At 43.6% G+C, this 71,424-nt stretch overlaps 1 protein-coding gene across 3 annotated transcripts; it reads left to right on the top strand.

Annotated features, from left to right (window-relative positions):
- The first annotated feature begins 18,322 nt into the window (after nucleotides 1-18,322).
- LOC117074788 (protein transport protein Sec16B) lies at nucleotides 18,323-64,303 on the top strand. Of its 3 annotated transcripts, XM_033196618.1 has the most exons (26): nucleotides 18,328-18,770; nucleotides 19,676-20,027; nucleotides 21,696-21,808; nucleotides 22,547-22,667; nucleotides 23,435-23,543; nucleotides 26,009-26,153; nucleotides 26,801-26,952; nucleotides 27,338-27,399; nucleotides 28,751-28,886; nucleotides 29,343-29,573; nucleotides 33,637-33,734; nucleotides 35,980-36,061; nucleotides 39,915-40,032; nucleotides 41,245-41,356; nucleotides 43,114-43,219; nucleotides 46,152-46,292; nucleotides 47,467-47,571; nucleotides 48,409-48,484; nucleotides 50,638-50,937; nucleotides 51,788-51,855; nucleotides 59,128-59,280; nucleotides 59,452-59,550; nucleotides 60,283-60,394; nucleotides 60,522-60,601; nucleotides 62,457-62,555; nucleotides 63,165-64,303. In XM_033196618.1, the coding sequence occupies exons 2-26, from the start codon at nucleotides 19,732-19,734 to the stop codon at nucleotides 63,234-63,236; spliced, it is 3,186 nt and encodes a 1,061-aa protein (XP_033052509.1). In that variant the 5' UTR covers nucleotides 18,328-18,770; nucleotides 19,676-19,731; the 3' UTR covers nucleotides 63,237-64,303. The 3 variants fall into 3 exon arrangements, 2 of the variants coding, with proteins under 2 accessions (XP_033052510.1, XP_033052509.1); XM_033196619.1 differs by lacking the exon at nucleotides 59,128-59,280 and having other exon boundaries at nucleotides 18,326-18,770; XR_004433708.1 differs by lacking the exons at nucleotides 51,788-51,855; nucleotides 59,128-59,280; nucleotides 62,457-62,555; nucleotides 63,165-64,303 and having other exon boundaries at nucleotides 18,323-18,770; nucleotides 60,522-60,546.
- Nucleotides 64,304-71,424: the final 7,121 nt, after the last annotated feature.

Genomic DNA, 71,424 nt, shown 5'->3' with positions numbered 1-71,424 from the left:
ACCTCCAGATGGGGTTTTGCTGTGGATGTCCTTTTTGTTGATGTTGATGTTGATGCTATTCCTTTCTATTTGTTAGTTTTCCTTCTAACAGTCAGGTCCCTCAGCTGCAGGTCTGTTGTAGTTTGCTGGAGGTCCACTCCAGACCATGTTTGCCTGGGTGTCACCAGTGGAGGCTGCAGAACAGCAAATATTGCTGCCTGAGCCTTCCTCTGGAAGCTTCGTCTCAGAAGGGCACCTGCATATATGAGGTGTCTGTTGGCCCCTACTGGGAGCTGTCTCCCAGTTAGGCTACACGGGCGTCAGGGACCCACTTGAGGAGGCAGTCTGTCCATTCTCAGAGCTCAAATGCCATGCTGGGAGAACCGCTGCTCTCTTCAGAGCTGTCAGACAGGGATGTTTATGTCTGCAGAAGCTGTCTGCTGCCTTTTGTTCAGCTATGCCCTGCCCACAAAGGTGGAGTCTATAGAGGCAGAAGCCTTGCTGAGCTGTGGTAGGCTTTGCCCAGTTCGAGCTTCCTGGCCGCTTTGTTTACCTACTCAAGCCTCAGCAATGGCGGATGCCCCTCCCCCAGCCAGCCTGCCACCTCACAGTTTGATCTCAGACTGCTGTGCTAGCAGTGAGCAAGTCTCCGTGGGTGTGGGATCCACCGAGTCGGGCACAGGAGAGAATATCCTTGTCTACCAGTTGCTAAGACCTTGGGAAAAGTGCAATATTGGGGCGGTAGTGTCCTGTTTTTCCAGGTATAGTCTGTTACGGCTTCCCTTGGTTAGGAAAAGGAAATCCTCTGACCCCTTGTGATTCTTGGGTGAGGTGATGCCCCACCTTGCTTTGGCTCACCCTCTGTGGGCTGCACCCACTGTCCAACCAGTCCCAGTGAGATGAACCATGTACCTCAGTTGGAAATGCAGAAATCACCTGTCTTCTGCATTGATCATGCTGGGAGCTGCAGACTGCAGCTGTTCCTATTTGGCCATCTTGGAATGGTTCCTAAAAAGCTATTTTGGAAACAGTTCTACAATTCTGAAATTTTACCAAAAATCAGGCCTTTTCCCTATTTAACATTGAGAACTTCCTCCATTCCAGGGTAATAAATACCTAATATATATATGCCTTCTGCTTCATACTTGCATATACTTGTATGTACTTCATACACAGCCATTAAGGTGACTGAAAACTTGAATTTTCTATGATTTTCCCCATTAAAAAAACTTCTGTTATCTATATAATTAAGATAATTTAACATCCAAGTACATTCATATGCCTCACATAATTTTTTTTTTTTTTTTTTTTTGAGACAAAGTCTCACTCTGTCACCCAGGCTGGAGTGTAGTGGTGTGATCTTGGCTCACTGAATTCTTGACCTCATGCCTCTCAACCTCAGCCCCCCAGGTAGCTGGGAGCACAGGAGCACACCATCACACAGGGCTAATTTTTATAATTTTAGTATAGATAGGGTTTCGCCATATTGCCCAGGGTGATCTCAAACTCCTGGGCTCAACTGATCTGCACGGCTCGGCCTCCCAAAGTGCTGGGATTACAGGCATGAACCACCTTGCCCAGCTCACTTCATTTTAATTCAAAAAAGTGGCTGAGAAATACATAGTGACCTCTCTTGTGTTCTAATTATGTAAGATGCATTGGTTATTTGGTCATGGATCAATAAGTGCTTATTTCCCAGTTTTTGACTGGTGCTAAAATGCAGGGATTGGTTGATCAATTCTAAGTCTCCTCTTTTCTGCAATTGGTAGTTTTTATTTTTTTATTTTTTATTTTTTTTGAGACGGAGTCTGTCTCTGTCGCCCAGGCTGGAGTGCGGTGGCCGGATCTCAGCTCACTGCAAGCTCCGCCTCCCAGGTTCACGCCATTCTCCCGCCTCCGCCTCCCAAATAGCTGGGACTACAGGCGCCCGCCTCGTCGCCCGGCTAGTTTTTTGTATTCTTTAGTAGAGACGGGGTTTCACCGTATTAGCCAGGATGGTCTCGATCTCCTGACCTTGTGATCCGCCCGTCTCGGCCTCCCAAAGTGCTGGGATTACAGGCTTGAGCCACCGCGCCCGGCCGGTAGTTTTTAAAATAATCTCTGAGTCACCCCTGGAGGCACTATCTGAGACAGTATGGATTGAACAGCACTGTCAGCAACGTGCTGTGGGGTCCCTCCCTCTGTAGAAAGGACATGAAATGTTGACCTGCCTTTGACAACAATCTCAAAGGAGGGAAGGGCTGTGTGAGGTCTGGGCTGGAAGAGGATTTTACATTTTCTCTTTTGCATGGCTTGTTTTTTCCAAATAAGCAGGAGACATCTTTAGGATTCTTTTGTGTGTTTGGAACAGAGAGAGGAAAAACCCAGATCCATTTAAGATTCAGCAGAGGGCTTGGAAGCATAAGAGTTCAGGCAAGTTACTACTTGTCAATGATTCTTACATAATAAAGACAGCTTTATTATTTCTTCTGATTACATAGTCTTCTTTGATACCTACACACTCAAAAATAATCTGAAATAATTCTGTATATGCATATATAATGGCATGTGGGATAATATACCTTTTCACTCAATAATATGTCATAGATACCCTTCCAAGTCAACTGGCATAGCTTTATTATTTGTTATTAGGTATCCTAATGCTTCACAACATAAATATCTCATAATTTATCCAACTATTTCTTTATTCATGAGCATTCACATTTTCAGTTTTTTGCTACTCCAAACTAACAATTTTATAATGAACTAACATCTGTAATGCTGAGTCCCTAATTTTCCCTTTTTCAATGTCTAATCCTGATGGAATTTTTTCCCAATTATTCACCTGCTGTCCTGATTGTTTAGGAATTCAATGTAATAGTTAGGTTCTCTGTGGAATTCTCATTCAGAAATACAAAGGGGAGTGTGTGGTTTCTTTCTGTAATTTCAGAGAGTGGCCTCTTTTATTTGGACCTTCTCAATATGGTGGTCAGATCATGTTTCCAGCCTCAGGAGCTGCATATTAAGCCATTCCGATGGGAAACTGCTGCTGAAGCAGAAAGGTTCTGGGCAGCTGACGTGGCAACACAGTTTACAGTATCTGCCAGCTGTGAGTAACAGCAGGCTGTCATGATGGGATATAGCAGAAGCAGCAGCAGCAACTCCTGATTTAGGGGCAATCGATGTAAGTACTTGTTTTCACCATTAACCAATTAACCCAAACCAAATGCAAACTAAGAATGCTAAGAGGGGATACAGTTCTCACTAGGGACCCTTTTAGCAGACTCATTTGAGAAGCATTTGGTCTCAACCAGAATAAAAAGGCATTAAGCCAGCACATGGTTTTCAGGAAAATGAAGAACTTCACAGGGTTCTGTTTGAAAAAACTAATTTCAGCTGCGGCTAATGCCAATTTCCAACCTTAACTCCTTGGAGCTCCTTCATACTCTGGCAAAGGCTGTTCCCTGGGGGATGGAATGGCTTGTTAATGTGCAAAAGAACACGTGATTTCAACTTACCAAAAAACTTTAGGCAGGTTTGATTATGGGAAGATGAAAGGAAGCTTAGCAATTACAGTGTTTGGGGAAAGGAGAGAGCCTGTTAAAATATTTTAAGGAGGATTCAAGTTGGTTAAAACTGACTTAGAGGCAATGTGGAAACTTTTGTTCTCAAGCTATATAGATGACTAGGGGTGTGGTGCCTGCCAACCCCATGACAATGAAACTCTGGCTTGGATTTCTTTACGAGAGGTGGCTCTGTGGCTGCTGTTCCCAAGGCTTCCACCCTGGAAGTCATGTCTACAGTTTCAAGTATTTTCAGAGTTCATAGACCATGTGTTTACGGGTTGGTGATTTTTTTTTCTTTCTGTTGAGACTTTTTACTCTGATGTTCGGCTCTGCATAAAACCTAAGTGACCAACAGTGGCTTAACCTGAGTGTGGTTAATTTATTGATAAACAGATATTTTTGATTGTCACCTCTCTATGCGGGGTGAACAAGATGGAAGAGGTGGGTCACTGCCCCTGAGGAGTCTGCTGCTCAGCAGGAGTAACAGATATTATAAGAGGAGAAATGAACTTTGGGCTGGGAGTTGGGGGACCTGGATTCGGATCCTGGCACTGATCCCAGTGAACCATATGGCACTCTGGGCTTCAGTTTATGTGCTATAAAATGAATGCATTGGGATGGATAACCTCTTCAGTAATTGATTGCTCACCTAATGTGAATTTTCCCCTTGCTGAACAGCTTCTCACACAGCATTATCTTAGCTCCACATCCAATTCAGGGACAGGCGCTTTATTTCTGAAATGAATCTCACATGTCACCAGCCAGGCCTCATCAGATTGAGATATTCTATAACAGAAACTTGAAGGATTCTCCTAGATGGGCCCATTTACAGTGTAATGTTGATAGGTAGAAAGGTTGCTTTTGAGAAAAATGTCTTAAAGGGAGCAATTCCACACAGACTCATCTTAAATATCTATTTCTGTTTTCAAATGGTTATTGATTGGAACAAGTACCTTTCAAACTGCTGCTGACTTTTGAGAGGCAAAGACAGAACAGCCTGACTCTTAAGAAAATGAAATTGCTTGAAATAAGTGTGACCCATAGACTTAAGGTTTGAAAGAAATTTAACTGAGTCAAAAAAAAAAAAAAAAAAATCAGCCAGGCTGTGGTTTCAAGTAGAACAGAAAATACCCACCCTTGGCGGCCATGCAGTGCAGCCTCAGCTTCCTAGAACTCCTCACCATCAGTTCAGTCCTTTTTGACTTTGGAAGTTGTGGGAGATTCATAACATGTTAGTAGAATGATGGATCAAATCCATTTTTAAAAAAGCACAAGTTTTATGTAGACTTATTGTCCATCAGCCCTGCTAGCCTAGATCACAAAATTATCTGCATGGGCATTCATACCCTTGCTGCCTCCCTCCCTTCCCCAAGACAGAGGTGTACTTCCTGACCCGGAACAAATCCCTTCTCTTGGATTACCTATCCCCATAAGCCTCCTCTGGAACCACCACACTCATCACTCAGTTCCTTTATTCTGGCTGTGTCTTCAGTCTCTCCATTGGCTTTCTACCGGCTTTCCAGCACAAGTAAAAACATCTTTAAGTCTCTCCCATTTTATAATACACCAACTGACTACCCACCAAACCAGCCAATGAGCAAACACAATCCCTCCTTACTGTTCTCTCCCTTTTCTGACCCTTTCACCAACCCCACTGGAGTCCTCCAGTGAGCACTTTTGAGTTCTTATGTAATTTGATGTCTTACTGTGTTTGTGGTCTTTATGCCTTTCTTGACAGCCTCTCCTCCCTTGGTTGCTTTTGATGCTGTTCTGACTTTGCCTTCTTAGTCTTCATTGACTTCTCTTCCTCTGCTTTTTACCTTAAAGTATTATTTTCTTATTTTGAAGTATGTGCTCTTCCTTGACAATCTCATTCATATCTGAGATTTTAATTACGGTTTGTATGCTGATAATGCCAAAATCAAAGCACATACAAATCTTCAGGAAAGAAGCAAAGTATAAACAAATGAACACCACCCACTACAGATGCATGTCTCTGCAGATTTCTCTTGGGAACTCTTGACTCATATTTACTGCCTAAGACACCTCCAGTACATTATCCTGCAAGCACCTCAACTCAGCATGGCCCATCCTGAACATAGCTTTCTCTTAGTTGGCTGCCTTTCCCTCTGCGTATAATAATGTATGTAACTTCTACCCTAACACTTACCACATTTTATTAAAGTGATTAGTTTACTTTATTTGTCTCTCCAGTTAATGGTGAAAACTTGAGAAATAGAATTATGTCTTTATTTTTGTATTCCTAATGCCTACAACAGGAGGCACATAATAGTTATTCAGTCATTAATTATTGAACGAATAAATTGTGGACAGATGGCTGCTTGCTGCAGTAGGTTGACATTCTGTGTCAGTCAACCCAGTCAGTGAGAAACATTGCTCTTTCACAGTAGTTCACGCATAAGTTCTGGGTGCATGCTTTTTGGAATGTCTCTGGACATGTACTGACTGCTGAGTTAATCACCATGGCCAGGGAGATGCAAGACTCTTACTGTCCAGGTCTAAATTTTGTGCCCATTCTTAGAGCAAGAGATGGGGTCAGTCTCACACATGACAGATAAACTGAGAGGGGGTAGGGTAGTTCATAAAAGTAAAATTGATAATTTATTACCAGAAGCCAGAGTATAGGATGCTGGCAGAAATGGGAGGTATTCATCATAACTGTGTGCAAACCCCCTGGCTTTTATCATATAACTGCTATGATAAAAGCTAAACATTGGGGGTTTGCACATACTTATGATGAGTACCTGCCATTTCTACACTCCACTCTCCTTGTCCAGGTGCCAAGCAGGGACAGTCTTCAGTATCAGCTCTCAACTTTTCTTTGCATTCTAAGCTCATATCACATTGAGCATAAAACCCATTATGATGCTGCAAATGTACCAGGTCTTCCTTCGCCTCTTAGCCCTCATCGTGTCTGTTCTGCCCAGAACACATTCTCTCTTGCTCTCCTTTCTCTCTTTCCAGGATAATGCACTCTTATCTTTCAGGTCTCAGTTGAGACAGATTTTTTTTCTTTCCAGAGAAACCTTCTCTGGTGAGGGTTGATACCTTCGTTGTGCATTACATCTGCTTCTCATTGTCATCCTCTCCTAGCACTTATCATTGGAATTGCATGTCACCTAGGCTGTATCCCCATTAGGCACTAAACTCCAAGAAGAGAAGGAACAGGTTCACCTTGCCCATTTAGTGTGGCCTAAATTTAACACCTAAAATGATTATTGGCACATAGTAGATACTCAAGAAATACACAATAATGAAGTACTCCTGGGTTCCCACCCGTTTCTTGGTTAAGAAAAGGCTTTTCTCCCATATGAACCGAATAAATGAAGGCCTTCATTTATTATTTCATAAATAAATGAATTAATATTGTCTAAAATATTATTTGGTGAATGAAGGAGATAATTTAAAAAAATTATCCCAGGGATGAAATTATACTGCAGTTGGATTCATTTAGCAACATAATTTATTTAATGAATGACATCTGGATCAGAACTAGGACATGGTGTCACAGTGTCATAATGTTACGGGGCATACAGAATATTGCATCCTAAGTGTAAAAGGGAATACATCTAGCAATACAGAAACTACATCACAGGAGCAGTGTTGCATGCAGAGAATCTACAACATTCATTTATGGGATGCTCCCAGAAAATAGTGAACTTTAGCCATCTCCCTTGTAATGACTGCAGACACATATGCTTAGTGATATGCTTTGGCTGTGTCCCCACCCAAATCTCATCTTGAATTCCCACATGTTGTGGGAGGGACCCAGTGGAAGGTAACTGAATCATGGGGGCAGGTCTTTCCCATGCTGTTCTCATGATAGTGAGTAAGTCTCACGAGATCTGATGGTTCTATTAGGAGGTGTTTCCCTACAGAAGCTGTCTCTTTGCCTGCTGCCATCCACATAAGATGTGACTTGCTCCTCCTTGCCTTCTGCCATGATTGTGAGGCCTCCTTTGCCATGTGGGACTGTAAGTCCATTAAACCTCTTTTTTTTGTAAATTGCCCAGGCTTGGGTATGTCTTTATCAGCAGCATGAAAATGGACAAATACACTTAGAAAATCGTCTTGTTGTGGCCTTCAGTGTCCTCTAGAACCTGAAATTTGAACTTGGTTTTTTGGCATCATAAGTGACTTCTATGGAAATTGCCCTGCTCTGGTAAATTTAGCATTAGCACTGCTGGGGAGCTTTGCTATATTTGCAGTCACTCATTCCAGACTGGTAGAGCACGGGATGTGAGTGCCATTTAAACACATGTATGCATCCACACTGTACACACGCATGGGCCATTTCTGTACATGGAGCAGTGGGCAGAGCAGTAGAACCTGCAAAATGGCATGTACCTTTATTAGCTGACAAATGGGACAAGGAGAAATTGTCCCATTATTTACTATCTATCTATCTGTCATCAGGTTGAATGAACCTATTTACACTGACTGATAATTTTGAAGGTTATAGTTATTATATTCACATGAAATAGATTTTAAACAATTGCATTTTTGTGTTAAATATATTACATAGCTATTACTAAGCCATATGCTCTTCTGAGCAAAAGCACTCCACTAGAAAACCTGCAGTTGGGCCGGGCGCGGTGGCTCAAGCCTGTAATCCCAGCACTTTGGGAGGCCGAGACGGGCGGATCACGAGGTCAGGAGATCGAGACCATCCTGGCTAACACTGTGAAACCCCGTCTCTACTAAAAAATACAAAAAACTAGCCGGGCGAGGCGGCGGGCGCCTGTAGTCCCAGCTACTCGGGAGGCTGAGGCAGGAGAATGGCGTAAACCCGGGAGGCGGAGCTTGCAGTGAGCTGAGATCCGGCCACTGCACTGCAGCCCCGGCGACAGAGTGAGACTCCGTCTCAAAAAAAAAAAAAAAAAGAAAACCTGCAGTTGATTTGCCTCTACTTGATGACTGATACTGACACACTCTGTGAATTTGGTAAAAGTATCACTTTTATAGCCTCTAAAATGGACATTCTACTGATGCCACTGGGTAAGGAAAATAATGAGCTAAGGATAGGCATCTCTGGGAAAGATAAGCTATGATGACAGACAGGGCAGAATAAAAATTAAAAACAATAACCTCTGATTAGATTATGTCAATAATAAAGAATAGCTAAGATAAAAGTTAAATATGAACTGCTATGGTAAAAGCTAAATAAGAACATATACTCTGAACAGCCTATAAATTAACTCTTCTGCTATGCTCTTTATTTATTTATCTATTTGAGACAGGGTCTTACTTTGTCACCCAGGCTGGGGTGCAATATGTTCATAGTTCCCTGCAACTTTGAACTCCTGGGCTCAGTGATCTTTCCACCCAAGCTTCCCAATTAGGTAAGACTGCAGGTGTTAGCCACCACCCCAAACTATTTTTTTCTTTTTTGTAGAGACAGGGTCTTACTATGTTGACTAGGGTTTCTTGAGCTCTTGGCCTCAACAATCCTCCTGCCTCATTCTCCCAAATTCCTGGGATTACAGGCATGAGCCACCATGCCCAGTTAGAAATAGTGCTATGCTCTTTTAAACAACATTGACAACAATCATTTGTTGGACACTTACCAAGGTGCAGGGACTGTGCTGAGTGCTTTTCCTATATCATGCATTCATTTATTTATCAAATGCTAATTGTGCACCTCCTACAGGCCATGCACAGTACATTATCTCATTTATTCTATAACAATCTTGTGATATTCATCATTATATACTCATTGAGCAAATGGGGACACTTAGGCTGAGAGGTTAAATAACTTGCCTGAAGGCTCACAGCTAATCAGCGGAGGCATTGGAACCCAAATCCAATTCTGACTGCAAAGCCTGAGCTCTCAATTCCCATAGTGTCCCAAAGTCATGAGCTTTGTATACAGTTTAGCTTCTCACACCTTTAACAGAATGTAAGGAACCTGAAAGAGAGAAAAGCAAAGATTTATTGAAAACCCACTCCTGTAATTAAAAGGCACTTTCTATGGTGTTTTGCCATATATCATTTCATCCACCTCACAGCCCTTTTAAATGAGATTTCATTTTTAAAATATAATTTAAAAATTTCATTTTAAAGATGGGCTCATAGAGATTAGGCAATTCTTCCAAAGGCACATGACTAGCAAATGGTGTAGTTAAAACCAAATCCAGGTTTCATTTTCTATTTTCTTTCCTTTGGGCCTTGCTACTTCCCAAAATGACTAAGGAAAGGACAGGTTTTAAGGAGATATAAACAAGATCGCAGCTCTGTACCCAGAGAGGAGCAGACTTCTGAGTGGTACGGGGGTGGTCTACGCTATTCAGACAGCTGCAGTGAGGGTCTGAGTCACGTATGGGACTGTAAAATACTGGGGTGTGTTTCTGTACGGAGCCTGACGACCTACCTTCCTTGAAGGACAAACACTACCCATCTAAGGTAAACTGAGAGTGTCACTAGCCCCCTGGGTACCCGGGTACCCTGTAGTGTCTTATATAATATGATATTTTTTATCCAGCAATAGAGAGTAGTTAAAGTTCTACGACTGTAAATGAAAGAGCTGTGTGTGCATGAGCACCTTGGCTTGAGTCTCTGGCTTAGACGCTGCTTCACCTGCAGGGATGGAGACTTTCCACAGATCCTTTCCAGCTCATTGGCTCTGTGTGTCTGAATGTCCGCTTCTGTTTAGAGTGCATTTCTCAAAATTTTCCAACAAATGGCAGGGAGTGACTTCTGGGGGTACAGCGTATGTGTGTGTGTGTATCTGTATCTGTCCCATTGCACATGTAAAATTTCTTTGAAGTATCATGCTTCATCTTAAAAATTAAGGCAAATTTGAATTTTGTTCAAAACCATTTGTATTTGTTTTAAATTAAGATACTATTAAATTATTTAGAAAAGAAAATTGATGAGTATCCCATGGCATCCTGCATTGTTCCTGAAACAAGTACTCCAGTGTGAGAAGCACTGGGCTACATTTTCTTGAAGTTTCTAATTTTGTTGTTTTCACCTTAGCCCATTATTTTTTTCTTGTGTCATTGTATGACACATTTTCTCTGTTTCTTCTTGATCTCATGGCTCAATGGGGGCACTGGATTATGTGTCAAGGAGGAGTTGTAGATTTCACAGCAGTGATGAATAATCAATTAATCCCTTACTGATGACTTGTGCAGAATACTTCTTAGGCAATTTATGCTATTTCCAGGGAAATAATAACAGTTAACATTTATTGTGCATTTTGTGATTTGCCAAACACTTTGTAGGGTTTTAATCTAATTTTACCCTCATAATAACTCTGTGAGGTAGGAGGTTCTATTATTATCCCTATTTTACAGATGAAGAAAAGGAGATGCAGAGTAGCTTGCCCAAGTTCACGCAGCCAGCATAGTAGGGCTGGGATTCACTGCTGGACAGCTTTATTCCAGGACCACCAAGTTGTCTTGCTCCTTTGGGGAATTTACATCCTATCGGCCTGCAGCTGAGAGAACATTCCAAGAATATCCCAGTCCTACTTCATTTGGTGGGTTTATGAGTCACCTCTGCCTGCTGGAGCTTGACATGGGGTCAGAAGTCACAGCAGCATCCATCTGCTGCCCACTGTTCTTGATTCAGGGGGCATTAATCAAATGGGAGGGGTGAAGAGAGGAGGAGGTTGGGCCACCTCTGCCAGTCTAGGGCTAATAAAGAAGCATAGAGTCATTCTTCTTGAGTGATAGACCGCCTCTCCAGCTCTTGGCAGCAGAGGTGGATGCAGATTGAGCAGGTTTGCAGGCAGCCACGTAGGTGGCATTTGAAGGAGTCCTGTGCGGGTGCATCCACAGGGTGCCTTGGTCCCGTAGGAAGTCTGCATTGTGCCTAAACCTTCGCTTCTAAGGTTGTGGTAAGAGTAACAATCCCAGGACTGGCACTGGTAGCTTATGGCACCTGTGCCAGGCTAATTGTCTCTGGCACAGGCACCATCTTTTCTTGGCACACACCCTCCTAATAACTAGAACAGCTGAGCAGCACAGGATGCTCTGCATCTTGTCTGCCACTCAGCTCACCTGAAGCAAGGGGCTGAAGTCTTGGCGGCCAACACTGGCTGAGGCTGTGACCTCCATATCCCAAGACTGTTTCCAGGGGGTAGCTTAGCTGGAGTCAAGAGGCTGCTCTGCATGAAACCGTCACCCCCTGATTCATTCTTGGAGTCAGAAATATGAGATGCTTGCTGACTAAAAAGAGCCACGACGTTGTGGCTGGAAATACATGTGTGGCCATTATCCCATCGTTCCCACTTTGGTTAAGAATTTAAAAAAAATTATTGTAATGTAATGTTTTTCTTTCACTGTCTTGTTGGAGTGGGTCTCTTAAGATTAGCTAGGGACCTCATTTTAATAAAGTATGCAGGTAATTTGTGTCTGTTTTTGTCTCATTTATATCCCACGCAGCATCCCTTTATCCACACTTAGATCAGCTCCCTAGACTCACTGACTGCCTCCGCCTTCTCTTTTACTTTCTCTGGAAACTGTCTTTCAATATTTAATTCTATACTCAGGCTATGAAAACTATTGGGTACAGTCATACAGTATAAGCTGTTGCTGGTATACATTTAAGGTGTTCATTCATTTATAAATAAAATGTTTTTGAGCTCTTGTCATATGCCAGGCACTGTGCAAGGCACTGCAAATATAGCACGGAACAAAGCACAGAAGGCTGACATCCCCATGGAGCTTGATGTCAGCCTAGGTGTCCAATGACAGATGCATTTCCAGCCCACTTGTTACTCTGAGCACACGTTCTTAGTGAAAGCCCACTCCTGTATTCCACAGTGGCCATTCCAAACCATCGTAATGTTTCTCAAGTCTCTTACCAAATGCTCACCCTAGAGATGGCCAGTAGAACTTGGCATTCTGCTCCACAGGGAATTCTTGGTTTCTGTCCCCTTATGTTCAAACTTGTCTCCACCTATGCCCATCTTCACCTCTTTTTCCCTGTCTTAGAGGAACAGGTGCCTTTCCTCGGCTAGGTTTAACTTTTGCTCCTGTGCCCTGGATCCCATGTGACCCATTTTCTCTGAGATTTTTTCCTTCAGTAAATGTTTTTTTCAGTCTCTCCATATGAATCAGCAGAAACTCTCTCTTGGCTAGTCCACCCTAAACCAATTCTTCAAATCTGAGTGCCTCATGGTAGCCCCAGCCCTTTTCTTCACATCTAGGGTTCTGGAAAGAGTAATTTTACTTGCTGCCTCCTCCTCCTTAATTTCCATGTGCTGTAGAAGTGATTTTTATGTCTAATCCCTCACTCCCTTGACCATGGCCCTACTGAAATTTTTCCTGTTAAGATCATCAAACCTCTTAATTGTCAAATCCAGTGATTCAGAGAACACACTTTTACTTGTTGTCTTTCTCAATATTCCTCCTAGGTTTGGCATTGTTGACCACTATCCTGCTTTTGAAGCCATCACCTCTGGCTTCTGGGACACCATCCTCTTCTGGTTATCTGCTCATCTTTCTGGTACCTCCATGTTATCTTTCATAGGCTCCTCTTTCTGTGTCCAGTTCTTCTGTGTCCATCTCAGAGCTCCTTCCTCAGACTTGTCTTCTAAGCTTTTCTCCAGTGATCCTATCTGTGTCTGTGGCTTCAACCACCACGTCTTTCCTCCATCCTTTCTCTTGAGCTCATTACAGCCAACTACTTATTGACCACACTCACCTCTGTGTCCCACAGGCCCCTCACAGTCAGCATGTGCAAAACTAAACATATCATCTTCCTCACCAAACTGGCTCCTCTTCTAAGATTATTAGCCAAAAATTTTAAAAAAGGTAGCATGATCTCATCTCCACAGCCTGAAAACTTGGATCATCCTTGACTTTTCCTTCTCCCTCATCTTCTACAGTCAACAGACCATCAATGCATGTTGATTATATTTTATAAACATATATGTATTCTATATGTCCCTTCTCCTCCAGTCTCTTCACAGCTGCTCTCGTTCAGGCATTCATCTGTCCTGCTTGATTTGTGGAATAGCCTTGAATAGCACACTTACCGTTTCTAGTCTCCTGTTTTCCTCCGTGCTTCTTCTATTAGAAAAATCAGTGATATATCCATTTGAATGATGATTGCATTGTATTATGATTGCACTGTACTGTGACTGATTGTATTATGATTCAATGTCTACTGCTCTACTGAATTGAGAGCTTCTTTGGGGGCAGATATTGCATGTTATTTATCTTTGTATCCCCAGTGCATGTGATAATGATGGGCATATAGTAGGTGTTCAATAAACACTTGTTCAGTGAATAAATGACTCAACCTCTATCAAGAAGAGCAGACTGAGCACAGTTAATCAATCTTGGAAGCTTTGAGCACTGTCCCATTTTAGCAGCTTGAATGCCTAATTAGTTACTGATGTGACAATAACACATTTGGTGGTTGAACTAACACTACTGATTAAAAATAATGTTAGTTAATTTTGCCTTTTAAAATAATATACACTTATTGTAGAAAAGTTAGAAAATATGGATAAGCAAGAGGAAGAAAATAAAATCATCCATCATTCCATTACCCAGTGGATAACTACTGATAACACATTGATGTAGATCTTCTCAGCTTGTTTTCTAAATTGTTACTTTCAGTAAAGGAATAGGATGAAGCCTGGGGGATGTCTTAAATGATGAGCTGCCCTTTGCAAGAGTAACCAGTCATTAAATCACAGTGCTCAAGGATTCATGGCAAACCTGACCTAGATCTAGGTGGGTGGTCACATCCATCAGCACTAATCCAGTGGCTAGACATTAGCAGCATCATTAACAGTGATAATACTTTTGCTAGACAGGTGTCAAACTAGGGTAGTGTCTTAGTCAGTTCGGGATATTGTAACAGAAAACCATAAACTAGGTGGCTTAAACAACAGAAATTTATTTCTCACCCTTCTAGAGGCTGGGAAGTCCAAGACCAAGATTCCAGCAGATCTGGTGTCTGATGAGGGCCACTTCCTGGTTTGCAGACGGCCATCTTTTGTTTGTATTCTTACATACCAGAGAGCAGAGAGAGAGAGGAGAAGCAAACCCTCTTGTGTCTTTTTTATAAGGGAACTAATTCCATTGACAAGGGCTCCACTCTCATGACCTTTCAGAGGCCTGCCTCCTAATACATTGGGAGTTGGATTTCAACATACGAATTTTGGGAAGAAACAAACATTCAGTTCACAGCAGGCAGTTACTCTTGTTTGAAGCTAGACCCTAGACAGTGCTGTCTGGCATTTGGAAAGGAGGACAGAGACTAGGAAAGGAAATTCACATAAATTAGTAAACTTCTAGGATTCCAATCCTGGTACATAGTTGGGATGCAGAGCAGGAATCAGGTATGAGGACAGAGCACTTGGGGCAGGATAATATGAAGACTGTAGCCATTTGGGCATAAGGGAGGCTACTGGATTATCCAAGAACACTGCGGCCAGGACTTGGGGTGGCAAGACTCATTCTGGTCCACCTCCTGGTGGGGATTGCGCTCCTAGTGTATTGTCAGGCTGGGTCAATTTGGTTTAGAAATCAGGAAGAATTGAGCTGCCGGGCTGAAAGACTTAGTAATTCTAGTTATGTAGGGCTGGGAAGGTAGGAAATGATAAATCCCAAACCCTTTGGAGTGGTGAGATCCCACCACAATCTACTTAATTTTGTGACCCATATAACTGTTGTATGCCATATGTCTATATAGAATAATTAAAGCTAATTAGAATTAATTTTGGTTGGTGAGTGTTTAAAGAGTTTCATAATAACTCTAGAGATAATTAGAGATACTTTGGGATGTCACAAAAGAAGTATTTGGAATAATTTGACTAGATGTTTAAGCCAGAGTTGTGGAATGAAGGCTAGTAACAGAATGACAATTCTATAATTGCAAGAACACTGAATCAGGAAGTAAGAGTTTGGGATTAAAATCAGTATGCTGCTAAACAGGTTCTCTGAAAAAAACCAACAGCCCACCAACAACCTCGCTTTGTAGCATTTGCCAATTTCTGTGGTGTAAATACTCCCACCATGGTGGATTTCAAGTTTTCCATGGTTTAACAACTGGCTCACATAATTCCTGAATATTTAATAATCAGCTCTTATTAACCTTGTGCAAGGCAGCTAGAGCACACCAGTATAATTTTCACTGGACTTCTAGTTAACTTTGTGATCTTGGGTAAGTCATTTCACTTCTTTGGATCTTGGTTTTATCATCAAAAAAGCAAAGTTGCTAAAATAACCTCTAAGGTCCTTTTCAAAGTTAACATTCCGATAATGCAGCTGGTGTTATAGGGCAAGAATAATGTCACATTATATGCCAAAAGAGTGACATCAAGAACTTTTATGAATGTTATTGTGATATATCAGAACATACAATTTGATATCAAGTCAGTGTAATCATCACCCACGTTCTGATTCCTGCTGTCAATGTGTGTGTCCTTCTCTAGTTCCTCTTCCCAGAAGGATTAAAAACAACAGTGCAGCCATTAGAGAGCCAAACTTCACAGACCAAGAGTGAGGTAAGAAACCATTAACGGCCGGGCATGGAGGCTCATGCCTGTAATCCCAGCACTTTGGGAGGCTGAGGCGGGTGGATCACAAGGTCAGGAGTTTGAGACCAGCCTGGCCAACATGATGAAACCCTGTCTTTACTAAAAATACAAAAATTAGCCAGGTGTGGTGGCACGTGCCTGTAATCCCAGCTACTCGGGAGGCTGAGGCAGGAGAATTGCTTAAACCCGAGAGGTGGAGGTTGCAGTGAGCCGAGATTGCACCACTGCACTCCAGCCTGGGTGACAGAGGAAGACTCTGTCTTGGAAAAAAAAAAAAAAATAAGAAACCATTAGCTGCAGTCAGAGAATTCTACACTCAGTTGCTGGATTCTAGAGTCAGCTGAGGGGCTGGGAGAAAATCCTGTAGCTTAGATACATGACCCTATACAACCATGAGACCCAAGAGGGTGGTTTTCCCTGGACTAGTGATGACAGATATGAGAGACTAATTTGTGTCTTTTATATTTATGTGTGTCAAATCCTGGCCCTTAATAGGAACACAGTAAGCATTTGTTGAGAGAAAGAACAAACCATTTGGGATTTTTTAAAATTCAGAATTTTAAAATATTAATTCAGAAGTAGTCATGTGCTTCTCCGTGTTTACCTTGATATTGCAGAAGAAATGTGTATTCCAAGTGTGAGAAACTACTTTCTTGTTATAATGGAAAACGTTTTAGTGCCTTCAGTTCAATATTGGGGATATAAATCTGCCTTCCAGCTAGATAACAGAATGTATTACATAACCAGAGCCCAGTGGAGAGAAACATACATGAGAAAAACCCACACTGGGCAAACCAGGTGTTTACTCCCACCAGCGAACATGTCCCCTTCCCCATGCGCCTCGACCGGTGGAATTAACTCGTCTCGTTGGAAAGGAAAAGATAATATTGATCTGCAGGGCATACTTACCTATATATCATGTGATGCTTTACCAACATTTCATCCTCGTAATGACCCTCATAAGCTAAGCATTGCCATTCCCATTTTAAAGAAAAAGAAACTGAAACTCAGAGAGGTTAAGTAACAGAACCAGCTAGTGGTAGGGCCCCGAGTTAACACCCCAAAGGTGGTGCTTTTCGTGCCAGACCAGGCTGCCTCGGGGCTTCTGGACTTCCTCTTCCTGATGTCTCTCTTCCGTGATTGTTGTGGGAATTTGGATGATTTCTCATGTGAGTGAACCTGGCTCAGTCCATGCTCAGGCAAACAGAAGCGCCAGTCTCTGACAGGGTTCAGAGCAAATTTGTCAAGTCAGGCGGGTCCCGGACTGCGGTATCTCGGCTGTACTTTGCCCTAATGAATCAGCTCCATGGAGGCTGGGCAGTTGCAAAGGTAACTGACATGCTGTAGATCTGAGGGCCCGGTCAGTCGTGGTAGATGTGGCACCTGGACTTTGACAGTCTCCAAGAGGAGAGGGGGCACTCTTGGGCCAGGTCCCTGGAGCAGCGCTGAAGGAAGGTGGGAAGCCATCGGAGCAGGTGTGTGGGAACACTTGCTCCCTTCTTTCCCTTCTTTGAACTGGACGTGCAGTGCCGTCAGATTAGGAAAGGCGAGATGGCCTTTACCGGGGCGAGGAAAGGTCATTTATGTGAATGTGTGAGTGTGGTTTGTCATTATAGATGTAATTCCTTCATTTTGAGAATCGAAGGTGCTATTTATTTGGTGTCCTTAATCTGAGGACTGATTTGCTGGAGTTGATGTCTCTTGGCAGCAAAATGATGTGATTTCAGTGGAAAGATTGGGTGTTGCACCTTTGCATTCGGGGAAGGGCTGCCTAGTGAGACTATCTGGGGACAAGGAGAAAGCAGGTTTCTTCTCATTCCATTTACTTGGTCCAAATGGTTTTGAGTTCCACCAGCCTTCAGAAAAGGCTCATGTGCCCTTCCTTGTGTCTGGGACATTTGGCTTTTCCTGGGATTTCCTGGCAAAGCTGTCATTGCCCTGGCTTTTTCTTTTTTTTTTTTTTTTTTCATTTTTTTTTTTGAGGTGGAGTCTCGCTCTGTCGCCCAGGCTGGAGTGCAGTGGCCAGATCTCAGCTCACTGCAAGCTCCGCCTCCCTTTTCCGCCATTCTCCTGCCTCAACCTCCCGAGTAGCTGGGACTACAGGCGCCCGCCACCTCGCCCGGTTAGTTTTTGTATTTTTAGTAGAGACGGGTTTCACCGTATTAGCCAGGATGGTCTCGATCTCCTGACCTCGTGATCCGCCCGTCTCGGCCTCCCAAAGTGCTGGATTACAGGCTTGAGCCACCGCGCCCGGCCGGTTGCCCTGGCTTTTTCAAGGGAGTGAGCTGACATGGGAAGGAAGCCACAGGTTCCCCTGACTTGTGAGTGACCTTGAGGTGGGAGGCCCCCTCTGCACCTTGCTCTTCTTGTGTGTTCTGCTGTCTCACAGCTCTTGGCTCATAGCTGTCGACCCTGGCTCCCTGGTGTTTGAGCAGAGTGACGTCTCGATTTCAACACCCACCCTTTTGACCTTTTGTTCTGATATGAATTTTTATGTGAGGCTGGGATCTTCAGTAATGGAAACAAGTTAACTGATTTGATCAGAATCTTGCAACCTAAAACAGTTTCTAAGGAAGAAAAAAATCGAGGCCGACCTAGTCTGTGGATGCTCCTGACACAAGAGAATCCTGAGCAAGAGTAAGATCTGAGGTGTGCTTTCCTTTGGCGGGTGCAACCCCTGCCCCCCACCACCCCGTGCTATGAGCAGAGGAACCTGGAAGGTAATCAGTCCTTGGAGCAATTTCCCTTTTCAGGAATACGTGGGGGAAAATTAGCTTGATGCTAGGGAGACTTCCAGGATTTAAAATCTCCAGCCAGGAAGAATCCAGAGACATGGCCTTCTAATTTTTTATGAAAACAATCCTAAATTTGCCTCTTGTTGGCTCCTCTGGAGGAGGAGCAGGGATGACCATATTATATAGGTTCTAGTTCTTTGAGGGGGTTAATATAAGGATTCAGAAAAGGTGCTTCTTGAAAAGGTCAGTCTAAACTTCTTTTTGTTTAGTAAACATCTTCAGCCACTCATACTACCCTCATCTTTATCCTTGAGAACACTACTATTTATTAAGCACTTTAACATGTTGGGTAACATATCAGGCACTTTGCATAGGTTATCTTTAACTCTGTCAATAACCTTGCGAGGTAGTCATTACAGTCTCCATTTCATGGGTAAGGAAGTTGAGGCTTGAAAAAATGAACTAGCTAGTTAAGTGGCAGAGTTAAGATTTGAACTCTGATCTAGCTCTCTGCAAGACCCACTCAATGATACCACAGGGCCTCCACTGTAAGTGCTGGGGGAATATGTGAAGAAACATCAACTGGGATTCCTTGATAGCATTTTTAGTTGTACCTATTACTGTTATCTGTCTCCCATGCCTCCCCCATCTGTCGTTGTTCCAAATGTACTTTTTAATTTTTTAAGCAATATCAATATAATTGTCTAGTCTGTTATTTGCTTCATGTATCTGAGATTTTTTTTTCAGATTTCTCTGTATCTGTGACCATATGGTTTGTTTTAGATAGGTTTCGAGGACCATAGCTGCTCTTTTCACAAAACCTAATCAACCACTATGTTTGGATATAGATTTCAAATGATGATTTTTTTTCCTTTTTCTTTTGTCTGCAGGAAGATAAAATAACTACACAACTTACTCAAAACCCAAGACAAATTCAGAGTCAGTGATGGAACTTTGGGGTCCCCAGAGGCTGCCCCAGACACGAGGGAAGGTCACAGCACCCTCAAAGGATCCAGACGGAGGGTTTTGGAGAGATGGACATCATCGGCCTGTTCCTCACTCTCGGCACAATGGAGAGAGGTTTCACCAATGGCAAGACAACCGTGGGAGCCCCCAGCCACAGCAGGAGCCCAGGGCAGACCATCAACAGTCCCATTATGCCTCCAGGCCTGGGGACTGGCATCAGCCTCTGTCTAGAATTGACTATTACGAAAGTGGTTATCCCAGTCAGTTGTATTCAAGGTATGGCTTTAGGGCTTGGAATGAATGCAACTCTCCTAAATGCTTATGAATAGATTGTTCTTTTCCTTCTTCCTTTTCCTTTTCTTTTTCTCCCTCTTTTTTCTTTTTCCTTCTCTACCTTACTACATGGCCTTAGCTAAATCCTGTCCTCTCCCAAATTTGTGTCTGATGACTGAAGATAGTATTTCTCTCCTCTTTATCCCCTAGTGGAGCTTCTTAAAGAAGCCATCACAAATGCAATTGAGTATTGGGGGTTTGGGGGGTGCAGTGTAGAGGGAAGAAAAAGTGGTGAAATTCAAAAGAGCAGATGGAATCCTCTTGCTCTGGGATTGCAAAAGGTAGTATATGTAGACTATGGAAAATTTTTCTTGGAGATCGCTATAAGGAGTTCCTCATTGTCATTAGACCACTCTGCCTTGGGATTAGCATGACACTACCAGCACCAAGAAGAGTCCTAGTGCTTACCACAGTACCCAGAATGTAACAGGCATACCAATAATCCGTACTGAATGAATGGGAACTTTAAAAAAATCGACCGTAGGGAAAGCAGATAGAAACTTGGAGGCTACAAGTCTGGAAGAAAGAGGTTGCAGTGAGGTCATTCTGTTCAGGTTGGAGAATCTGGAATTCCTGTTTCCCTGGCCTGTAGCACTGGACTTAATGTTTCATGGAATGTTGGAAGCCATCTATGTTCTACTTTAGGGGTAATATTTACCTGCTTACAGATTCAGGGTTGAAATTATGACTATTATTATAATGAAATTTGTCTCTAAGAAATACTAAAGAATTACTAATTGGGCTAGGTGCAGTGGCTCACGCTTGTAATCCCAGCACTTTGGGAGGCAGAGGCGGGCGGATCATCTGAGGTCGGGAGTTCGAGACCAGCCTGTCCAACATAGTGAAACCCTGTCTCCACTAAAAATACAAAACAAAACAAAACAAAATTAGCTGGGCGTGGTGGTGCACACCTGTAATCCAAGCTACTTGGGTAGCTGAGATGTGAGAATCACTTGAACCTGGGAGATGGAGATTGCAGTGAGCTGAGATCATGCCACTGCACTCCAGCCTGGGTGACAGAGTGAGACACTGTCTCAAAAAAAAAAAATTACTAATTGATAAAAACATTAGTATTATGATGGTCCTCTCCCCAATCTTTTTGGATTGTTGAATTCTCAAAGAGAGGCATGTTCAGGACAGAGGCAATAAAAGTAATCAGACTTAAGATAGTCCAGTTTGACTTTTTAATCTCAATTCCATCTGGAATAAGCATGGAAATTACAGTGGTATATTGGAGACTTAACACAGTCATCTCAGGAAGTGATTTTCTCAGATAATGTCAGGACAGAGTTTTCTAAGATAGTATGTATGTATTTGGGGAGTGAGAGTTTTACTATAAGTAAAAGAGTTTTAAATAAAAAAGGGGTTTTTAGAATAGAGTTTTAAGTAAAAAAATTTTACTATAAAAATTCTACTCTTGTTATGCAACAAAGGCCTGACTCCTGCTCTGATTCTGTTTATAGGATCTAGAATTAACCATGGCTTTCAAGCAGATTCTATGCTGGGTCACAACTCTGTCCTCTGAAGCTGTTTAGTTTGTCAAGTCTTCCATTGGTTTCTGTCTTTACCACCCTTGTCCTCAACTGACCAGTCTTCTTTGTGCTATTTTAGGCCAGGTTATGAGAATTCATATCAGGGCTATCACTCTCCCACAATGAGGGAGGAATATGCTTATGGAAGTTATTACTATCACGGACACCCGCAGTGGCTGCAGGAAGAAAGAGGTATGGAAAAGTCTCCAAGAAGCCTCTGGGATTTCGGGATGGGGCAGCTGGTCTGAGAGGCAGGGGAGAGACCAACGGAGCCATGTTCAGACGTTCACCTTGGGCATCTTTTCTTGGCCAGACGAGACCACAGCAGAAACACTCCTCCTCGATGTCCTGAGAAGAGATATAAAGGAGTTGTTTTCCTTTGTTTGCATAGATGATGGTACTGTCACTAGTACTATGGGTAGTTTGCACTTCATCCACATTTTTTCTTCTACTTTGCCTTATAGCCAAGATTATAGTCTTCGACCAAGTAACAGTGAAGTCAGTTCTTAAGGACATCTGCTGGGCTATAGTAGGAGTCTGTCACTTCACCCTGAGGACAGCAGATATGCACCCAAAGGAGTGTTCTCCCCTATACTAATAGGTGTAGGGTGTGTCTTAACGGCAGCGTCTGAACTGCTAGCAAAGATAAATCTGTTTCAACATTGAACACCCCCCCCCCCACACACACATGTACACACCAATCCCCATCGTTGTGCGGTTGTATAGATCCATGCTAATTAGTTCAGAGGGGACTGAGAGGCGTCCTATGGACTTTCATCATCAGCTCTCACCTATCTATTTTTCAATTTGGAAAATATGTTTTTAGATCTACTGTGCTCTAGGAACTCCTCACAGCTCACTAATATCTTTCTAAGAACTTTCAGAAACAGGAAGTGACCTGTCTTGATTTTGTTTTCTCTGAGGGTGCAGTGCCAAGGCAAAGGAGTCCTTATATCGGGCACGAAGATTACCGAGAGCAAAAGTACCTTGATGAACATCATTATGAAAACCAGCACAGTCCATTTGGAACAAATAGTGAGACCCACTTCCAGTAAGTGCGAAAGGAGAGGCCAGTTTGACATGATGTTGTCAAACTCAGATTATGTTGGGCAAATTTTCTGGCGTCTGATGCTGGTCTCTTACCTCCAGAAGCCTGTGTACTTTTGGTTTAGCCACAGGGATATGGGAGTATTCCAGGATGGGCCTGGTCTGCTGTTAATATGGACCCTGGGAAGAGAGATTCTTATCACTGAGAGTCTGTTCCCAAAGCTGGGCAAGTCTGAGTCCTGTGAGGTTCCCTGAGGTCTGTCCTAAAAGAGGACTTTAATTCTGTGTTGGCCTCAGAACAGATATGGCCTAGAAAAAGCTCTCATGATTAGGTCATGAGAACCTACCTGAGGCTGAGGTGCTTCTCCTCAGCCTACACCTGAGCCCTGAGAATGGGCCATCTCCCTGTGGTAAGACAAGACAGGGAAGAGAGTTTTGCCCAAGCATCTGTCCTGGTGCTCGCAGCTCTGGAATTCACCAACCTAAACACTCTGATGTAAGTCATTCCAGAATGTCAGGCTGTAGAGACCAACCCTTCTCATCAGGACCTGAGGCCGCTTCCAGCCACTGAGCTGTGGAACTCAAGCACTCCTGTTTTTCTGGGATTAGTAGATTGAGGTGGCAAGTGGGAGGAAAATGCTTTCTCCTATGGCACCCAGGCTGACATGGCACCTGACCATGCTTTGGAGCAGGTCAGCTTCCGGCGGAGAGTGCTTCAGCCTTGCTGGCTTGCCCAGGACCCCGCTCACTGCTCCTGTCATTTTGCTGCAGATCTAACAGTAGGAACCCTTATAAAGACAGCCCTGCTTCCAACTCTGGACAGGAGTGGCCCGGGGAGCTGTTTCCAGGGAGCCTGCTTGCTGGGGCCCAGAAAAATAAGGTAACCTAAAGTGACATGGGGGCTGGAGACTGTGTCCATGTGTCTCAGCTGACACTGTCAGCAGTGGCAGAACAGGGCCCTTGGGGATGGATGTCCAGTGGCCAGCTGTCTGGAGGACCCATTCCTTCACTCTTGGCAGAACCTCCACCCATGTCTTCCTTTCTTCCCTCCTTACCGCCTCAGTCTTAGGCAACCGAGGCCCTAAACTGAACTCCTTTGCATTTTCAGCAAATTGAGGGGATTGAGAAAGGTCACCCAGCTCACTCCAACATACTGGGAAAGAGAGGACGCTGTCATCCAGGTGTTAGGTGTCAGGGACTCCAGGGGACTAGCAATTTGGTTTAACCCAGGAAGAGGGAAGTTGCTAGAATCTTTGAATTCAGGTTTGAGAAGCAGGGCTTGAAACCCTTTCTAACTCTTCATTCATCCCTCTCCTCTAAAAATCTTATCGTATGCACCAGCTGGGCCACAAAATGGAGATCTTTTTTAAAATAAACTTTTTATTTTAGAATAATTTTAGATTTGTGGAAAATTTGCAAATATACTACAGAGATGGTTCTTTTCTTTTGAGACAGAATCTCACTCTGTTGCCCAGGCTGGAGTGCAGTGGCACAATCTCGGCTCACTGCTACCTTCATCTCCTGGGTTCAGGCAATTCTCCTGCCTCAGCCTCCTGAGTAGCTAGGATTACAGGCACCCCCCACCATGCCCAGCTAATTTTTGTATTTTTAGTAGAAACGGGGTTTCACCATGTTGGCCAGGCTGGTTTTGAACTCCTGACCTCGTGATCTGCCTACCTTGACCTCCCAAAGTGCTGGAATTACAGGTCTGAGCCACCATGCTCAGCCAGAGATTGGGTCTTAATTTTGAAAGTCTTGTATTAATCTTGTTTCCTTTATTAGGTTTGTATGATTTTTGAGGTCAATTTCTTTTGTATACTTAGTGCTTAATAGGGTAGGGCACATATGATTATGACTAATAGTAACAATACAATGACAGCAGCCACATACACATGTATAGCACTTTACAGTGTACAAAGAGCTTTACTTTTTATTTTATTTTATTTTTTTCTTGAGACAGAGTCTCACTCTGTTGCACAGGCTGGAGTGCAGAGGCACAATCTCGGCTCACTGCAACCTCTGCCTCCCTGATTCGAGTGATCCTCCTGGCTCATCCTCCCTAGTAGCTGGGACTACAAGTGTGTGCCGCCATGCCCAGTTAATTTTTGTAGTTTTTAGTGGAGATGGGGTTTCACCACGTTGACCAGGTTGGTCTGGAAATCCTAACCTCAGGCGATCTGATCCTCCTGGGTCGGCCTCCCACAGTGCTGGGATTACAGGTGTGAGCCCCTGGCCTGGCCCAAAGAGCTTTTGAATTCATTATTTTACTTGTATGCACACAAGATGTAAACTCAATGACTTTCTTTCTTTATTTCTTTAGAGACAGAGTTTTGCTCTGTCACCCAGGCTGGAGTGTAACAGCATGGTCATAGCTCACTGCAGCCTTGAACTCCTGGGCTCAAGTGATCCTTCCACCTCAGCCTCCCAAGTAGCTGGGGCTATAGGTGTGCATCACCATGCCCAGCTAAATTTTTTTATTTTTATTTTTATTTTTGTAGAGATGGGGTCTTGCTATGTTGCAATTTGGGGTCTCAAATTCCTGGGCTCAAGTGATCCTCCTGCTTTGGCCTACCAAAGTGCTGGGATTACAAGTATGAACCATCATACCTGGCCCCATGAATTTCTTTACACCTGCATCCAAGGGGAAAGCATGGTACCTAGAGCATAATAGGTGCTCATTAAACAGTCAATGAATGAGGGCCGGGCACGGTGGCTCATGCCTGTAATCCCAGCACTTTGGGAGGCTGAGGTGGGCAGATCATGATGTCAAGAGATCGAGACCATCCTGGCCAACATGGTGAAACCCCGTCTCTACTAAAAATACAAAAATCAGCTGGCATGGTGGTGTACCTGTAGTCACAGCTACTTGGGAGGCTGAGGCAGGAGAATCGCTTGAACCCGGGAGGTGGAGGTTGCAGTGAGCTGAGATCGTGCCATTGAACTCCAGCCTCATGACAGAGCAAGACTCTGTCTCAAAAAAAAAAAAAAAAAAAAAAAAGTTGATGAATGAGTACATGAATTACTTGAAGCATATAGGGCAGATATGATTATATCACAGATGAAAGCACTGAGCTCAGAGAGCCTAAGTCACGTGTCCAGGGGCACAGCAGCTGCGTATAAGACAAAGCCGAGATTTGAATTCAAGGGCCCCTGACCCCAAGCCTCCACTCTTTCCGTTGGGTCATAATATATCCTTTGGCAAATGCCTATCAACTTGATTTTCTCTTTTTCTCCTTTCAACACATCCACTTTCACTGTATGTGTTTTGTTTCTTTGAAGGAACGCTTGAGAAGACCAGCTCTCTGAAACTTCTTCCTATGTGTTTGTATTGTTTTTAACTTTCAGCCATCACTGGCTAGTGAGTCCAACCTTCTCCAGCAGCGTGAGTCTGGTCTCAGCTCCAGCAGCTATGAGCTCAGTCAGTACATCACAGATGCCCCCAAGCGAAATGATCCCCCAGCTTCAGCAGCTTGGAGTCCAGTTCAGGCTGGTGGGTTCTAAAATGATCACAAGAGTTGGTTGAATCTGATGTGGAAAGGCTGGGTGGAAAGTCTCTGGAAAAGTCAGCCATATGATGGATCATTGGCCACCTCATTTGCTTATGTAGGTCTCTGGGGCAGAGAGGTCAACTTTGGTTCCATTTTCTATCTTTTTGCTTGTAATAGTAATTGCATCATAGCTGATTCCTGGAAGGGAGCACTGCCCCTATCCATCATCAGGTTGGGAAAGGAGGCACTCAGTGGTGCTTTTAAGAAAGGGAAGACCAGAGAGAATTAGGAAAAGCAAAAGCAAGACGCAAAGCATCATTGCTTTGTCTGGATGTAGGAACTTTGTCATGAGTATAGAGGCCACGAAAGCCAGAGACTCCTTGGCCTCTCAATATCACTGAGAGTCTGGGCTGAGTGCATTATCATTTGGACTGAATCATCAAGCCCATGCATTGTATTATGACACATTCTCAGAGGCTTAAATCTGACTGGCTCAGGGAACATGGGCTTATTCTAATTACACAACCCACCCAGAATCTTATTTTGGTTCAGGCAGAATTTGGGCAGAAATACGTCTGTGGCATATTCCTGAACTAAAGAAAAGTGATGGAAGTAACGCTAACAATGTCCATCTGTGTCTGTTGGTCAGAGGATGTCTCCTCAGCTGGTCCCAAAGCACCCATGAAGTTCTACGTTCCTCATGTTCCTGTGAGTTTCGGGCCAGGAGGTCAGCTGGTGCGTGTAGGTCCCAGCTCTCCCACTGACGGGCAAGCAGCCCTTGTTGAACTGCACAGCATGGAGGTAAAGAAGACCCAGTGTCCCTGGAATGCCGGCACACTGCTTACCTAACTACTCCTAACGTGCTTACGTTGCTTTCCTGTGCCTGAGCTGGGGCATCTCCAGGAATGGGATGCTCTTGTGGAAACTGGGCCATGTACCCCCTGGATTGGGGGGTGCAGGAATGGGTGGGGCTCTTCTCTGAAAGAATTGATGCTAGAGTTATGTTTTTCCTGAGATGTCAGTGGCTCATCTTTAGCAACAAGATTCACTTTTTTCTTTCTGCTTTCTCCACAAGGCCTTGAGCCACATCCTAGCCCCACGGCCCTGGGGTCTGATACTAGACTTGACTGAAAGGGGCCTAGGGTGGACACAGTTGTAAAGATAAAATCTGATTGTTTTATTGCAGGTTATTCTTAATGATTCCGAAGAGCAAGAGGAGATGAGAAGTTTCTCAGGACCCTTGATTAGGTAAAATGCTGTAAGAGCTGCTGAGTAAGGGCAATCTTCCTGCTCAGATCAGCATTTTGGAGATATGTTCTTGGTTTCCTTGAAAAAAAAAGTCCGTCCTTGTTGGAGTGGAATTCTCTGTGCTGCAAGATAGAACCAGATGTGGCCTGAGTCATTTTGACAAGCCATTCAATAGTTGAAGGACAGAAAGCAAAATTAGCATGACAGTTTAGAAATCTAAAACCAGTTCCATTTTGCAGAGGCTGCATGGTAGGAAGTTTTAGTGTTCCGTGTGCTTGATAGATGTTAGCAGAAAAGTGGAGCATCGCCTGGGAAGTCCCTGACGAGTGGATCATAGCAGAAACAATTCTTGTAACAGTGGCTTTTTCCTGGAGAGGTAGATAAGATCGGCAGTGTTCAAGTTACGGAACAGTGTGCGAGTGAGCCCTCTGCAGTACTCAGCTAGGACTGCTTTTAAATATTTAGTTATATTTCTGATACATGTAACTCAGGGCATCTTTGTTGAGGAGAGAGTCCTTGCTGGATGACAGCCCATGTGGGTCTCAGGCTCAGGCATCCTACGTACTAGGAATACCATGGTGGACAGGTCAGCCCTCTCTGAACCGTAGTTTTCCCCCTGGAAGTGGTATAACACCTGCTCTCCCTACCTGAGGCTTGTCTGAGTCTCAAGTGAGATTATTCACATGGAAAGTATCATCACCACTATATAAATGTATTCCTCTTATGGCATCTGACAGTTCCCTCAAGTAAAAATGAGTGTTCTCTCTGTTTCTTACACACGGGTATACAGATATGGGGCAAAAAAGCGAGTTGGGTTATTCAAAGAGTGGGGTACTAAGCCTAACTTGGCTTTGATGTTATTGGATGATCTTGAGCAAATCATAATGCCAATCATATTGATCACTTAATACATGCCACACAATTTTCTAATTCCTTTTTGTATGGAGGTATGTTCTTTTACTGTCCCTATTTTGGGGACAAAGCTGAGGCTCAGAGGAGGTAAGAAACTTGTCTAAACAGAGAAGTGGCAGACCAAGATTTAGACCCAGGGTTATCTGACTCCAAAGTCTGCTTTTACTTGCTATCCTGTGCAGTGACTTCAGGTCTCTGGGCCTCTGTTGCTTCATCTATGAAATGGAGGGGGTGCATGAGAGAATCTCTGAAATTTTTTCCTGTTCTATAAGAAAATAACGATCCTATAGCTATAGACTCATTACTCTAGCCCTGACTTGTCAGATTTCTATCTCAACCACAGCCCAGCCAGCACTTGCATACTTAGGAGGAGCCTGGGGTCCGAAACAGGGAATTGTCTGCCTGCTCACTCTTCGCTCCCTAAATTTTTTCCATGTAGGGAAGATATACATAAGGTGGATATTATGACGTTTTGCCAGCAGAAAGCAGCTCAGAGCTGCAAATCTGAGACACTGGGGAGCAGAGACTCGGCTCTACTGTGGCAGCTCTTGGTTCTCCTTTGTCGCCAAAATGGGGTAAGTTACTGTTTTGGCGGGAGAGCAGGTGCAGGCTGAAATTTAAGTTCATGGGATAGATAAGATTATGTTTATGGCAATGTTAAATAAGCCACAAATTGCCCCAAGGGGAAAAATTGCTCACATGTCAATGCCAGTTTGCTAATGCAAATCTTCCCTGATGATCTTCCTTGGTCTGGGAATATTGTAGTTTCTGAGTTATTGCACCAGCCAGGTAATATACCTGTGAAATTGTAAATGTTTCTGGTAAGCTTTGTGGCTCCTGACAGGCAGAAAATAACCATGATAGTGATGCTGAAGTTTGAAATATAGCAATCTAAGAAAGGACTGCCTTATGTTTGCATAATTGGACTCCTTGCGAAGAAGGCAGGCTCCCTGGTGCCTTCCTTCTCCAGCTGGGGCGGCCAGCCTGAGGACCCATAGGATTCTCCTCAGATGATCCTCTTTGCCTTACAGTCCATGGTGGGGTCTGACATTGCTGAGCTGCTAATGCAAGACTGCAAGAAGCTGGAGAAGTACCAACGGCAGCCCCCTGTGGCCAACCTCATCAGCCTGACCGATGAGGACTGGCCAGTGCTGAGCTCTGGGACCCCGAACCTGCTCACCGGAGAGATCCCCCCCAGTGTGGAGACACCTGCGCAGATCGTGGAGAAATTCACTAGACTGCTCTACTATGGAAGGAAGAAGGCAAGTGTGCCCTTCGCCCAATCCCTCTCCACCACTCACCCCTGCCCCAATTATGTGAATAGTATATACTCATTTCAGGGAGGATGCGAGAAGTTCAGAAAGAAACAACAAAGAAAATAAAAACACCCACAGTTCTACCATTAAAAGACAATGAACTATTAAATGAAATAAGCCAGGTACAGAAAGACAAACATCACATGTTCTCACTTATTTGTGGGATCTAAAAATCAAAACAGTTGAACTCATGGAGATGGAGAGTAGAAGGATGGTTACCAGAGGCTGGGAAGGGCAGTAGGGGAGGCTGGGAGGGAGGTTGGGAGGGTTAATGTGTGCAAAAAAAAAAAAAAAAAATGAATATGACAGTATTTTATAGCACAACAGGGGAACTACAGTCAATAATAATTTAATTATACTTTTAAAAATAACCAAAAGAGTATAATTGGATTGTTTGTAACACAAAGGATAAATGCTTGAGGGGATGGATACCCCATTTATCATGATGTGATTATTAAACATTGCAAGCCTGTACCAAAATATCTCATATATTTTACTCCATAAATATATATACCTACTATGTACTCATAAAAATTAAAAATAAAAAAATTAAAAATCGAAAAGATAATACCTGTTAACATTTTGATATATTTACTTCCAGCATTTTTCCATGCATATATATTAAAAAGAAAATAAAATTGCATATACAATTGTTTATTTCTCTTTTTAAACTTAGTAAACTTAAGATGATATGGTAAAATACCCTCATGGCATTAAATATGCTCCAACAACACCATTTAAAAAATAGTTATACAATATTCCATCATATTATGTATCATATTTTATTTAGCTATTCTACTATTATTGAATATTTAGACTATTTACAATTTTGTCCACCATTATAAATTATATCATTTACACATCTTGTTACATGAGTCTTTAGCTGATCTTTTAAATTTTTTAGAACAGATTCCAAAAGTGGAATTACTGGGTGTATAAATGGTATGCACTTTTAAAAGGTTCTTTATATATACACCAAATTAATTTCCAGGAAGTTTGTTTACAAATACTCCTGCTGCTATATCTAAGGCTTCCAATCAATATTGAATACAGATGCTCCTCGACTTACAATGTTTATATCCCAATAAACCCATCATTAAATAGAAAAATCATAAGTTGAAAATGCATTTGATACACCTAACCCAACATCATAACTTAGCCTAGCCTACCTCACATGTACTCAGAATGTTTACCTTAACCCACAAAATCATCTAACCCAGAGCCTCCTTTTTAATAAGGTGCTAAATATCTCATATAATTTATTGAATATGTTACTGAAAGTGAAAAACAGAATGGTTGTATGGGCACTTGAAGTACAGTTTCTACCAAATGTGTATCGATTTCACACCATTGTAAAGTCAAAAACTCATAAAGCAGGGACTGTCTGTACTTTAAACAGATGAAGATTGATTTCTAGCTTAATTTTGAGGTTGAGATTATACTTTACAAAAGTCATAAAAATTTAAGTGTTTGGATAGATAATTAAAATCAATTTGAATCGATTTCATTCAAAAATTAAAATATAAAAAAGACATAATTGGGAAATGATGCTCTCATCCCCTAGTCACCCAATTTTTCTCTCTGAAATATCCAGAGAAATTTTATGCTTATATTGTTATTTTCTCTTTGTTAAAAAATAGCATACCGTATACCATTTCTGTGCCTTCCCTTTTCCATTTTACAAAATACGTCAGAAAACACTCTATATTAGGGTTGCCAAACTTTTTCTATAATTGGACAGATGTAAAAAATGTAAGATGTAAACGTTTTATATTTTGCAGGCCATGCGGCCTCTAGTACAACTACTCAGCTCTGCCTTTATAGTGTGAAAGTGGTCACAGAAAATATGTAAATGAATGGGTGTGGCCATGTTTCAGTAAACTTCATTTATAGACATAGAAATTTGAGTTACCATATACTTATAATGCATAGTGAAATTAAAAAAAATTTTTCCAATCACTTAAAAAGGTAGTAACTATTCTGAGGCTATGGCCTGTACCAAAATAGGCAGTGTGCTGGATTTGGCCTTTAGGCCATATTTTGCTGACCTCTGCTCTATAGCCTCTATAAATACCTTTCTCATTATTTCTTACATTGGCATAGTTTTCTACTGATAAATTATAATTAATTTAACTAAACCTCATATAGCTTGACATGAAGAGTACTTCCAGTCTTCTGCAATTACAATGTTGCAATGAATAACCACTGTCATTTTGCCCAGTGTGAAAGAATATATGTAAGATAAATTTCTAGAGGCAGAGTGTTGGGCAAAGGATATGGTTTGTAATTTTGATAGATACTGACAAATTGCCTTTTAGAGGTTGTGCCAATTCACTCTACCAGCAATGCAAGAGAGTGCCTGTTTTCCTACATTCTTACCACAGTATGTTTCAAACTCTTTGATAGGTGCCAGTCTGAGAAGTGAAAAAAGGCTGGACGTGGTGACTCACGCCTGTAATCCCAGCACTTTGGGAGGCAGGCAGATTACTTGAGGCCAGGAGTTTCAGACCAGCCTGGGTGACATGGAGAAACCCCATCTCTACAAAAAATACAAAAATTAGCCAGGCATGGTGGTATGGCCTGTAGTCCCAGCTACTTGGGAGGCTGAGGCATGAGAATTGCTTAAACCTGGGAAGTGGAGGTTGCAGTGAGCTGAGATCATGCCACTGCACTCCAACCTGGGTGACAGAGAGAGAGACTGTCTCAAAAGAAAAAATTATCAGCAAATTTAAAATTTTTTTGTAGATATGGGGTCTTGCTGTGTTGCCAGGGCTGGTCTCAAACTCCTGGGCTCAAGTGATCCTCCCCCTCAACCTCCCAAAGTGTAGGGATTACAGGTGTGAGCCACCACACTGGGCCTGCATTTCTCTTATTGAAATGAATATGTTCAATTCAATTAAATTCAAAATGAATTCAATGAAGTTGAATTTTTTTTTTTTTTTTTTTTGAGACGGAGTCTCGCTCTGTCGCCCAGGCTGGAGTGCAGTGGCTGGATCTCAGCTCACTGCAAGCTCTGCCTCCCGGGTTTACACCATTCTCCTGCCCCAGCCTCCCGAGTAGCTGGGACTACAGGCGCCCACCACCTCACCCGGCTAGTTTTTTGTATTTTTTAGTAGAGACGGGGTTTCACCATGTTAGCCAGGATGGTCTCGATCTCCTGACCTTGTGATCCGCCCGTCTCAGCCTCCCAAAGTGCTGGGATTACAGGCTTGAGCCACCGCACCCGGCCGAAGTTGAATATTTTTTAATATGTGAATTTTTTGTCATTGATTTCCTGCATTTTTCTATTGAGTCTCTGATTCTCACTTATTGATTTGTTGGAGCTCTTTATGTTTTTAGGGCTTTCTGTGTAAAATTGTAAGTTTCTGGGGGTCATGTTTAGAAAGGCTTTTTCTACTTCAAAATTAATTTATAAAAATGAAGTTGAAGTACTTTTCATTTTTACATTTAAATATTTAATTTCTTGTTTTTGTATATGATGCTGTCTTTTATTTTTTTAATTGACAAAAGTTGTATATATGTATAGTATACAACATGATATATATGTATATATATACACACACACTGTGGAATGGCTAAATGGGGCTAGTTAACATATGTGTCACATCACATATTTATCATGTTTTTTCTAATGAGAACACTTAAAATCTCCTCTCTTAGTGATTTTCAAGTACACTATACATTGGTATTTACTGTAGTCTTGATGTTCAAGTGCTATGAAACTTTTGATAAAGAGTTGAGGCTAACTGGCAACCATGTCTGACAGGAAGCTGATGGAATAGCACAGTGGATTTTGATAAAGTGAAGGCTGGTGAAGGTGACATCCTAGAGAAAAACACTATGCTAGCTATAACCTGCTTCCTGGCTGTTCACATTCTTATATGAGGCTCTAAGAATTTTCTGGAAGCCCAGCCTCCGCTGCTCAGGATGCAGCAGTGCCTAAGCACAGGAACTTGTTGTGAGTGGAAGGTGGGAAAGGCACTCTTGAATGTGATGTTTTGGTTTTCAGGAAGCCTTGGAGTGGGCCATGAAGAACCACTTGTGGGGCCATGCTTTGTTCTTGTCCAGCAAGATGGACCCACGGACCTACAGCTGGGTCATGAGTGGGTGAGTTGGAACTTAACAAAAGAGACCAGTGGGGCAGAGAGGCCTCCTCACCAAAGGTGGAGGATGAGGGTGTGGCGAAACGCCAGATGTACCGAGGAGCCTCACACTCCAAGGATCTTTCCATGTTCTCTTTTCTGAGCTGGACATAGCATTTCTCTGTTTTAGACACAGATACATTCTTTCTACCTGCTAAATTGAATACAGAGTTTTAGTAAAATTGCCCAGGGTGAGAGTTTCCAAAAATTAAATAGGTTTTTACATTGCAATAGCCTTCTCTCTTTGGGAGGGGCTGTTCCAGCTAGTTCTGGTAATGAGGGGTAGGTGATCACTTCCTTAGAGCCTTGGGACTGAGGGTCTTTGGTGTAAGCAGTTGTCTACTGTTTATATTTGTGATGAGGTTCTGGGTACTGAGAGTAGGGTAGGGGTGTGGGGTAGTAGGGTCGTGAGCTGTGGTAGGAAAAGGATTTTTTGCACTGGCAGTGAGATCCAGAAGTCTGCATCGGCAGCAGTGGGAGGTGTTGAGACTGAAGAGATTTGCTTAGTCAGAAATGACGTCAGCACACTGTGGTCTGGGTGCCAGCGTGGACCAGGAAAAATGCCCAAACCAGGATGAGGTAGGGATGGAAGCAAGGGTCCATAGCCAGGAGTTTGGAATAAGGAGATGAAACAGAGTGAAAGAAAGCCAGGATCAAATAGGGGTGCTGGATGGAGAAGGGTTTCTGAATAAGTCCTTCAGGCTCCTCCTAGCATCCATGGGTTGGCAGGGACAAATGTGGTGGGTGGGGTGAGGGACCCTCCTGTAAGGGGCAGACTTGGGTCAGACAGCAAGAAAGATGCTACCTCAAAGTGCTTAGCTTCTAGTGCTGGTTAAAGCTGTGAAGCTATCCTCTCAGCTGAACTTACATTTGAATTGGCCGTAAATCCTGTTGGGCAGAGGTTGAATTAGAAGATGACACTTGCGTTGGCATGGTGGCTCACGCCTGTAATCCCAGCACTTTGGGTGGCCGAGGTGGGTGGATCACCTGAGGTCAGGAATCTGAGACCAGCCTGGCCAACATGGTGAAACCCCGTCTCTACTAAAAATACAAATATTAGCTGGACATGGTGGCGGGCGCCTGTAGTTCCAGCTACTCTGGAAGCTGAGGCAGGAGAATCGCTTGAACCTGGGAGGTGGTGGTTGCAGTGAGCAGAGATCACATCATTGCACTCCAGCCTGGGCAACAAGAGCAAAACTGCATCTCAAAAAAACAAACAAACCAACAAACAAAAACACTTAACACTTCCATGTTAAGTTCAGTCTGAGGGACTAGTGACTGCACCACCGGCCGGCCCATTCTGCGTGGTGGCCTCGGTTGAGTCTCGTGACGACTCCACCCTTCAGTCTTCCTGGAGACTGGAATGGTGAGGAACACAGAAGTTGTATTATGATATCTGCTTGGAGTTCCGGTGGCAAGAGTGCTGTTAAATAAAGGACGGTGTTTTGAGGATGATTTGCCTTTCGGCTTTGAAAACGAACATCCCACAGCCCCACATTGTAGCATACATCTCTGCTACAGATTTTTGCCTTGGGCCATTGATTTTTGATGGAGCCCAGTGAATTGTGAAAAATACCTCTCACTGAGTAAGCTTAAATCTCAAATCAGCTGTAGAGCTTATTATATCCTTGTTAAGCATATCCCATGGTTTGTCATCAGCAGGATCATTTCTGGCCTCTGTTCCACGCCTCTTTGGTTACTGAAAATGGCTATTTAGTGCTTGTGAGCAAAAGCACTACAGACCCAGGCTCTTCATGAGCCAGAAAAATGGCACTGAGTGCTGTGGGCTTGGTGTGGGGGAGGGCTGCAGGGAGTGGGAGATCTGGGTGGCTGGGAAGGGGGGTGCCCATGGAGAAGAGCTTCCAGATAAACTGCTGTGGCTCTCCAGGGGACCTTTGAGATGTCAGTGGGTCATCTCAGTGATGGAAGAAGACCCACAGAAATGGTTATTCCAGAGTTAGGCCATTGAGACCAAGGTGCAGAAAATGCCCCCAACAATGAGATCTAGCTGGGGTGTGCGGTAGATTGAGGACCCTGCCATCTCTCCTCAAAGGAGGATGTGACAGAGGCATGGCAGAAAGTAAAGAGATGTTCACGTTCTAAGGAAGCTGCCAAAATCTGATAAAATTATGTGAGGCCCTGAGCTTTGTGGGCAATGGGTAAAGAGGTTCCCTGGGCGTGGTCTTCACTGACTATCCTTCTCTCTGCAGCTTCACCAGCACGCTGGCGGTCAATGACCCACTGCAGACCCTATTCCAGCTCATGTCGGGGAGGATTCCACAGGCAGCCACGGTACCCCTGTGACAGGATTCCTTTACCACCCTGGCATCCCGAGGGCTTGATGGGGTGGGGACTGCTCAGGAGTGTGATGGCTTTCAGGAGCAAACGTGATGATAATATTAATAGTTTGTTAATCACTTACCATGTGCTGGGCCCTGTGCTAAGTGCTTTGATGCATATTGTTTGGTTTAATGCATAGAGGTAGGAAATATTCTCTCTGCTTTGCAGATGTGGAAACTGAGCTGCAAAGGTGTAAGATGACCCAAGGTCAGAGATAGTGAGTGGTGGGCTCAGGATCTGTCTGGGTCTATCTGACTCTGAAGACCTTGGCCTTCCCAAAATGTCAAAGCTGTCTGCTCTGCTGTGAATGGCAAGAGGACCTGTGCCTGTTCTGCAGGCTTCCCCTGGCAGGGCTGCTCTTCTTTTTCTCTGGAGGAATGCTTCCCACCACTGCACACTGGCACTTCAAAGCTGGACATATGCAATTTCAGTCTTCTAGAGTTGATGTGGCTGAGAGTCTGAGGCCAGCTTGATAGTTTGCCCATTATAGGAGACTTGATCTTTTGGCCCCAAAGTATTCCTTCCTTACTTTTGACGTCCAGTCACTTTACTAGATTATGCCCTGGTGTTGACTGTCTGGATCCATTTTTTTCCTTGGGGTATATATAGCATGTTCTTTTAATATGTACATTCATATGTTAGAGTTCAGGAATATTTTATTGGATTATATCCTTCAATATTTGTTTTGTTCCCATTGTTTTGGTTTCCTTTTCAGGAATTCCATGTACACATATTTCATATATATACATATATGAATTATACCTATAATTTTCTCTTTAATAATTTTTTATTCTCTTCTTTCCTCTCTTGCCCGCCCTTCCTTCCCTCCTCCCTCCCTCCCTCCCTCCCTCCCTCCTCCCTCCCTCCTTCCTCCCTCCCTCCCTTCCTTCCTCCTTCCCTGTTTCCTTCCTTTCTTTTTTCCTTCCTCTGTCCTTTACTGTGTTTTCACCGGTGTCTCTTGCTTTTGTGCTCTGGTGTTTCTGTCTATTTCTTCAATTTCCCCTTACTTTTTTCCTGAGCTCTGCACATTACATTCATCTCCTGTTATCCACCATCTATTTCCTGGGCTCTTATAACTCAGATTATGCTCTTGCTTCACAGATGCAATTGTTTCATTATTTTACTTAAATTCATGACAAAATGTTTGGTGACAATTTTTCATTTGTTTTGTGGTAACGTTTTTGTAGTAAATGTTCTCTCTCCCCTCTATTTTTCATGTTACCTTCCTCCTTCTGTCTTAGGGTGTATTTGTATACATTCTGTGCTTGCTTTCTCATATTACATAACTTTAAAGGAGTTGAATCTTTCCTGGGTTTATATTTCCAGTTATTTATATTAGGTTCGTGCAGAGGATGGGCCAGGCCATATTCCAGGCCATCTGGCATTTTCTGCAGGACCCAGAGTTTTCTGTGTGAGCCTGAGTTGCCTTTGCCACTCTCCAGCTGGTGGGGAGAGCTGTGGGGTCCTCTCCCTTGTGTCCTCTCGGCTTCCCCATGGAGGGACTCTGTCCAATCTCCGTTACTTTTGGTAGCCTTTTCTTATATCTTGAGGCTTGGGTTTTGGTGAACACTAGTTTTAATAAAAATTGACCTCATGCTTTTCCTTTATTTTTTTTATCCTTCTTAATTGCTTGTGGCTAATTCTAAGAAAAGAGAAATGATTTTCATGCCCCGTCATCAAATCAACTGGCTATTTTGTAGCACAGAGTGTGCCTCACAATTCAGTGGAATGGCCTGTGCTCCACAATGGAACTGAATTATGTCACGAAGCACTAAATGCAGGAAGTGATACAATTAGCTATGTTTTTTTTTTTTTTTTTTTTTTTTTTGGTAATAGTAGAGTTAGCTAAATTTCCCCTATTTTTAGATGAGAAAACGGAGGAGCCAGAGGTGATGTGTCAATGCATTATTTGATCTTAGGGAGTTTCCCAGCACTTCAGCATGTACTAAAAGGCTGGATTTCAGTTCCATGTGATGAATGGGGTGGTGGAAAAGCACGGCAACAGGACAACACAGACGTGGGTTTCACACCAGTTTAACCTAGACTCTGTACGCCTTTCTGCCAGGTGAACTTGGCTTTGTTTCTTAATCTCACAGAGCCTCAGTTTTTAATCTTTATTGGGATTTTGGTTCCTAACCAGTAGAGTTATTTTGAAAATTAAAGGAGAGAGAACATCTGAACATATCAACCATCATGCTTGGCCCATTGACGTTAATTAATAAATGTTGGTGCTTTATCTCTCTCTCTCTCTCTCTCTCTCTCTCTTTCCTGTGTCCCCTCCACTTCTCCATTGATCTGATTCATAGTGATCTTTTTCAAATCACCAGCGAGGAGACAGAATAATGACCTCTAAGTTTTTCTTTGTGTGTGTGTGTGTGTTTAGCAAGGGATTTCCTTCTCTTTTGCTGGTTTCTGTAGATCAGCAAGAAGCAGCTTGGCTTACATGTTAAAATGAAGGTCATAATAGGACTTAGCACATGTGATTGTTGGTAGGAGAAATGCTTAGCACAGGATATGGTTCATGGTTTGATGTGACACATGAGAACTGCTATTATTATGATTTATCATCATCATTGTCATCATCCTCTTCACACTGCATTGACCAGATCAACAAGGAGTGGGTATAAAATGGAGTTGAATAAAGCATCTTTTATTCCCTGGGATAATTACAAAGACCAAGTAATTATGAATGGTTTTAACCTCCAAATCTTAGTTATTATTGGCAATCTCCTGCCCTACCTATCTATATAACAAATCGGAAGGTAGGCAGCTGTGCAAATCACCTCTTTCCTCTGCTCAGCTTCCAACTGTGTGTGTGTGTGTATTTATACCTATATGTAATTAAGTGCAAACCAAATGTGAAGCACCATGCGATGTGCTTTACACAACTATCTTATTTTATTATCAACAATAACCTGTTAGGTAGAAATTATGATCTCCATTTTAGGGATGAGAAAACAAAGGTTCAGAGACATTAAGAAACTTGCTCAAGGTAAGCTAGTAAGATGCAGGACTCTAGTTGGGGCCTGTGTTGTTTCCATGACATTATATTGTTTCTTTATTGATATTTTCTGCCTTGAAATTCTCCTTTGTTTAGTAGGACAGCCTTAGGGAGAGATGGTAGGGAAAACACCATTTATGCGGGGTTTTGTACATTTCCACCACGCTGCTTACTCTCTGTTGCCCCCTAGTGGAATTCTGCTGCCTCTGCATTGTCCTAGCTGGGACACTTGGCTTGATTTTCTTATTCCTAAAGTAGTAATAGGAAATGGACTTCGTAAGGTTGCTGTAAAGATTAAATAAGAGGATGTGTGTGAATGGGCTTTGTAAAGTCAGAAAACATAGGCATTTGGTAAGACATTAAGCAAGCCCGTGTTCCCCTGACTTCTGTGACAGGCTGTGGCCTCTTCTACTCATGAGCCAAGGATGTTTGATCTTGAACCAAAAAACCACTGAAGCCTCAGGGTTTTTCTGAGTTTTGTCTCTAGCTATTTGGGGGTCAGGCACTGGGGAGAAATGTGAAAAATAGTAAGTGAGCAATGTCATTTTATTTATCCATTTTCCAATATCCCCGTGAATGCATGTATGTATGCATGTGTACGTATCTGTCTATCTGCGTCCTTCTGAGAGTTTTACCTTTTTAAAGATGAGAACTCTAAATCAATGAATGGCAGCATTGCAGGTGGTAGAGTGGGCGTTCTCTGACAGCTTCTGAACCAGGAAATAGACAAAAGCCTTCTTTATGTACATCTGGCCATTCCTAAATGATTGTACATTTAAGTTATTTTTTTCTGGTGCTTTTCAGTGTTGTGGAGAAAAGCAGTGGGGAGACTGGAGGCCTCACTTGGCTGTGATTCTGTCAAATCAGGCTGGGGACCCGGAGCTGTATCAGCGTGCGATTGTTGCCATGGGTGACACTCTGGGTAAGCGACACCAGCATTGACCCGCCCCTCCCCTCCCCTCCCCGACTCCTCCCTGTCCAGGCCAGCTTTAAACATCCTGCTCTTAGATTCTCAGATTCTAGGTAGGGCCAGAGTCTATGCCCCAGGCTTTTCCTGGACCCAGGAGCCTCCATGTTTTGGGGAAAGTAACTCCAGGGAAATGCATGTCCTTCTTGTCTCTCTGTTTCGCAGAATTTCTGCTGTGAGTGAATGCAGGCCAGGCCCCTGAGACTTGGTGTTCTGCTGCTGTAGGAGTCTGCTCTGAGCAGCTGATTTTTCTAGCCCTGGGTCAGATTCCCCTGTGGATGGAGTTAACGCATAGGACACCTTGCCTCCTGTTGCTGTAAATTTCTCAGTGACCCAGTTCAATCAGATAGGAAATTCTGTTTTTGCCTGAACCACTCTGGGTTAACCCTGTAGTCTTTCTTTCTATCATCTCTCTGTGAATGTGGCCTTATAAACACTTAGGGACTATTGAATGTTCCAGACCAGTGGTTCTCAAATTTAGCCAAGAAGCAGAGCATCTAGAAATCATGGTGCTCCCATGGGGCTTTTTAAACTATTGCTCTGTTAAACTTAAATAGCTATGGTAAGGTTGTGCCAAGTCATAGGGAGACCCTGCAGCACCCTGAGTAGAAGGGAACTAATGTTTGTTGAACCCTTCTTGGGGGCCAGACACTGTGCTAGGTATTGTACCTAGTTGAATTAACTCAATTTTGAGGCAGTGGAAAATGTATGGGAGAACATTTCAAAACATGTTGGTAATTAATGTGATTTTTATGTTTGACTTTAGCAGGGAAAACAATGGTTCTCCAGGTAGCCTAGTTTAAGAATGGCGACTCCCAGTAGTCTCCTTCTTTGCTCAGGTGCAGGCATTTCAAACTCATTTTTCACTCTCAGGAAAGACTAAAATGTTCAGAGAATTCCTCATCAAAAATCCTTTAGGAAGAAGGTGAAATCGTGCCTTATTTTGGCTGAAGAGAAATGTAACGTCTGAGGCCAAACGGGCTGGTGGGAGGAGTGGGGTTTAGGGGTCTGTGACTCATGCTATGAAAGGCTCATTCATTTAGTCCCATGTGGCTTCTCCCCTCTGACCCCCGAGGCCACTCTTCCATCTCTCTCCTATCCCACCCAGATGATGGGCCCCCACACGGGTGTGCTCCGGGACTGGGTCTTGTTCTCTTCCTCCTGCAGCTGGGAAGGGGCTTGTGGAGGCAGCTCACTTCTGTTACCTCATGGCTCATGTGCCCTTTGGCCACTACACCGTGAAGACAGATCATCTGGTCTTGCTGGGCAGCAGCCACAGGTATGTGACCTGGGAGAAAGGAAACAGGAAGGACATTTTCCAAGGGATTGTTTTAGCCCTTGTTGGGTTTTATGAATCCATTTTTCCTTTCCTCATGTGAATTTCAGCTTCCACTGGCTCCCTTATCTGGGATTGTTACCTGTGCAGGTCTGTGCAAGGAGATGCCCCGTGGGCCCCACGTTACAGCATCAGCGGGGGCCTCAGGCCCTAGGTCTTGCTCCGCAAAGAGGTGGGCTGATGCCTTTGTGTAGTATTGTGTCATTTGGCCACTAGGTGGCACCCTGGCTCCACAAGCTGACTTTGTTAAAAAAACCAATTATGTGTGGAGGCTTGTGGCTTGGTCTTAAGCAGCCCTGGGCCTGTTCTGAGAGCCCGCCCTGGGCAAAACTGGATAATGGAAGAAGTTTATGTTTAGTCTCTCTTTGGGGCCCTAGCATCCCTACAATGACTTGGTGCACAAGCTACTTAGAGTCCCACTGGTGACATTCTCTGTTGGCCATAGCATTAGGCTTTTCCTGCAGGAGGCCCTCGGTCAGCTCCCAGTGAATGAATGCACAGACGGAACGATTCGCTCCCTAGTGGCCTTCCCTGTTCTGTATCTCTCTATCCCCCTCCCCATACGCATTAAGAGTCACTAAGCTCTTACGTTGTGCCAGGCATTTTCTTTGCAGTATTTCCTTTAATTATTACACATTTACCCTATGAAGAAGTGAAGTCAAGCAAAGATTTCAATCGTACTCATGGAGGAGGGAAACCGAGGCACAGGAAGATGAAATAACTTGTCTCAGGTGGTACAGCGAGGGTGTGGGTGAGTTGGACTCCGAATCCAGGCAGTCAGGCTGCAAAGCCCTTTAAACTGTTGCACCACACTGCCTACCGCTGAGGCAACATCCCCAGCTCATTGCCTGTTCCTTCCAGGTCCAGGTCTCTGATAGCACATGGCTAGCTTGTCAAAGAATCCCTTCTGTGCCAAATGTACAATAAGTGTGTGGGCTAATATGTCTCCCCTCCTAGGTTTATGTTGGTTTATGTTGAATGAGGAAATTCCTAGAAATAAAGTCCTACCCCGCAGGAATAACCTGGTGATTGTGATTTTAAACACCATGGCGAGCTGTTGATGGGAGAAATTTTGGGTCACATGAGACTCTTGTGCCCCCCACCACCTGCCCCGACCAGATCACACTCACTCAGTCCCCATCCTCACTGGTGGAATGAACATCCAATGTACAGACGCTTGTTCGATTTTCTGGCTCAGCAGTCCTCACCTGCTCTGCCATGCCTTTTGGTCTCAGTGCTCCTGGGGTGTTACATGGCTCCCCTCTTTTGTGCGAGTTTGCTCAAACTAGGGGTGCTCTTTACAGGTACATGATAGGCTTTATGGGCATGGGGGCCAGCTCTCTGTGTGTTTAAGAGGAGGGCCCAGTGCCCTTCGAGGTAGCCTGCCTTGAGTTACCCTTCAGCAAGAAGGCAGGCGACGCCCTCTTTCCGCAGCCTCTGCCTCCCAGCGCCTCTGGTGCAGAGTTCTGTTTTGTTCCTTCCTCAGCCTCAAGGAGGGAGAGGGAGAGGGAGAGGAGAGGAGGTGAGACACTCATTCTGGGAGCCCAGAGTCTCTTTCTTCTCTTGCAGCCGCTGCAGGGATCAGCCCAGGAGGGAAGCTCCTCCATGAAAGGCTGCAGCTGGTGTTTGGCGATCCACTAGGATTTAACTCCCGTGTGCCCCACACCTCAATCTCTTTTATTGTTATTCCCTGGTTTTAGTCAAGAGTTTTTGAAATTTGCAACAACTGAGGCAATCCAGAGGACGGAAATCTTCGAGTACTGCCAGATGCTGGGCCGCCCCAAATCCTTCATCCCTTCTTTCCAGGTAACTGAGCCCAGATGAGGCCACCACTGTCACTGTCAGGCAGCTGTAGGCAGCTGTATTTCCAGCTTTGCTTTTTGGCACTTAGTACCTAGGGCTAAGTTATCACTGAACTTTTCCTCATTAGCTTAAGCGTGGGAGGGTGTAGGATTTCTTTTTATGTCCCCTAAAGGTCTGTGTTTTATAATACAAAGGTAAAACCTTGCAGAGGCCTCTCTGCTGGAGGCTCCTGCCTGACTGCGGACGTTTGAACATCCTGCCTGCCGCCCTGGCCTGCGCCTCACTCCTGCTGTCAGCTCCCTCTCCCCGTCTCTCCAGACAGCTCTCCCTTCTTCTGAGCCCCTGCAGCTGTCCTGTGGGAGGGAGTGGGAACGCAGGGCCAGCCCAGTGGCTGCTCACCCTCCCTCTGCTCCACGCTCCTTCTCGGGCCTCTTTTGAACTCCTCTGTCCTCTACCTCTGGACATCCCTCTGTGCTCAGCCCTGGCCCTCACTCCTCTTCGTCCCTCTCAGGGCATCAGCTGTGCGGTTGGTGACCATGCTGTGGTTTCTGCCCTGTCTTCGCAATGTTTCTCCATGATGCCCTTGTCACCTTACATTCGTTAAGACCAGTGCTGACATCGTGCCCTCCTCTGTCTAAATCCTCCGTGAGCTCTGACGTCCAGCACCATCCCTTCCTCCATGCAGGCTCCCCGGACCACGCCTATGAGTATGACTGAGATGGCAGCCTTCAGTGGTCTCGGCTGTAAAATGGGATGACAGTGGTGCTTTGTAATGGAGCTGGCATGAAATTGAGTTAGTTTCTCTAATGCACAAGAACAGCGCCTGGCACACAGCAACTGCTGTCAGTGTTGAGGCCATGGCAGGCACAGTGTGGCTCCCACAGCTGAATCCAGGGGCCCCCACTGACATTGAAATCACACTGTCTTGTGTTTTCTTGCCTTTCATGCACGGGTACCTTACCTTCCTACCTTAGTTATCTTCTTTAGGTAGAGACCTTTTCCAGCAATTCCTTGTTTCTCCTTCAGTGCTTGGTGTCGAGGGTGCACACAGCAGCAGCAACAACAACAATTACAACAACATGCACACACAACACAAAGCCTTGAAAGTGAATTCCTGTGTCATAGAGAAATGGCCCAATTAGCATCTTCTCTTCTTTTTCTTTGAAGTTCTGGGATACATGAGCAGAATGTGCAGGTTTGTTATGTAGGTATATATGTACCGTGGTGGTTTGCTGTACCTATCAACCTGTCATCTAGGTTTTAAGCCCCACATGCATTAGGCATGTGTCCTATAGCATCTTGTTTTTTTTAAGGGCTTTGCCAAAGACTCACCTTTTCCAGCAAAACCTTGCCTGATGAGCTCCTCTTTGCAGTTCCTCGACCAGCTCTTTGGTCTCCTTTTTTTTCTCTTCCTTATTCATCCCAACTCTCAGTTATTTTGGTGCTGCTTGGGGCTAATATTAGTAATGAGATTAGCTGCTTGACTGAATGTGCTCTGTGTGCCTGGCATTGTGGTGTTATACTTCTTGTGCATTGTTTCAAATCCCGTGATGTAGGCCTGATTAAAACCCTTTTACAAAAGAGAAAACGGAGGCCCGGAAGGGTTACATGCTGTCGCCCCACATCTCTTGCGTGCTGTTTCTTCTCAGTACTTCACCTGAATTATCTTATTTAATCTCCATAACAACCAAAGGCGTAGGTAGTAGTAGTAGTCCCATGTAGTAGAGAGGAAACTGAGGCACAGAGAGATGAGGTAACTAGCCCAATGTCTCACACCTCACATGGAGCTTTTATTTGAACTTGGGTCTGTCTGATACTAAAGCCCTCACACTTGCTCCTGCCCTGCCACTCATGCTTTCATGAGAGCTTAGTTGTTTTTCTCAGTAAGCTCTCTCCATTGACTTTATGCCCTTTGCACTAGGGTCTATTTTTGCTTCTTTTTTCTTTTTCTTTCTTTCTTTTTTTTTTTTTTTTTTTTGAGATAGAGTTGCTCTGTCACCAAGGCTGGAGTGCAGTGACATGATCTCGGCTCACTGGAACCTCTGCCTCCCGGATTCAAGCAATTCTCCTGCCTCAGCCTCCTGAGTAGCTGGGACTACAGGTGCATGCCACTATGCCAGCTAATTTTTGTATTTTTCGTAGAGATGGAGTTTCGTCATGTTGGCCAGGCTAGTCTCGAACTCTGGAACTCAAGTGATCTGCCTGCTTCGGCCTCCCAAAGTGCTGGGACTACAGGCGTGAGCCACCGCACCCAGGCTATTTTTGCTTCTTTTTTTTTTTTTTTTTTTTTGAGACGGAGTCTGGCTCTGTCGCCCAGGCTGGAGTGCGGTGGCCGGATCTCAGCTCACTGCAAGCTCCGCCTCCTGGGTTTACGCCATTCTCCTGCCTCCGCCTCCCAAGTAGCTGGGACTACAGGCGCCCGCCTCGTCGCCCGGCTAGTTTTTTGTATTCTTTACTAGAGACGGGGTTTCACCGTATTAGCCAGGGTGGTCTCGATCTCCTGACCTTGTGATCCACCCGTCTCGGCCTCCCAAAGTGCTGGGATTACAGGCTTGAGCCACCGCGCCCGGCCTATTTTTGCTTCTTTTAATGTTTATCTTTTGCCTGGTCCTGTGCCTGTACATCAGGCTCTCTGGATATGTGGGCTACCCAATAAATAAGGACTCCAGTGCACTTTGCACTGTGACCAGCACCTAGGAAGTTTGAGCAGATGGGACTCCTGTTCTTTTCTCTGTAATGCAGGAACTGCAGGCTGGATTTGGAGTTGTGCCCGCGCATAGAAAAAATGCTCCAAATGGCACAAGCCTCTTGATATTTGGATGCCAGAGTTAGCGGAAGCTGACAGTCAGCTGACTTCCAAGAAGTCTTATCTACATTTCTCTCTCTCTCTCTCCCTGCCTGGATGGACTAGTCACTGACTCGTTTCCCTTCACAGGTGTACAAGCTCCTTTATGCTTCCCGTCTGGCAGATTATGGCCTCGTGTCCCAGGCCTTGCATTACTGTGAAGCCATTGGTGCAGCTATCTTGAACCAGGGAGAGAGCAGTCACCCTGTGCTATTAGCGGAACTCATCAAGGTGAGCCTCTCAAAGGGTTCTGTGCAGTTGTTTTATCTTCACTATTCAGAGAAAGCCATTGTAGAGCAGCTTAGACTCTATGTTTCATCTTCTTTGAACCTGCCGTAAAATTGGAGCCCACGGCCGTCTTTGACCACGTATGCATGCCCAGATACGATAAGCAGAGGCCCAACACTACACAAAGAAGGATGCTCTCTGGGTGGGCGGTGGTGGGATTGGAGACTGGAAACCATGTCGGTGCTACTTGAGAAATTCATTTTTGCATCTGCTTTTCTGGTACAGTAAAAATACATGCTATGGTGAACTATTCTAATTATAAAAGCTGGGCTTAGAAAATATATTTTAGTGATTAAAAGAGTAAATGATCCTTATTAAAATGCTTTTAAATGCATGGAATATTTTATCACATGTGAGATACATTTAAAATAGAAAACAAAAACATATCAACCTTTAGTTCCTAGGGAAGAAAACAACAATCAAGCAAATAGTTGTTTCAATTAATTGAAGAAAAACCCATTAGCTAGAGAGTAAAAAAGCAGCCTACCCTTAAATTTTTGTTTTGCCTTAGATGAGGCCCAAGTGCTGGATTCTTTAACGTATAAAAATTTGTGGTGGTGAGCCTCCCCATACCCTGAAGTTTCTGCCAACAGGTTGATGGTTGCAAGGAGCTCAGAATGAATGACTAGAAAAGTTTTGGTAACTAAAACTTGTTTATGGAATAAATCCTTGAAATACAAAGTAACATTAGCATCACCTGGGAGCGGGTTAAAAGTGCAGACTCTTCACCCCTGTCCAGAAGTATGGAATCAGAATTAGCATTTTAACATGTTTACAATTAGAATTCAAACAAAATTTGTATGTACACCTAAGTTTGAGAAACACTGTTACAGAGCAGACAGCTTTGCAGAGAAATGAAGCTGAGTAACTGTTTCTCCTCATACTTTATTTAGAATCTAACACCCAAGACGGGTTAATTATTTATGTTGCAATTTTGAAAGGATATCTGCTGAATTAGCTATTTTTCGATTATTTTTTATAATGTAATTTACAAGTGGATTAAGGCTCTCTTTCTCCTTTTTCCTTGTTTTCTCTTCCCTGCTGTCTTTCCGTTTCTCTTCCCTCTCTCTCCTCTCTCTTACTTTCTGCCCCTAACCCATCTGGAAACCTGGCACAGCTAGCAGAGAAACTGAAGCTGTCAGATCCTCTGGTTTTAGAAAGACGCAGTAGAGACAGGGACCTAGAGCCAGATTGGCTAGTGCAACTTCGGAGACAGCTGGAGGTGAGTGGGGTTGGAGCCGGGGCAGTGGTGGGGGGTGGGTGTTGGCCTTTCTTTCCCTCCTCCCTCCCCTAGACATGGAACAGGTAGGCGCTGACATTAGCAAGTCCCTGGTCCCCATGCCTCGCCACGGTCTCTTCCATCACCCATGAGGCACAGCTGGCGTCTGGGGAAGGGGTGGGACTCAGCTTCCTTGCCACTGCTTGTCCCTGTGTGGAAGCGTTTTCCTATGTTCACATGTGACACGTTGGGGCGCTCTTCCCAATCACTCTTGCCACCCTTCCCTGAGGCCCCAGAGAATATGTTTCAAACCATCAAAGCTTCCCCATCTCTGCTAGGAACAATGGATCACAGTGGACCAGTGTCACTTTCATGTAACGTGGGGCAATTGCTTAAAAGACTTCCGGGCCTTTTCTTTGTTGTTCTGACAATCGCAAAAGCTGCTGGTTGTCATTGGAACAGTAATTGGAACGGGGCCTCCTCCATTTTCTTTTTCCCATTCTGCTCTGAAGGAAAGACAGGGTGGATTTTTTAAAGCACACCAAGCCTTACCCCTTCTATCTGCTGCACGTGCTGAGGCCTACAGTTTAGTTCTTTCCATGCGCTCCTTCCTTCAGGGGAGGGTGGATGACTCTGGTCTCCAGCTGTCTCTGCCTGGTCTGGGCAGAGTGGGAAGCCCCATCCACATGGCCCCCCAGGCCCCTAAGCATACAAGTGTTTCCCTTACCTTGTCATTCCCACTGGAAGTTTCTTTTTGGCTTAAGTTTTGAATCACTTTGTTTCTCTGTTCTTGTTTTTCCTTTGTGTTGCTTAAAAGGAATTTTACTTTATTTTAAATAGCAAAAGATAGCAGGAGACACGGGGGATCCTCATCCTACTCGCTCAGCTATTTCGGGAGCCAGAGGAACAACAACAGGTACCCCAAATGATGAACTGAGCATTACATAGCTGACGCTCAGGATCTGATTCTACGAGACAAAGTAATTTACAAAATCACTCGCCCTTCCCTTCCCAGGGTGCCTGCCTTGCCTGTGTAAATCCACCCTGTTGTCCAGGCGCCTCCTCCACACAGCTCCTGCCAGCCTCACACATCCCCGACACTTCTAAATTCCCTCAGTCTGAGAGCGTCTGCTTCACGATTCAGGTTTTTAAATACCTGAGTGTTTTTTGTGTTGCGCTGTATTGTTAGCCAGTTCTTTCTCCTGTGTTAACTTCTCTTCAGCTGGATACATTTCTTGAGTCCAGAGATTGTGGTTCATTGGTATCATATGTTAGTGTTGGGGATGTCGAAAGTCCTTAAGAGTTTTGAGCTGGCAATTACCAGATGACTGTGGAATAAGTATGTTTCAATGTTTTCACGGCATCTCTATTCTTCCTTTGGGATGCTTCCCAATGGTGGGTTGGCAGGCACCATATCCCTGGTTAACTCTGTACTCTTTCCCCAAGTTCCCCCAGCAGTAGGGTCAGTAAAGGGCCCTCGTCTCTTCCCAGCCCTGTTTCCTTCCTCAGGCGTGAGCAAAGGGAAGGGAGGGCAGGGCAGGCCTTGGCTTCTGTTTCTCACTGTGTAGCAGGATCTGTAAAGGTGGGGGGTGGAGGAGAGCTAGGCTGGGTGCCTGTAGATGTTGCTTCCCCACAGCCCTGGCTCCTGGTGTCCAATGGAGCAGGCGGGTCGGCCACCCATGCCAGTCCTGTGACCAATCATGTTATAGGTCCACACCTTAGTTTATGTTACCAGTCAGGTCTTTTCCAGGGCAAATATACTCTGATTCTTTAAGAACAAAGCCATGATTTCTGTGATCTGGTTTGGCTTTTTAGCTGGAAGCTTTCTAAGCTTTCCAAGTCCATTAGGAAGTCCTTACAGAAGAAATAATTTATCAAAAATTAAAAAGATGTGAGTTAGATAGGATGGTAATTTCAGCCCTCCCAACCCACTGGCTAGAGGCTCAGAGATCATACAAGGTAGTGTTAACTTAAAAAAAAAAGGTCATACAATGTGTACATTCGGAAAGGAGACTTTATTTCTTACAAAGGGTTCCAGCCTGCAAGGTGGCCATCCCACAGGCTGGGAAGTATAGCCAGGCACTTTGAGGGAAGGAGAGGTAAGACAAGAATTTAAGTTGAATGGGTTGATCAAACATACGTATTTAACACGTTATAGGAGGAGCTGTGACTGTTCACGAAGGAGATCCTCACACATGCCTAATGAGCTAACATTCATGTAACACACGACCCATGTTCACCTTGGGGTGGAGACTTATCCTTTAAGCATATTACAATTAGGCCTTACCTGTCAAAAGGTCTTTTCGGGACACAGAAGCACTCAAGTGGGGACTCTCTGTAAACTGGCCAGACCAAGTTCATGGTTGGTGGTCTTCTTATCTGGAGAAAGTTACTGAAATCAGTCTTGTCCAATCAAAGCTGTGGTTATGGCTGATGGAATAGAGGTTCATTTAGTCAGCATTTGCGAGCGGAATGAGTTGTAATTGTTTTAACATTGCTCATCTCAAGGCCAGTGCTTGCTGAGCTGCTAGAGAAAAAACCTCGTGGCCATGAGAACACAGTTTATTCTTAAGGTGCGGGACTTAACCGTTGCCTGGCAGGGCTTTAGGTTCTGTGTATAATTTGGTATCTTATGTCCACCAAGCCATAAGATCTGTTAGTCTTAAGATCTCGCTTTTAACATTAATGCTGGTCAGTTGTGTCTGAACTACAAAAGAGAGGGGGTATAATGAAGGGTGTCTCACCTCCCATCCCGTCATGGCTGGGAACTCAGTTTTTAAGGTTTTTCTGGGGTCCCCTTGTCCAAGAGGGGGTCTGTTAAGTCAATGGAGGGGCTTAGGATTTTATTTTTAGGGTACACTAGTGAAGGAAACAATTCTGTAAACAGCAATGAGGGTGTTACCATCACTCTGTGTTTTACTTGTCATCACGTTACTGGAAGCCACATTAGATAGCTTGTCCTTGTGACTGCTTTCCAAAGAAGACATGAGCAGGAATGTTTCTGGTGTGATCAGTATGCAAATGCCACATTTCAGGTCTTACTTCTTTACCTTCGTTCTATGTCCTTAGAAAACACTTTCTACCAGGACTTTTCTGGATGTCAAGGTTACTCTGAAGCCCCTGGGTACCGCTCAGCTCTGTGGCTGACGCTTGAGCAGACCTGCCTGCCCCAGCCCAGCCCACAGCAGCCCCTCCCTCTCCAGCCGGGCTCCTACCCAGCAGGAGGGGGTGCAGGGCAGACAGGGGCACCAATGCCTCTTTACTCAGTTCCTGAGATCCACCTACCAGGAACTGGCAGCAGCGTGGCAGTGACAGAGGCCCCTGGAGGAACAGTCTGGGAGGAAACGCTGCAGGCACACCTGGGCCCTGGTAAGACCTGGCAGCTAGGGTGGCCACGTTGAGTATAGGGTCTGGGTAGGGAGGAAGCAGGAAAGGGAGGTGCTGGGACCAGTCAGAGGAGGTTGGGTTGGAGCTGGGAAAGACACAGATGCGGGGGTATGTGCCTGTTACTGAGGGCCTGCTAGTTTTCAGCCACTATACTGGTGCTTTGCATATATCTGAAGGAGATTGCTGTCTTCCAGCCCGGTCCATATCTCCTCTGGGTACAGCAGGGCAAATGGAGCCACACCTGCCATACAAATGATTACATAGTTTCTAGGAGAGAGATTACAGGATGGAGAAATAGAGGCCATGTTCTCTTTCTCCAATCATCCTGCACCCAAAAGCTTACTATCAGGGTCTCCAGCAGAAACCCATGTGTCTGTCTTGGTCCCGAGTTTTTTCAGGCTCATCAGACCTTTGACAACAATGGCCAAGTATGGGTGAGCAATGCTGAGCGATGCCAGGGAGATGCTGGAAGTCACCTAGAATGATTAGATCTTAGACCTTCCAGGATTAAGTCCTGTTCAAGATGAAGGCTCAGATGGAGAGGAAGGTGGTGGAGGATCCCTGTGACCTCGCTTGATGTTGCTCTGATTTCCAAGATTCCTGAAGAGTGGCTGTGGAAGTAGAGGATGAGTTGAATAGCATGTCCTGGGGTGGCTGGTAGTGAGCTGAGCCATGTGAGCGTTCTTTGTATTTGCTGTGATTGGCTTGGGCTTATGGACTCGGAGCTTCTGCTGCAGTTAAGAAAGCTGATTGTGTCCCAGTTACTCTTCTTCAAGATAGATGGGAAAAGCACAACTTCCCATTGCTATTTCCATTTCTGTTTGTGACTCAGGAGAGAACCCAGTGTCTCAAGAAACCTCCCAGCCTCCTGATGGCCAAGAGGTCATTTCCAAACCAAAGGTGAGAGCACACAGCATAAAAGATACCACTGCCCACTCAAACGCTTCTGGTTGTTACCAGTTGCCCTGGTTTCTTGGCCACACGCAAGCTCCTCCTCAGCATTACAGCAGCTTTCTCTTCCACATCTCGCCATGCCTCTTCCTGTACCAACTCCTGGGAGCTGGGTGGGAGGCTGTGTTCTTGATTACACTCAACCCCACCAATCTATGTCCATGGGGTAAGAGGGAGCAACTGAGCTGGTTTGTTTTGGCCTCTCAGATCTCTGTTACCTCTGACATCTTCTCAGTGCTGCACAAAGTGCTTGCCATACCCTGTCCTGCCATGGAAGACTGTTGATATTTCCTTGTTTTAATTTTTACTTGGCTTTATTTCAAAGAAAGATCTGTGGTAGCTGTGACAGTGCCTGCCTCTGTCTTTTCTCCTCAGTTAGGCTCTAAGGTCCTGGAGGTGACCATGTCTGATGAATCATTCTCTCTAGCTCTGATTGAACACACCTCTGCCCTCAGCAATGGGCAGTGTTGGCCCCAAACCTAAGGCGTTCTCCAGCTTCTCCTGGTTGGAGGGTTACATCCTATAACTTTTTAAAGTAGAAAAACAGGGGTACAGGTCTTAACAAACTTCTATCGTTTTCTGTTTTTTTTTTTCCTGACTGAAAAGTAGTACATTATTGTTATAGAAAAATCTAAAAGTGAAGTATCATATAAAGAATCAAATATCACTCAATCCAACAAAGTGTTTTTCTTTTCTTACACTATTTTTCTGTATATGCATATGTATACACACATATGTATGTCTATATATACATTATACACATATACATGTTTTTAAATGGCTAAGAACATATGTATGCAAAGCTTTATTTCCTGTTACTTAACACTATATAATGAGATTTTTCTATGTCATTCATAAATATGATTTTTTAAATTATACTTTATGTTCTAGGGTACATGTGCACAACGTGCAGTTTTGTTGCATATGTACACATGTGCCATACTGGTGTGCTGCACCCATTAACTCGTCATTTACATTGGGTATATCTCCTAATGCTATCCCTCCCCCCTCTCCCCGCCCAACAATAGGCCCTGGTGTGTGATGTTCCCCTTCCTCTGTCCAAGTGATCTCATTGTTCAATTCCCACCTATGAGTGTGAACATGTAGTGTTTGGTTTTCTGTTCTTCTGATAGTTTGCTGAGAATGATGGTTTCCAGCTGCATCCATGTCCCTACAAAGGACACGAACTCATCCTTTTTTATGGCTGCATAGTATTCCATGGTGTATATGTGCCACAGTTTCTTAATCCAGTCTGTCATTGATGGACATTTAGGTTGCTTCCAAGTCTTTGCTATTGTGAATGGTGCTGCAATAAACACATGTGTGTATGTGTCTTTATAGCAGCATGATTTATAATCCTTTGCGTATATACCCAGTAATGGGATGGCTGGGTCAAATGGTATTTCTAGTTCTAGATCCTTGAGGAATTGCCATGCTGTCTTCCACAATGGTTGCACTAGTTTAGACTCCCACCAACAGTGTAAAAGTGTTCCTGTTTCTCCACATCCTCTTCAGCACCTGTTGTTTCCTGACTTTTTAATGATCGCCATTCTAACTGCTGTGAGATGGTATCTCATTGTGCTTTTGATTTGCATTTCTCTGATGGCGAATGATGATGAGCATTTTTTCATGTGTCTGTTGGCTGGATAAATGTCTTCTTTTGAGAAGTGTCTGTTCATATACTTTGCCCACTTTTTGATGGGGTTGTTTGTTTTTTCTTGTAAATTTGTTTGAGTTCTTTGTAGGTTCTGGATATTAGCCCTTTGTCAGATGAGTAGATTGCAAAAATTTTCTCCCATTCTGTAGGTTGCCTGTCACTCTGATGGTAGTTTCTTTTGCTGTGCAGAAGCTCTTTAGTTTAATTAGATCCCATTTGTCAATTTTGGCTTTTGTTGCTATTGCTTTTGATGTTTTAGAGATGAAGTCCTTTCCCATGCCTATGTCCTGAATGGTATTGCCTAGGTTTTCTTCTAGGGTTTTTATGGTTTCAGGTCTAACATTTAAGTCTCTAATCCATCTTGAATTAATTTTTGTATAAGGAGTAAGGAAGGGATCCAGTTTCAGCTTTCTACTTATGAGCTAGTTTTCCCAGCATCATGTATTAAATAGGGAATCCTTTCCCCATTTCTTGCTTTTGTCAGGTTTGTCAAAGATCAGATGGTTGTAGATGTGTGATATGATTTCCGAGGCCTCTGTCCTGTTCCATTGGTCTATATCTCTGTTTTGGTACCGGTATCATGCTGTTTTGGTTACTGTAGCCTTATAGTATAGTTTGAAATCAGGTAGCATGATTCCTCTAGCTTTGTTCTTTTGACTTAGGATTGTCTTGGCAATGTGGGCTCTTTTTTGGTTCCAAATGAACTTTAAAGTAGTTTTTTCCACTTCTGTGAAGAAAGTCAATGGTAGCTGGATGGGGATGGCATTGAATCTATAAATTACCTTGGTCAGTATGGCCATTTTCATGATATTGATTCTTCCTATCCATGAGCATGGAATGTTCTTCCATTTGTTTGTGTCCTCTTTTATTTTGCTGATCAGTGGTTTGTAGTTCTCCTTGAAGAGGTCCTTCAGGGATATTGGTCTAAAATTCTCTTTTTTTGTTGTGTCTCTGCCAGGCTTTGGTATCAAGATGACGTTGGCCTTATAAAATGAGTTAGGGAGGATTGCCTCTTTTTCTATTGATTGGAATAGTTTCAGAAGGAATGATACTGGCTCCTTCTTATACCTCTAGTAGAATTCGGCTGTGAATCCATCTTGTCCTGGACTTTTTTTGGTAGGTTATTAATTATTGCCTCAATTTCAGAGCCTGCTATTGGTCTATTCAGGGATTCAACTTCTTCCTGGTTTAGTCTTGGGAGAGTGTATGTGTCCAGGAATTTGTCCATTTCTTCTAAGTTTTCTAGTTTATTTGTGTAGAGGTGTTTATAGTATTCTCTGATGGTAGTTTGTATTTCTGTGGGGTCAGTGGGGATATCCACTTTATCATTTTTTATTGCATCTATTTGATTCTTCTCTCTTTACTTCTTTATTAGTTTGCTAGCAGTCTATCAATTTTGTTGATCTTTCAAAAAACCAGCTCCTGGATTCATTGATTTTTTGGAGGGTTTTTTGTGTCTCTATCTCCTTCAGTTCTGTTCTGATCTTAGTTATTTTTTGCCTTCTGCTAGCTTTTGAATTTGTTTGCTCTTGCTTCTCTAGTTCTTTTAATTGTGATGTTAGGGTAACAATTTTAGATCTTTCCTGCTTTCTTTTGTGGGCATTTAGTGCTATAAATTTCCCTTTACACACTGTTTCAAATGTGTCCCAGAGATTCTGGCATGTTGTATCTGGTTCTCATTGGTTTCAAAGAACATCTTTATTTCTGCCTTCATTTTGTTATGTACCCAGTAGTCATTCAGGAGCAGGCTGTTCAGTTTCTACGTAGTTGAGTGGTTTTGATTGAGTTTCTTAGTCCTGAGTTCTAGTTTGATTGCACTGTGGTCTGAGAGACAGTTTGTTATAATTTCTGTTGTTTTACATTTGCTGAGGAGTGCTTTACTTCCAACTATGTGGTCAATTTTTGAATGAGTGCAATGTGGTGCTGAGAAGAATGTTTATTCTGTTGATTTGGGGTGGAGAGTTCTGTAGATGTCTTTAGGTCCGCTTGGTGCAGAGTTGAGTTCAATTCCTGGATATCCTTGTTAACTTTCTGTCTTGTTGATCTGTCTAATGTTGACAGTGGGGTGTTAAAGTCTCCCATTATTATTGTTTGGGAGTTTAAGCCTCTTTGTAAGTCTCTAAGGGCTTGCTTTATGAATCTGGGTGCTCCTATAACTCTTCTTGTTGAATTGATCCCTTTACCATTATGTAATGGCCTTCATGTCTCTTTTGATCTTTGTTGGTTTAAAGTCTGTTTTATCAGAGACTAGGATTGCAACCCCTGCCTTTTTTTGTTTTCCATTTGCTTGGTAGATCTTCCTCCATCCCTTTATTTTGAGCCTATGTGTGTCTCTGCGTGTGAGATAGGTCTCCTGAATACAGCAAACTGATGGGTCTTGACTCTTTATCCAATTTGCCAGTCTGTGTCTTTTAATTGGACTATTTAGCCCTTTTACATTTAAGGTTAATATTATTATGTGTGAACTTGATCCTGTCATTATGATGTTAGCTGGTTATTTTGCTTGTTAGTTGATGCAGTTTCTTCCTAGCATCGATGGTCTTTACATTTGGCATGTTTTTGCAATGGCTGGTACATTCCAACATGGAATGGTTGTTCCTTTCCATGTTTAGTGCTTCCTTCAGGAGCTCTTGTAGGGCAGGCCTGGTGGTGACAAAATCTCTAAGCATTTGCTTGTCTGTAAAGGATTTTATTTCTCCTTCTCTTATGAAACTTAGTTTGGCTGGATATGAAATTCTGGGTTGAAAATTCTTTTCTTTAAGAATGTTGAATATTGGCCCCCACTCTCTTCTGGCTTGGAGAGTTTGTGCCGAGAGATCTGCTGTTAGTCTGATGGACTTCCCTTTGTGGGTAACCCGACCTTTATCTCTGGCTGCCCTTAACATTTTTTCCTTCATTTCAGCTTTGGTGAAACTGACAATTATGTGTCTTGGAGTTGCTCTTCTCGAGGAGTATCTTTGTGGCGTTCTCTGTATTTCCTGAATTTGAATGTTGGCCTGCCTTGCTAGGTTGGGGAAGTTCTCCTGGATGATATCCTGCAGAGTGTTTTTCAACTTGGTAGCATTCTCCCCGTCACTTTCAGGTACACCTATCAGACGTAGATTTGATCTTTTCATATAATCCCATGTTTCTTGGAGGCTTTGTTCATTTCTTTTTACTCTTTTTTCTCTAAACTACTCTTCTTGCTTCATTTCATTCATTTGATCTTCAATCACTGATACTCTTTCTTCCAGTTGATCGAGTCGGTTACTGAAGCTTGTGCATTTGTCACGTAGTTCTCATATCATGGTTTTCATCTCTATCAGGTCGTTTATGGACTTCTCTGCATTGGTTATCCTAGTTATCCGTTTGTCAAATCTTTTTTTCAAGGTTTTTAGTTTCTTTGCACTGGGTTCATAGTTCCTCCTTTAGCGCTGAGAAGTTGGATCAACTGAAGCCTTCTTCTCTCAACTTGTCTAAGTCATTCTCCGTCCAGCTTTGTTCCGTTGCTGGCAAGGAGCTATGCTCCTTTGGAGCAGGTGAGGTGCTCTGATTTTTTGAATTTTCAGCTTTTTCGCACTGCTTTTTCCCTATCTTTGTGGTTTAATCTACCTTTGGTCTTTGATGATGGTGACGTACAGATGGGGTTTTGGTGTGGACGTCCTTTCTGTTTGTTAGTTTTCCTTCTAACAGTCAGGACCCTCAGCTGCAGGTCTGTTGGATTTTGCTCAAAGTCCACTCCAAACCCTGTTTGCCTGGGTAGCAGCAGCAGAGGCTCAGTTGGAAATGCAGAAATCACCCATCTTCTGTGTTGCTCACATTGGGAGCTGGAGGCTGGAGCTGTTCCTATTCGGCCATCTTGGTGCCCCCCACAAATATAATTTTTAGTATTGGCATGGAAAAATTCACTTTATGAAAGTAGTGCTATTCATTCATTTATTCAAAATATTCTCTGAGTTCTGTCACAGGGGCTGGGGAGGCATCAGCACGTCAGCCCAAGCCTTCTCTCAGGCACTCAAGTCTAGTGGAAGTGACTAAACATAGACAAGTATACGTGCCAGGCATCTCACTTCAGAGGAGTGGCTAAGGAAGGTGTCACTGAGGAGGCCTTCAAGTGGAGATGAGGATGGAGCATGGAAATGAGCCAGGTGAATATCTAGCGGAAAGGCATTCGAGGCAGAGAAACAGCAGGACTGGAGGCCCTGCAGTGGCTCCCTTGGTGTAGTTAAGGGAGATCAAGGGAGCCACTGTGCCCTGAGAGTGGGGAGCAGTAGGGCGGAGGGCTGAGAAACAAGGCTGGAGGGCAGCAGAGGCAAGCTTACGGGGCCTCCATGACCACAGTAGGGAGCTCGCATTCTGGTAGATTATTCCCGTGTTGTCGTTAATCATTGTGAGTGTTGTATCCTTTCCCCTCCCTCCCTCCATTCCTCCTTCCTTTTCTCACTCATATGTAACACACAGTGCTGGGCATCCTAGTATACAAGCCCTTGTCTATGTCTTGAATCATTCACTTAGGAGGAATTCCTAGAAGGAAAGCCAGACAGCCTACCTTTGGCCTTTGCTGTGCCATTTACGAGCTGGGTGACCCGAGACAGGTTGCTTCACCTTTCTGTGCCTTAGTTTTCTCATCTGTAAAATGAGATAATAGCACCTAGCTCACAGGACTATTGTAAGGATTAAATGCATCACTACATATAAAGCCCTTAGAACAGTACCAGGCACAAAGTCAACACTATATGCATTTGAATAAAAAATAAAGTTTTTTTCTTTATTTTGCCAAAGTATTTCCTAAGATTTGTATCAATTGTGTTTTATTGAGAGTAAAAAATGTAAATATTACAGAAAAGGGCAATATGTCATATGACTTCACCTATGTGGGACACATAGAATAGGCAAACTCAGAGACAGAAGTGGAATGGCAATGACCAGGGCCTGGGGGAGGGGCAAAGGGGGATGATGAAAAACTTCCAGAGATGGCTAGTGATGATGGTTGTACGACACTGTGTGTATACTTACTGCCACTGAATTGCACATTTAAAAATAGTTAAAATGGCAAAATTTATTTTGTATCTATCTTACCACAATAAAAAAAAAGTTAATGTAAAGGGATGTGGGTGTATTTTACCCCCCTCTGGTGCATATGTTCACAGTTGATCTTGAGCAAGTCTGTTAGGAAATGAGCTCTAAGACAAGTTATGTTTGGTGGTTGCTACATTCTCTGTTTTCTTTGGGGGTGCTTGTGGGCCTCTGTGGGGTGTTTTCTGGCTCTCTTCATCTCCAGCAGTAGCAGTCCATAACCCCTGCTCCAGGCCTTGGCATAGTTCTGAAAACTGTATGTTTCTAGAGAGGTGGCACCACAGACGAAGGTCTGTAAGATTAGGGATAACATGGGCTTGGGCTCTGACTTTATCCTGCGACCTTCAGCAAGTCATTTTTCATGGCTAAGCCTTCCTTCCTCTTCAGTACAATATGATTCTGAGAGACAATCCCACTGCTTCTGAGCAGGTCAGGTGAGGGAGTACGTGCAAATGTGTTTGGTAACCTGTCAAGTGCCATGCAAATGTGAGTTCTTTCTTTAATTCCAGACACCACTGGCTGCCAGAGCACCAAGTATTTCTGAGAGTTCCACCAATTCAGCCAAGGAGGATGAGGAGGAGTCCTCCGATGAGGCTGATAAAAACTCTCCCCAAAATACTGCCTGGAGAGGCAAGCTCGGAGATGGGAAGGAGCATACAAAGGTGGAGGGACTTGTTCTTCTCTCCCCGGCTTTTCTCCCCCTGCCATTCCCTTCCTTAAGGGTGGTGCAGACTTGGAAGTCTGGGTTCTGACTGTCACATGGGGGCGGGTTAACCTCATAGTCGGGGGAGAAGCAAACCTGCAGGTCATAAAATGTCCTCTTCCCCTTCCAGAGCTCAGGGTTTGGCTGGTTCAGCTGGTTTCGATCGAAGCCCACCAAGAACGCATCTCCCTCTGGAGAGGAGGACTCCTCGGACAGCCCTGACTCTGAGGTTGGCTCTGTGGAAGGGAGAGGATGCCTCTGTCTGTGGGTCTTTCAGAGGGAGCTGCCTTAGCACCTAGGAGCTCTCAGAGCTGGCACCTGACTCTACCCCAGGCCACACGAGACAGAGGTTTTGTGACAGAAGATGGTGGGAAATGAATTGGTCCTGTGGGGCAAGGCAGATTATAAAAACTTTAAAAAGTTGGGATGGGCCAGGCACGGTGGCTCAAGCCTGTAATCCCAGCACTTTGGGAGGCCGAGGCGGGCGGATCACGAGGTCAGGAGATCGAGACCATCCTGGCTAATACGGTGAAACCCCGTCTCTACTAAAAAAATACAAAAAAAAAAAAAAAAAAAAAAACTAGCCGGGCGAGGTGGCGGGCGCCTGTAGTCCCAGCTACTCCAGAGGCTGAGGCAGGAGAATGGCGTGAACCCGGGAGGCAGAGCTTGCAGTGAGCTGAGATCTGGCCACTGCACTCCAGCCTGGGCGGCAGAGCGAGACTCAGTCTCAAAAAAAAAAAAAAAAAAAAGTTGGGATGAAGAAATGTAACTTTACAGGGTCAGCAGTAGGGAGCTAGTGTGGATTACTGAGCAGAAGAATGGGATGAGGAGAGGGGGTTTTGGGAAGTACCCAGCAGCAGTTTGCGGCAAGGCCGCCATCCTGAGTGTGGGAACGCAAGTGGGTGGGCGTGAATTTGTTAACCACCAATGTCGCCAATGCTGCCTTTCTTTCTCCACAAAGCGGGAGACCCCCAGAGCATCTTCTCCCCACCAGGCTGGCCTGGGCCTCTCACTGACACCTTCCCCTGAGTCCCCTCCTCTGCCAGCTCTTAGCGCCTTCTCCATGGGCACAGGTACCACCACCTCGCGTCCTCTGGGCCATGGGTGGTCCCCTCAGCGCTCCCAAGGGTGGGGGTGCCCTCTGGGAGTGGGACCCCCAGTCCTGAGCAGAGGAAACAGCTCTGACTCATTGCTTTCCAGGTGGGGGTGAAGGCCGAGGATCCACATCCAGTGGGGGAGCAGCTGTGGATGCTGGGGTTGGAGGCTTGTCTGGACCTGAGGTGAGCAGCTCCTGGGCTGGAGCCTCGGATCCCAGCAGATGCCTGTGTGTGAGGACTGAACCTTCAGTGTGGACGGTGCTGACTCCTGGGGAACATGAGGAATGCTTCTCTGCTGTGTTAGTTTGCTCAGGTCGTCATAGCAAAGTACCACAGAACGGAGGCTCAGACCACAGAAACCTAATTTCTCACAGTTCCACAGGCTGAAAGCTGAGGTCTAGGTTTCAGCAGGGTTGTGTCTTTTGAGACCGCTTTCCTTGGCTTGTGCCTGGCCATCTTCTTTCTACGTCTTCACACGGCCTTTCTTCTGAGCATGTCTGTGTTCAGATTTCTTCCTCTTATAGGGACATCAGTCATACTGGATTGGGCTGCCAATATGACCTCCATTTATGTTAATTGCCTCTTTAAAGACCCCATCTCCAAATGTTGTATTTTCATGTTTCTCCAAACATATGTTTTCTGAGGTACTGGGGGCTAGGGCTTCAACACGTGATTTTTTTTTCTGGGAACACATTTCAACCTATAACAGCTTCCTCAGGGGAAGCCTGGGGAATTGCCTTTTTACCTGTCCCAGGAAGAGGCAGAATTCAATGGAGACCTTGTCCAGGGCTATGATAAATTCTTGATGAGTTGTCCACATTAGTATGGATTTCATATCTACTGCTAGGAAAACATTTTTATTTCTTTAAGCCTGGTTAGATAACACTTGTATAATTTTAGGCCTTTTGAAGGTATATTACTTTTTATGATGGTATCAGTATAATTTATTGAGGCTTTTTCTTTTTGTCAATGTTGCCACTCCAGACCCAGGGGTTGGATGTGTCCACTTGAACCATGTTTGCTTGCTTGAGATTCCCTGAGTTCTATTAAGAAATCCTTCTGATATGGTTCTCTTTTAAAACATTTCAGTAGCTTTTGGGGCCCAAGTGGTTTTTGGTTACCTAGAGCAATTATATAGTGGTGAATTCTGACATTTTATTGCACCCATCACTCAAGCAGTGTTGGCATGGATGTGGGTTGTACCTAGTGTATAGTTTTTTTTAATCCCTGACCCTCCTCCCACCCTTCCCCTTCTGAGTCTCTGAAGTCCATTATGTCACTCTGTATGTCTTCACGTACTCATAGCTCCCCACTTAAAAGTGAGAACATATGATTCCTGGTTTTCCACTCCTGTGTACTTCACTTAGAGTAATGGCCTCTGGCTCCATCCAAGTTACTGCAAAAGACGTTATTTTGTTCATTTTAATGACTGAGTGTATTCCACCGTATATGTATACCACATTTTCTTTACGTGCTCATTAGTCGATGGGTACTTAGGTTGGTTCCACATTTTGTAATTGTGAATTGTGCTCCTATAAACATACCTGTGCAAGTGTATTTTTCAAATAATGATTTCTTTTCGTTTGGGCTGATACCCAGTAGTGGGATTGCTAGATCGAATGTTAGTTCTACTTTTAGCTCTTTAAGGAATCTTCACACTGTTTTTCACAGAGGTTGAACTAATTTACATTCCCACCAGCAGTGTAGAAGTGTTCCCTTTTCCCCACATCCGTGCCAACATCTATTATTTTTTGACATTTTAGTTATGGTCATTTTTGCAGGAGTAAGATGGTATCTCATTGTGGCTTTAATTTGCATTTCCCTGAGGATTATTGATGTTGAACATTTTTTTCATTTGTTTATTGGCCATTTCTTCTTTTGAGAAATTTCTGTTTATGTCCTTTGGAGAGTCGATAAGGAACTCAGAGAAATCACTGAGAAAAATACCAAATAATCCTGATGTGCTTCTTGAAAGCCTCAACATTCTGGAATCTGGGAGGCGGGCACTGATGGGATTTTCCATGCTTTTCTATCACAGAGTGTTTCCTTTGAGCTCTGTTCCAACCCTGGTGTTCTGCTTCCTCCACCTGCCTTAAAAGGGGCTGTTCCTCTTTACAACCCATCTCAGGTCCCTCAGGTAAGGAAACCCTCAGGGGAGGGGCTGGCCAGGAGCACAGGTTTTGGATTAAGGAGACCTAGGTTTATCATCCCAGTTTGCCATTTACGATATGTGAATTCTTGAGCAATTGGAAAGTCTTGAGACTGTCCAAGTCTCAGTTTCTGCATCTGTAAAATGAGGTCAGTAGTAGCTAGCTCACAGATATGTATATGAAGGGCCTGGAACCCACAAAATGGTCAATAAATGTAGTTACTCTTAATATCGTATTTAAATTTTAATAGCTCTTGAGATGTGGGAGACACAGTCGGTGTTGGCATCAGTAGTGTGGGTGCACTGTCAGTCTGTCCTGGGGATAAAGGGATCATTGGAAACTTTGAGAGAAGCTAAGTTCCCTGTTCCTCAGCAAACTGGGTAGACTTAGCTCTGCTAATGTCTCATTTGGCCTCCTCTCTTTATAAAATCCTATTTCTTTTCACCAGAGTTAGGTGACGGTGTTGGGTGGAGGTAGATAATTAGAACACAACCTTGGGAAATGTTCTACACAGAGGCTCAGGGTGCCCTAGCTCCATCCTGGGCAGAGTCATGTTTGGGGCTGTACTCAGTGTAATATTTGTTCTTCTTTTCCAGCTGCCCATGGCCACTAGCCTGAATCGGCCAAATCGCCTAGCTCAGCGTCGCTATCCCACTCAGCCATGCTGAGAATAAACACGCGTCCCACGTTCATCTCCGCAACTTTGCTTGCTCTCCTTTTCTCAATCTCCCAGTCCCTCTCTACCATACTGGGACCCTCAAGAGGTTTGTGTCAGCCCGATGCCTCCACCAGGCACTTAGAAGGCAAGAGGACAAGACCTCTCAAGACACAGCACAATTCAGTGTCTTAAGATTAGCTTCAGAACGCCGGAAATTATTTCATCAGGTGGAAGGTCTGGGTCTAATAGCAGACTGCACATGAGCAGAGTGACATGGTGGTGGCACTTATGGTGGTGGCTTGAGAGCCTTGGGGAAATTAGGGCCCTAACAGCTAGAATCAAAGATGGGACCACAGGGCCCTGTAGCAGGAAATGGGAAGCGGGGGAGGCGCAGGAGCTCAGAACAATGTTCTAGACCAACTTGGACTTCTTCCTGTCTTAGTAATAGACCAATACATGGCTCTACTTAGCAAAGTTTTTATACTGAAACTTGATTATTACTGCCCTTTATAATTTCCTCTTCAATGATACTTCAGCAGTTTCCCTCTTGGTCCTAGTTTTGTGCACATTTTTTTTTTTTTTAAATGTGGTTCAGATTAATTATATTTCTCTCACTTTCTTAGCTGGTCCTATTTTTTCACATTCTGGCATGTGGCTATCAAGTTAGATTGCTCTAGGCATCATATTGTCATGGTAACTACTGAACCTAATGATGTAGATGGATGGCACATCAGTATAATAAATGATGGAAAACGGTTCCTAAAAATTCATCCCTTTCATAAGAGGGGAAGAATGAATGCCTGATATTGTTAATACCTCCCTTTCTACCTCAGGCCTTTGCAAATTGATGTTCGGAGGGTCACTGGAGTGAGAGGGAGGAGGGGGGCGTCTTGGAAATTTCCATTTCTCTTTTCAAACCCAAAATAGGAATGACTCTTGCTGTTCGTCAGATTTGCTGAAAATTGCGCCTCACAAAGAACACTTTTTGTACATGTAATTGTAAATACAGGTTTAGTACGTTAATGTTCTATAGTTCTGATGTTGATAATAATTAAACCTAGATAATTTTATAGCAAATGCTTGTCTCTGGCTGATTTTTGCAGAGGAAGACAGTACATTGGTGGTCTCTTCCCCGAAGTCTTTCTAATAATGATTTTATTGTGTGATCAAGCGTGAATAGCTGGAAAGAGCCCTTTGTTAATGAAGAATCTAGGGACAGATCCTCTTAACTTCTAAGTCTACTTTAATGTTATTATTTTTCCAATTTAAAAAATATGAACAAAAAGCTCCTCTGATGCAAGTCAGTCACTTTACTAACTAAACTAAATGTGTATTTTGTTCCACAAAAAGTTGTTTTAACCTCTTAGATTAAATTAGAAAAATGTATGCATAAATGTTTTGCACCTGGAGGGCCCTCAGTAAATGCTGTTCCCCTTTTTTCCTTAAAAGGCTGCTGCTCCTTTAATTTGGTATGCTGACATCCAGTGGTGGTGCTGTGGCATTAGTGTGTGAGTTTCACAGGAGCCACACTGCCTAGTCTTGCATCCTGGCTCATCTGTAGCTCACCCTGTAACCTTGGGCAAGGTTACCTCACTGTCTTGTATTTCAGTTTTCTCATCTATAAAATTAAGATGATAATAATCATAGTACCTGCCTTATAGGGACATGGCAAAAATTAAATGAGTCAGGCCCTTAGAAATGGGCCTGGTATATGCTAAGTATGGTTGGCCCTTGAACAAACTGAGTTTGAACTGTGTGTGTCCACTTGTACTTGGATTTTATTCTGCTTCTGCCTGTCCAAGACAGTAAGACCAACCCCTCTTCTTCCTCCTCCTCAGCCTACTGAATGTGAAGACTATGAGGATGAAGACCTTTATGATGATCCACTTTCACTCAATGGAGAGCCCATATATTTTCTCTTTCTTATGATTTTCTTAATCATGTTTTTTTCTCTAGTTTACTTGAAGAATACAGTATATAATACATATAACATATACAATATGTGTTAATACACTGTTTATGTTATCAGTAAGGCTTCCAGTCAACAGTGGGCTATCAGTAGTTGAGTTTTTGGGGAGTCAAAAAATCATATGTGGATTTTTGACTTTGCAGGGCTCAGTGCCCATCATATCCACATTGTTCAAAGCTCAACTGTACTTTATTATGGTGTCTTTTATTATTAATTTGCAATCTAATAAGATCTTGACTGTTTTTTGGGGCCTACCAGATCTGACTATAGATTTTTTGTTCCTGATAGCTGTATAGGCCAGGGATGATGATTAAAACATACTTCTCAATATGTGTCATTGCCAAGTCAGTTTCTCTTCCTGCATCCCTTCTAACACTAACATTAGGCCATGAGGCTTTGTGCCTAAGGGAACAATGGTGTAGGGGAGGTCCTGTCCAAGAAATAAAGCACTTTAGGGAGGAGAGAGTGCAGACTAAAGAGGAAGGCGCAGACCTCGGATGCCTGTGTCCTCTCGTCCTCCTCCTGTTAAGAGAATTCATGGAATACCAGTGGCTACTGTCATGCTCAACAAAGCAAGCACTGAGTTTACTTACCTCCCAGCCAAAGGAATACAGAGCAATGAATATACTTTGTGAAGAGGAAGAGTCAGGGTTTCTATGCACTAGAAAGGGAGGAGGTTCTTGGTGTTTATGGTAATTCATAATTTAAAGGTTTTACTCTGGCAAAGTCAGAATATATCTAATAATCTGTGTATGCTTGGTTAAAACAAGCCCAGTTGCTCATTGGTTAGGTTAGGTCCAGTAAGGGTCTGAGGAGCTGGAGTCACTCTCAGTTCTTAGTTGCTCATCTGTGCTGTTTGGGTAGTGGTGGTGGTATTGCTAAAGGTCATGGTTATTTTACGACTTCAACTGGTTAAAATCTGTTTTGGGGAAACAAATGCAGCTGTCAGAAGAAAATATTGTTTTCTCCTTTTATAAGGTGGAGGCTTGGGAAATAGAGTAGGTTGTGACAGATATACACTGCTATGAAAGGGAGCACACTGGGCTAGTGGCCCTTTCCTCTAGCTGCCCTGGTAACCTTGGGAAGGGAGGCTGCAAGACTTGAGGAGAAGCCGGCTTTGGCTTGGCAACGTGTCCAGTGTGTCTGGGGAGCCATAGCAGCTTGGCTTTGGGGATCTGAGGTAGAGCTCCGAGCTCCCTGAAGCCTGCTGTAGTGTAGACTCTAGCAGGGAATAATTACATAATGACCCCAAAGGCCAGATGGGACAAGTAGTCTCCCAAAAGGCAAAAGGTCAGGAGTGGGCCAGACAAGCCACCAGCAACGAATAGGTCACACTGTGAAGGTCATAGCCCTCTTTTCCGTCACCGTGAGCTGTTTGGGGAGAGAGAATGAACAGAATTCTCTTTCTCTCTCAAAAAATGAATTATCAAAAGACACGGTATGAAAGGGAAGAGCCTAAGATATTGTTAATTGGCAAGTTTGTTTTTTCACCTGCTTCTCAACAGAGTCCAAGCTTGGAGGAAGAATAGTTCAGTCATACGAAATGAACCATAGTTTCCTTGAAAAGCTGAGTAGTAGTGGGCAAATTTATGATTCTGCCATATACACATAATTCAATATTTATATGAAAACATTTAAATGTAATGTTCTATAATTTGAAAGTGAACAAACCACTAAATTCCATTTCAGGGTCTTTATCACATGTTACCATTCCAGCCCTCTGTCTAATCCCCTCATGTGGCTATAGAGCTGTAAATGAGCCGCGAGTCCTCAGTCACCTGTGTGTCCTCTCTGTTCAGCCTTCTCCCAGGCTTCAGGTTGCTCAGGATCAAAGCCTCTGCTAGCTTTGTTTTCCCCTAGAAAGTCTCTTTTTGGTATGTTCCTCTTAGTAACCAAGAAGAGGAGCAAGAGACTGCATCTACTTCTTCACTAAAATCAGAAGACTTTCTACCCAAGAGGGAATGTGCAAAACCCTCTTTCTGCTTGAAAAGAATAATAGGTGTGTAATTTGGGTCTCTCCTATCACGTGAGTTTCTCTCTCACTTTTTCCACCAGAGAGTGGAATGGAAGTGACTTTTCCCCTCTTCTATTTGCTGCCTTAAGCTGGAAGTTGCATGAAGCATGATCTGCAAGCAACAGAATGTTAGGTACTTAACTGAGGTTGTCCCGAAATGTGGCCTCAACAACGGCCTGTTTTCATTTCATTAATTGGCCATACTTATACCAGGCATCATTCATTCAGGTCCTTTAGAAATGGTTTCTTAATGAGATTTAAAGTTATTCTGAACGAGGATTAACAGCATATGAAAATGTTTTCATTACAATCGTGCTAGGTAGAGAAATCTGCTTCCTATACTTTCTTCCTTTTTGTATATTCCTGTTTCCAGATAATCAGAGTCAACAGCAGTTTAACTCAAACTCAAATGACCTTTGCAAACTGCTTGTTATTTTACTGTGAGATGTTTTCCTGGCCCTTACCTATCTTAGAGAGAGCCAGTTAACCTACCCAATTTTTAAATAATTCTCAACAGAGCGGGATTCCATGGCTTCCTTTGAGGTTTCAGCCCGTGGTTCCTCAAACATTAGGAAACTATTTCTAATACTTTCTACTCCAATCACTCCTGTGACTCTTTAAGACTCTTAACTGGTCCTCAGCAGAGATGGAAAACAGCTGCTCACCACCACCTGTGCCTGGGAACTCGTTCACATTTTGGAAGGTCATTGAATCATGCCTCAGCTTATGAAATGAAGTCTTACAAAATGGGGTTTTCTTCAGTAGAATTGGAGATTAAACCAGATAAATGCTAGGAGTCTTTTGATAGCTCCAGTGTTCAGACATCCGGAATTTCAATAATAATAGTATAACATTTATTGAGTATTTTGTGTCAGACACTTGCATTCTATGTATGTATACTTTCTATGCAGTATATAGTTTTGTGATTTCAACATATATTAGGAATAAAACAACTGAATAGAGAGGTAAGGTAACTTGTCCAAACATACACAGCTAGTAAGGATGGAGCTGGAATTAGAATCCAGGTAGTCTGATCTCAGAATCTGGGCTTTTAGCCACATTGTCCCTGGACATGTGTACATTTGTTCACTGATTTATCAAATATTAATTGAATAGCATGTCAGGCATTGCTGTTTTCCCAACAAAAATTGTTCTGACACTATAAAATACTTACAGTCTAGTGGGAGAGACAGACATGTAAACACAGAAATTTCTGCATAATGTGAGAGCTGTTCTAAATATATGTACAAATAACTTCGTAGCTTCAATCCCTTAATAATATATGAATTTCACATATTTATATAATTTTGAGGGAAATACATAAAATATTCAAATTATATCATCCCTATAGGTTAAGATGAAGGTGAAGTTCATTGCTAGCTATGTAGAGTAGCGTATCTGTTGCCAAGTTTAAAGTGGCTTTAAGATGTGGTGGATGCAGACAAAGTCTGGATGTACAAGGGTAATAGTGTACTGTGATCACAAATACTACCATGATCTATGAAAGGGGGATGATCTGATTTAGACTTGCCAAATTGTCACTGCAGAAATTCTTCCCCCTTCTCCATGCTATTGGTTTGGAGGCAGGAAAGGACTGTGAATGTTGCAATGGAACACATTTGAAGGCAAGAGCCCTGGTGAGGAGTGTATATGGTTTCATGTGTGTGCACGTGCGTGGGTGCCATCCATGAGGCTCCTTTCGGAATGTCTCTTTTCACCTAATCTCCACTCCTAGCCTCTTTAACTTCCCCTTCCTCACAATTACTCTTTATTCCCAAGAGAGAATTACCCAGAAGACAGCCTCTCCATAAAGCATCTTCCAAGTGGCTGATGCTACGAAGACTCTTGAAGTCCCACTTACCAGCACAGGATAGTGTCAATACATCCAGACTTTTGGCTAGCAAATTTTGGCTAATTTTATGTTTCCCCAAACTGGTTCTTAGAAATCCAAGACCTTGACTTCTAAAACTTGTCTCTGAGTTTTAAGGGCTCATTTTGGAATGTAAAAGATAATCACTGTTTTTCATTGTTTTAATGGTCTACGATCATGATTTGGGGTCATGCGAAAACCTCACTGTCCTGGAGAGAAAATAATATGAGTTTTAGGCCGGGCGCGGTGGCTCAAGCCTGTAATCCCAGCACTTTGGGAGGCCGAGACGGGCGGATCACGAGGTCAGGAGATCGAGACCATCCTGGCTAACAAGGTGAAACCCCGTCTCTACTAAAAAATACAAAAAACTAGCCGGGCGAGGTGGCGGGCGCCTGTAGTCCCAGCTACTCGGGAGGTTGAGGCAGGAGAATGGCTTCAACCCAGGAGGCGGAGCTTGCAGTGAGCTGAGATCCGGCCACTGCACTCCAGCCTGGGCGACAGAGCAAGACTCGGTCTCAAAAAAAAAAAAAATAATAATAATAATATGAGTTTTGTGCGTCAAGATTTCATTCCACTTCTTTGAGTATTTGGATAAATGCCCACGAATTAAGTAAGAACCAATGAGAGACTTACAGTCATGATTTCTTTATTTAATTTTTCAGCTGCTTCTCTTTGCAAACAACAACAAACCAACCCCAAGCCCACAGACGGCGTTAGTCATCCTATTAATACACATCAATTAAAACTGTGAGTCAGGATCCAGCCTCATTTGCTTTGAGCAACAGGTACATTCCTGACGAGTTGCAGATACATTGACATTTTCTAAATCAAATTAATTTTTAAATGCAGTGGAGTAGCTTGCAATTTAAAGGTAATTGATGTTAAACCCCTGAAATAAAGAGTTATTTATAAAGAAAACAATCATTCCCATTTTCTCACTTCGTAGATGCTGACTTTGTAGTCTTGGGGGAAAACATTGTAGTAAGAATGAGAAGACTTTCAGTTCCAGGCTCACATTTTCTGCTAGCTAGATGGTTGACTTTAAAAGTATGTCAATTGAATCTCTCAGTGTCCCCAAACATCTCAGCTAAAAACTTGGCACTTGCTCAATCAACAAAGGGCATTTATTTAGGACCTTCTGTGGGATACATAGGTGAGATCAAAGTCCTAGCCCTCAAAGGGCTCACAGATGAATTAGGAAACTAATAAGTGATCCAGGGCAACCCAGGATAGTCGTTTCTCCAGGGACCCTTGGTGTGTCATGTTGCCCCTACTCTGCCTACCACAGAAGGAGGTTGTCAGGAAGGCTTGGAAAGAGGGGGCTCTATCAGTGAAAAAACTATGGTCCAGAGAGGTTAATCAATTTTCCTAAATCCTCCTAAAGTTCTGGTTTCCAGGCTGATGGTCTTTTTCTTCGAATAGGAGAACATAATTTAAAATGTAAAGCTTTTTAATTATTACATTGAGGGTATATTTGTGGTTAATGAAAACATCAATATAATAACTGAGATTTTGTGCCAGGCATTTTATGTAAGAGGTTACATGTGTTTATTCATTAAATTCTCTTAATGGCCCTAGGAAGTAGATATTTGGAAGATGCTAAGGCACAGAGTTCAAATAACTCATCCAACGTTACACAGCTAATGATGGAACTGGGAGAGCATCGAGGCATGTACTTTACATATGTTGTCTTTAATCCTTAAAACAACTTAGAGGGGGGGTTTGATTAGCTCACTTTATAGATCAGGAAATGGAGGTGCAGAAAATGTAAGTAACTACCCCAGAACCACACATAGAAAGTGGAGGACCTGGTATGTGAACTTCTGCAGTCTGGCCTGTACCCTTATCTCTTGTTCACTTAATTTAAAGTGGGTGGACCTGTACTGCAATACCAAGTAGGACCACTGACCTTTATTTCGAGTCTTGTGCTGTCTCAGCTAGGGTGATTCTGTGTGCCTTTCTTTCCCAAGTACAACTGAGGGCTATTATTTGTTGTCTCCAGTGTTTATGTGTATGCCTATTTTTTCCACTAGACTTATGACTTTCAGGGACTGGGATGATATTATAACTTACTTATTTTTGTATTTCTGGCACCTTGCACAGTACCCATGCCTAATAAGGGCTCAATATTCAAAACAGAACTGAGTGAATAATTTCCCACCATGAGAACTTCAGGAGAACTTGCAAAAAATGTCCACAAATTATATTTGGTCTAGAGATTATCATGTGAAGTCATTCTCTTGTTAGAGTTTGATCCTTTTCTGCATCTTTAGAAGCTGATACAGGTATTGGCGTATGGTAAGTGCTCAAACAAAATCTGTGAAGGGATGAGTGGCTTAGTAAGG

This window comes from Trachypithecus francoisi, unplaced genomic scaffold, assembly GCF_009764315.1.
Source record: "Trachypithecus francoisi isolate TF-2019V2 unplaced genomic scaffold, Tfra_2.0 Lachesis_group5, whole genome shotgun sequence".
In the NCBI taxonomy this organism is placed as follows: domain Eukaryota; kingdom Metazoa; phylum Chordata; class Mammalia; order Primates; family Cercopithecidae; genus Trachypithecus; species Trachypithecus francoisi.
This window is presented reverse-complemented; position numbering and strand designations above follow the sequence as displayed.

Bases quoted from the DNA above. Each gene is read 5' to 3' on its own strand.
- LOC117074788 (XM_033196618.1), top strand. From the start codon at position 19,732: ATGGAACTTTGGGGTCCCCAGAGGCTGCCCCAGACACGAGGGAAGGTC. The intron at 26,953-27,337 runs GTAAAGAAGACC...GTTTTATTGCAG, and splicing joins TTGAACTGCACAGCATGGAG to GTTATTCTTAATGATTCCGA. The intron at 51,856-59,127 runs GTGAGAGCACAC...CTTTAATTCCAG, and splicing joins AGGTCATTTCCAAACCAAAG to ACACCACTGGCTGCCAGAGC.